The sequence below is a fragment of the Tenrec ecaudatus genome, chromosome 12 (genome assembly GCF_050624435.1).
Source record: "Tenrec ecaudatus isolate mTenEca1 chromosome 12, mTenEca1.hap1, whole genome shotgun sequence".
NCBI classification, from domain to species: Eukaryota; Metazoa; Chordata; class Mammalia; order Afrosoricida; family Tenrecidae; genus Tenrec; species Tenrec ecaudatus.
Genome location: NC_134541.1, coordinates 101,073,008 through 101,145,096, shown reverse-complemented (window position 1 = coordinate 101,145,096; position 72,089 = coordinate 101,073,008). Strand labels below are relative to the sequence as shown.

Below are 72,089 nucleotides of genomic sequence, written 5' to 3'. Positions count from 1 at the left end.
TACACATTCACACCTATGTTCACAGACATGCATTCGTTCTCACAGACTCACCAGATAGTCCACGTACATGCTCACACACACTCAGGCCCATGTATGTCCATACCACTCCCATGTCCAGGATGCCCCCCACCAACCTGCTCAGGCACAGGAGACCCCGAGACCCCCAATGCCTAGCAGCTCTGCAGCCTCCTCAGGTAAATTCCGGTGCACCTGGAAGTGATCCTAGCCCTTTCTCCCCTGGATCCCACTGTCCACTGTGCTCAGACACTAGTCGCCACCCCATCCTGGCCTGGTCCAGGGCGCCCACCCTTCCCATCTGCCCTGACGCCGGTGCAGGGCACTAAGGGAGCGGCACCCACCAGCTGCCCTTGCAGGCATGCAGCTCAGGGCCACCGCAGCCCCGCTACTAACTGGGCCCCACTATTTTGAAAGCATTGAGGGTCACGGACAGTTGTCAGGACAGGACAGTTCCCAGGCACACTTCAGCCAGCTCCTCCAGCGTCTTTTGTCCCCACGTAGACGGGGCACAGCCCCGAAGCTCGCGTTGTTGCCCGACTCGAACCAAACACCAGACTCACCTGACGCTCAGTAGGGGCTGCTGTTTGTTTCTTGTTTTTAATTCCTGCCCCTCTGACTAGGACACAAGCCCTCTGCGGTCACATCTCTGGTCTACGACAGGTGCCCAGTTTCCCCGACTGTGCATTTTTAAGGAATTGAATGTGTTTCCAACATTTAAAACTTGGGAAGTTTTATAGAAAATCCAGATCTTCATTTCTCTCCAAACAGAGAAATGCTCCCACCCGAGGAGCAATGAGCAGCCAGAGCTGAAGGCAGCAGGCACTTTCAGAGGGCAAGGCCGCCCACAGGGCCACCACTCCTCCTGCCACCCTTACACTGGCCCTGGCCACCATGCCTGCGCAGGGACTACCGCTTCCCGTGTCGTGAAGGAATGCTATGCAGCAATGAGAAAGAACCCCCCAGAAGTCCACCCAGCCACCCAGGCGGATGTCCTCAGCCAATGAAGCCAGACAGTCACAAAAGAGAAGACGTGGACAGCAAGGCGGAGGGGGGACAAACCCCAGTGTCCATCAACTGCGGAATGGGTCCTTACGGCATGGCCAGTCCGTACAAGGGAATAGTGCGCAACCGCCAAGAGGGACAGGGCTGGGAAGGAGGGTACAGTGTAGACAAACCCTGAGCAGCCTCTGGCCGGTGGGAGAGTCCCGAGGAGAAAGATCAGTCACATCTGGTGTGACACCATTGTTCAGAAATAATCAGACTAGGAACGTCCTAAAGACAGGAAGCAGACTGGAGCTTGCTGTGGACTAGGGGCAGGCGGGGGTGGGGGGGGATGGGAAGCCGCTGCCGGAGAGTTATGGGATCTCCTTTGGAGCTATGGAATGTTCTGGACTTACGGGCAATGGCCGCACAACACTGTGAACAGACTAAATGCCAATGAACTGTCTACCTTCAAATGGTTAATTGTATGGTCTGCGTATTCCACTTGGTTCAAAAAAGAAGAGACAGGGGCAGAAGTTGAATGATTCCATTTATATAAAAGGGAATCTGCTGCCTAACAAGTTGGACTGGATTGTCCTCCCGAGGGAACCGACTAGGCACCCAGAGGAGAACAATTAAACAACAGTTCCCAGGACCTCAGCCAGCAAAGTGAAGTGAGACAGGGATCGCTAAGGATGGGAACCAAGGCGGGGAGGGGGGTGGGACCCAAGCTCGCACCTGGAGGGAGCCTCCCTTCAGGCTGCAGCTTGGAAATAGAGGAGGGGACAGGGTGGCAGGTTGCCTGAGGAGGGGAGCTGAGGGTCCGGGGAGACCCAGGTGGCTCATCTCAGGCTCGAGGGAGCATTCTGGCTGTACTTCTTCCCAGTAGATGGGTTTGTTCTTTTTGCACACCGTGGTACGTGCACTGGGCTTCACCCGCGCCACAGTCCAAATGCCTCTATCTGTACGTCTGCGGTCTCCTTATTCCGTGCCCAGCTCTCACATGCTCATCACGCCATGGGAATGCCCTGGCTTGGAGCAGGTGCATTCCAAACAGAGAACACTGGGGTATTTGGCTCTGTCGATTGCTCGGTCAATTCTCATTTTCACATCCATGCATTCATGAATACTGAGCATACGGAGACCAAGAGGCTCCTCTACTGGGTTGGTAGTGTTGTTGGTCCATGTCATCTGCCATGTTTCAAACTCTGAGACTTTTGCCAAGAAAACTTTATGAGGTACTTTTTTAATTCTGTTTTTTAATCATTTTATTGGGGGCTCATACAGCTCTTATCACAGTCCATCCACGGTGTCAAGCACATTTGTTGCCATCATCATTTTCAAAACATTTTCTTTCTACTTGAGCTCTTGGTACTCTTGGTATCAGCTCCTCACCCCCCCACCCCCTCTCCCCTTCATTCTGTTTTTAAGATGCTCTCACGACAATAGTTGCAGGGGGTTACTGGGCCCCTTGCTCCACAAATCTGAAACCCCTGAGGATTTAGAATTCTGTTCCACAGCTCCCCCGCTTTAGATCAAGACTCTTCTGTAGCATCTTCTATCAGAATGTTCAGTAATGGGAGTCTGGAACCATCCCATTCCCCTGGTTTCTGGAGGAAGGAGACAGGTGGGAGTAGTTAGGCACTCCTTCCATGTCTTCTTTCTGACTCCTCCCCTCCTATTGTGCCAGGCCAGCGGTCAACATACTTCTGAGATGGAAGAGCCAATCCTGACCCTCACAACTATTAAAAAATTCTTCAAGAGCCATGAATAGATTTTTATAAACAAATGAAATCACGCTTGTCCAAATAGTATCTTTTTTTTTTTTTGCCATTTTAATGCAGTCACATGTATGCACCGAAAGAGCCAAATACGGCTCCCAAGCCGCAGTTTGCTGACCCTGCTTCAGGCAGAGGAGGCGCTTCAGAAAGCATGTGAAAAATGGGAAGAAAAGAGAATGAATTTTTCTTTTAATCACAACATTTTTCACAGTCCTAGTGGTGGAGTGGGTTATGCCTTGGCCTGCTGACTGCAAGGTCAGCAGTTCCAGCCTGCCTGCCAGTCGCTCTGTGAAAGATGAGGCTGTCTACTCTCCTAAAGGGGTGGTCTCGGAAAGTCAAAGGGGGCGGGCGTCACACTGTGAGTTGGAGCCGACTTGGCGGCAGTGTGCGCATAGAGACCCCTGCCAGGCCTGGGTCGGGCACTTGAATAGTTTCTTTCATAAACGGAGCTGGGAAAACTGGATCGAAACACGCACAGGAATGCAGTTGGCCCCATAACTTCACCACATATGGAAAGTAACTCCACGCGGATCAAGCGCCTAAGTGGGAGAACGCTAACGAGGACCTACCACGTCAGTCCGATGCGTAGCCACCCTGGAGCAGCAGGACAAAACACTGGCCCCGCGCCACCCTCCGAACTGCTGTTGTCTGGGGGCCCGTTGTCGCAGCTGCCGGGACAAGAAATGACACGGGTTCTTAGCTATTCGACCAAAGCGCAGCAGCAGAGCAAGCGAGACAGATCCGCTGGGCTGCAGCAGATTCAAAGCGCTTGCACAACAAAGGACTTTATCGACAAGTGAAGAGACAGCCGACCGACCAGGAGAAAAGTTTGAGGAGCCACCGGTGTGACCAGGGTTTCCAGCCAGACGATGTCAGTGGCCGCTACAACTTAACCACGACAACCAACCCAGCTGAGAAAATGAGCCAAGTCCTTGGATGGTCACTTGAATTAGGATGTGTGCAAATGGTCGGCAGACGCATGGCAAGCCGCTCACAGCCGCCAGTCGTTCTCACGCGGAGATTGCGCGTCTCTGCTGGAGCAGGGCGCTCCTCCTCCTTGCACACCGCACTCCGCTCACAGTCAGCCGCCCAAAGGGGAACCCACTGTGCCCCCCCTCTCGGCTTCACCCCTAATCCCTCCGAAAAACAAGCCAGCCAGACACATGGCCATCGAGTCCATGCTGACTTAGAGTCACCCTACAGGACAGGCGTGAGCCCTGTTGGCGTAGTGGTTCTGTGCTGGCTTCGAGTGCTTGGCAGTTGGGAACCAACTCGTAACCACCAAGAGCTACCGCTTCATTCCCACTCGGATGGCTGGGATGAGAACCTCAAGTGTTGATAACAGTGTGGGTGCTGGTTGCCATGAGGGTGTGCAGTTGGTCAAAATGGACCGGGTGCTGCTGAGCTGGGTGGGTGAGTGCGGTGGCAGGGAGCGGGGTGGGCCTTCCTGAGCTTCTGCCGTGGGCCTCACATTTCTCTGGACCCTGGGAGCTGTCCAGTAGTAGTGCCAGCTGGGGTTGCTCTCCCCCCTTGGTCCCCAGATGACTTCCCACCAACTGAACCTCCTGAGCACTTTCAGCCAGAGCCCCAGCTGGAGGGGTGACTTCGGGGGTCCGAAAGAAGACTCAGCCCCACAAGTGATGGGGAGCTGAGAAACCAGGGCTGAGGGCTTGGAGCAGGGCCCTCAAGACTCCAAGGACCCACACGGGACCAGGGTACGGGTACAAACACAGGAGACCAACAAGCAAATGTCACACTGCAGAGAGGATTCAACCTAGTCCTTCCAGGTCTGGTGCAAATGTTCTGCTTCTGGGAAGCCTTCACTGAATCCCCACACCCCTTCAGTCCTTCCTCCAAGTATTGAACGCACAGCCTCATGGTCACCGTCGTACATGAAGGTATGTGTGTCACCCAACAAGCTCCTGAACTTGATGTGGGAAGGAGCCCAGGTCTGCTTCACCAAGTATCCTCGGACCTGGCCCAGTTGGGTCTCAAAACCTGGGAGGTGAATGGAATGTGAATTTCCCTGTCTGCCCACACCTGGTCTCTTCTGTTCTTCTGTCCTCTGCCCTTCCTGCCTGTCCATTCATCCTTGCTGGACGTCATTCACTCCCTCCACCACCCACGCCTGTCTGCAGGCTCCTGTATGTCAAAACTGGCCCAGTGGCAAGGGTTACAATGGGCACGGTGAGTCATCCATCCAACCAGTCTCTTTTCTTTCTTGCCTTTGTGCCTTCTGTCATCCACCCATTCCTTCCCTTGTCCCAGCCTTCCATCGCTGCCCCTTCCTTCCGGACACCTTTCCTGCTTTCTGTCTACCCTTCCACCCAGACGCCTCTCAGGGCATCCGTAGAGAAATCCCCCAAGAACAGCGCTGGAAAGTTCCAGGCCCATCCACCCATGTTCAGATGAGGCTGAGACATACTTGTATGAACCCCTCATACAAGTTCCGGGGCCCCTGGGTAGGGAGATGAGAGGGGCAGTGAGCCCACTGCTCTACAATTGGCTGGGTCTGGGATCTAAGAGATGTTCCTTCTTCCACCATCGCCCTTGCGATCCATTTCCCAACCCACGGAATTCTCAAATCACAGCGTCACACTCTTCTAGCACCTGGCGCCTCCTCCCTTTGTGCCCTCCTCTGTGACTATGTCCTTCCGCCCTCCCCTTGACTCGATTTGTTCCTTGAACGTACCACACCCCTTCTATCCTCAGGATCTCTGCACTTCCAGGTCTCCGGAGGGAAGACTTCTGTGCCAGCTCTTCCCACTGTGGACATTCTCAGCTCAAAAGCCAGCTCCCCCCGCACCGTAGTTCAGGCTACTGTTCTTTTGCCGATGTGTCCAGTCATTTCTTATCCATCTCTCCAGGTTAGTGGCACCAACAGAGCAGGTACCTGGTCTCTTTTATCATTGTAGCCCCAAAGTCCGACATGTAGGTAGTGAGTGAATGTGTGTGTGATGGCTGGCGGGTGGAGGGATATGGAAGGGCAGGGTGAATGGTTGAGCATGGGCATCAGGCACCCCCAGATCCACACCAGGCAAACACAAGCCGTTTACTTTCAGCCCCTGAGCTGCTCCTCCACAGGGTCCTACACCCCATTCACTTCCATTTCGGACAAAGCCACTCTGTCGCCAGCGCCACCCTCCACCCACGTCACCTCTGCCTGGACCTGGCCTTGCGAAGAGCCGCTTCTTCCCACACTGGCCTCCCTCCCTCCCTTCCTTTCATTAATAAATCATCTACAGCTCTTACAACAATCCATACATCGCCTGTATCAAGCACATCTGTACATAGGTTGCCATCATCATTTGCAAATCATTTTCTTTCTACGTGAACCCTCAGAATCAGCTCCTCTTTTTCCCCTCCCTCCCTCATGGACCCCTGGTAAGTATAAATTATTGTTATTTTAGCAGTGCCATCTCTTTAGGAAGCAATTTAGCAGTGACGTAACATCATTTTAAAATGTGCATACCCTCTGCCCCTGCAGTTTCTCTTCCAGGAACTGATGCTCAAGTGGACCAGCACAAGGTACAGCCCTTGCATAAGAAGGTTATTTTGGCATGGGTTTCTCATGGACCATAAACCAAAACAAAGCATACACAATGTAAGTGCCCATCAGAAGGGGCCTGGTAAACCGGGTACGAGATGAGCTAGCAGCAGAACACCATGCAGCGGAGACAGTGTGCACGTGCTCTGACATGAGAGACACATCCAAGGTGAAAGTCAAGCGGCACAACAGCTTATAGGACATCACCGCTCGCTCTCCGCACCTGACAACCGCGCACAGTGAGTGCCTTCCGCTGACAGGACCTGGAGCGAGGGGGAGAGGGGGAGGCTTTAACTTCCCATTTAATCCTGACCGTGTGCTTTGAAAGTGATGGTGGTGATAGCCCTCACACTTGACCGCTAACCTAAAGGTGGGTGGTTCAGACCCGCCCAGGAGCTTTGCAGGCTACAGGCAGACATGGTCACCTGCCAAGAAAACCCCAAGAGGCAGTTCTGCAGTCACAGGGTGTGGGGGGCAGGGTTATAAGTCGGAACCAACACCCCCCCACCTCATAACAGCGCGGCAATAACACTGAAAGCGAGTCCCCACACAGCACTTAAAATGCCCAACGTAAGTGAAGCCATGGTGATCACAACACTCTGAGGGCGGCAGCACTGTTCTCAGCGTTTCCCAGCGCAGAAGCTTGTCGGAAGGCACAGTCAAGAAGTGGCTGGGCCCTGTGGGATCACAAGATGTCGATGGGACGAGATATCAGGCATCAAAGACAAAAAATCATATCAATGTGAATGAGAGAGAGTATAGAGTGGGGACCCAAAGCCCATCTATAGGCAACTGGACATCCCCTTACAGAAGGGTTGTGGGGAGGAGATGAGCCAGTCAGGGTGCAGTGTAGCAACAATGAAACATAGCTTTCCTCTAGTTCTTAAATGCTTCCTCTCCGCCCACCCCCTACTATCATGATACCAAGTCTACCTTACAAATCTGGCTAGACCAGAGGATGTACACTGGTACAGATAAGAGCTGGAAACACAGGGAATCCAGGACAGAAGAATCCGTCAGGACCAGTAGTGAGAGTGGCAATACCAGGAGGGTGGGGGCAAGGTGGAGGTAGAAAGGGGGAACTGATCACAAGGATCTACGTATAATCCCCTCCCAGGGGGCCGGACAACAGAAAAGTGGGTGAAGGGAGACATTGGACAGTGTAAGACATGCCAAAATAATAATTTATAAATTATCGAGCAGATGTGTAACAGAAAAGTGGGTGACAGGAGATGTCAGACAGTGTAAGACATGACAAAATAACAATTTATAAATTATCAGGGTTCATGAGGGAGGAGGCGGGGCGGGAGGGGAAAACAAGGAACTGATCCCAAGGGTTCAAGTAGAAAGAAAATGTTTTGAGAGTGATGATGGCAACAAATGTACAAATGTGCTTGACACAAATGATGGATGTATAGATTGTGTTAAGAGTTGTATGAGCCCCCAGTAAAATGATTGGGGAAAAAAAATAAGTGGCTGAGCTAGGATTTGAACTCAGGCTGCAGGTCTCAAGGCGCTCAATTAAGTTACGTCCTTGGTCAGGAACTATGTCCTGAAGTCTGAACCCTGCGTCGGAATCCAGAAAGGGTCTGTGATTCCCATTTGGCGACCCTCCCCTCTCTCTCAGGCGCCACGCCAAGCCTTGGCCAGAGCTAAAGGACCCCCAAGTCCAATGATTCCTACCCATTTTGCAGATGAGGAAACAGAGGACTGAAGCAGAAAAGCCAATTCTCCCAAGTTTTCCAACGGCGGAACTGGCACAGGACTTGCCAAGTGATGGAGGAGCCCAGGGGTCACTTGTCCAGACTGTGTGGCAAGAGATGGGAGGAGGAAGGTGACAGAAAGACACTTGCACGATACCCTCTACCCACTAGGAGTGCCCCACACCAGCCCCAGGCACCGCTCCCCAGCCCTGCCTCTGGTCACCCTGGCAGACTGCTTGTGGTTCTGGATGTGCCTCCCGCCAGGGCGCCTCACCAGGACAGTCAGACAGTGATGTGCATCTCAGCATCCTCCCTGAGGGGCAGGTGCCGTGAAGGAACAGGGGCCCTGGCCGTGGCAGAGGGAGGACATCACTCTGGATCCACCCACCTACCTACAAACATCCAGGAAAATAACATCTTCCGACTGTCCAGGCTCCCAGAGGTGGCCCTCTGCTGGGACCCCGCTTTCCCCCAAAGTCTGCTTTGCAAGATACCTCTAGCAGCACCCTGGGACCCCTTGCTGTGCACATAGGACAGAGACATACCTACTGTGTCCACCTGGGGTTCCCACCCCAGGTAGGCCCCCACATTTGAGACGGGGACATTGGCACGATCTGAAGGACTTTTTTGGTAGTCTGGATTGTGGGGTCAGCGTGGGGGAGCTGAAGTCAAAGATGCTGCTCTACATCCCACAGGGTGCAGGACAGCCCTTCACAATCAGGAGTGATCTGTCCCCAAGTGCCAACAGGGCCGAGGTTGAGAAACCCCGGGCTCAGTGGCCTGTCAGGCGGTGGGTGGCAGGGATTGACCGAGTCCCCTACAAAACATAGGCCGGCATCCTGTTCCCCATCCTGTGACTAGGATCCTGTTTGGAATGAGCATTTTCTGTTCTCTGTGGAGGAGCTTACACTGGTGTCAGATGGGTCCTAGACCTCATCACTTCTGTGATACGGAAAGGACGAACGAGACACAGATGTGGGCACACGCTGGGGAAGACTGATGCCAGGTGAGGGGCGCCTGGGACTGAGGAACACCTGGGCCACCGGCAAGGAAGGAGCCGGCATGGCCGAACCCCAGCTGGGGCTTTTTAACCGTGCTGCGCCCCGGGGCGTTTGTCTTCCAGCAGCACCAGGTGCCTGGGACAGGGCTGGAGAGGCTTTCTGATGTAGAGCAAGAGGAGAGGTCTCTGAGATACAGAAAATAAAACCTGCAAGACACAAAGCAGTGTTCTCTCTGCCACACCTGGTAACACAAGCACACGGGCTTATACGCCAACCTGCCACACGAGGAACAGACCGCCTGCCCTGGAGCAGCCCTGTCTACAGCAGGGCGACGGGGACCAGGGGAGCCTGACCACAGCTCCGACCCAGCCATCCATCAAGCCAGACCTCCCTCCACCGGGGAGCCCCCTGCCTCCCTTCTCAGAGGGCAGACGGAGAGGTCTCCCAGGGTGTCATACCACACGTCCCGCATGCCCGCTGGCTGGAGGATGGACAGGCCATGGAGAGCTGGGCATGGTGAGGATGGGAGGGCACCCCCCTGGCACTCCCCTACTGGGCTCTAGTCTGAGGATCATGGGGGGAAGTTAGGGGAAGAGCAAGGAGGTGAGCAGGTGAAGGGATTTGCTGATTATTGGGAGAAATAACTACAGAAAGATTCAACATGTTCCAATTTAGTGCAATCAGTTCTACTACTCACGTGGTACACCCATCGCCACACGGCCGCCAAGCTTCCTGTCACCGTAAACAGAAGCGGTGGCTCCCCATACCCACTCCGCCATGCCCTGGAACCACTAATGAAAGTGGGTGGGGACTTTGCTCTTACCTGAGACAGCTCTGGGCTCGCACGAAGGCCAGCACCGTGTGATGGTAAATGATGAGCCACTGGCTCTCCAAACCAAAACCAGGCCAGCTGTCGCCGGGTTGATTCCCACTCAGCAGCGCCATTTGTGCGCTGCCAATGGTTTACACGGAGATGGCCTCTGGAGCCAGATCACCAGGCCTTTCTTCTGAGGCGTCTTTCAGTGGGTTCAAGTCTCCAACCTTTCTGTTAACCCTATAACGCCTGAATTTTTAATTTCAGGGGAAAAATTTTGTTGTTTTTATTCTGTGCCTTCATAGTTATCAATATATATTAATATATGCATTTAATTAAAAGTTACGAAAACATCGCACTTGGCGGTATAGGGTTAATTAGAGTACTCAACCACCGCAGGGGAGGGAGAAGAGTCCACACGGCCGTGTTGGCCCATTCCCACCACATCCAGCGTGGAGCTGCCAATATGTTTTGTCACGTAGCATGGCAGTGGGAGGGGATGCCCGGGCAGGTGCACACCGCAACGCAGTGCATCCATACTGTCCACCGCACAGACACGTCAGCGCAGACAGCTGGGGCCCGGCCCACTCCGCTCCAGGGCTGCGAGGCCATTCAGAAGTGAGGGGGACTGGCACCCAGACCCTCTAACAGAGACAGGAGAGAGCATGCTGGACAGCTAGAGATGATCATTCCGGAGCCCTGAGCTTCCGAAGAAAGGACAGAGAGGCGGACTGAACGCCAGCGAGAAGAAGCGAGGAAGCAGAGGGACTGTGGCCACGCTGAGCTTTGATCAGGGCAAGACTCAAACTCACTGCCAGTGAGTCCACTTCTGACCCACAGTGGCCCTATAGGACAAGGTTTCAGAGATATGCTTCTATATGGGAGCAGAAAGCCTCGTCTCCCTCACTCAGGGTGGCCAGTGGTTTCAAAATGCCGACCTTGGGACTGGCAACACAATGTGTGATACCAGGGTTCCATTCGATCGGGGAAGTGACCTAGTCATCAGAGTCCCAGGACTGCACAGGTGCCCACATTGATGGCTGGGGGCTGCAAAGGTATGTTCTCCCTCTTGTTCCCAACATCTTCCTTATAGCCGGCTCCCACCCCCACCCCCCATCAGCTGATGGCACCCACACCTTGCACAGTCCATGTTCTGCCTAAGGTTGGAAGCACACCCTGTGGATTTGGGGGCAGGTGACACCACCCCTAAGTGTGGAGGCCCATGCGCCCCACCTCCATGGGTCCACAGTGATTCACTGACAGGCATGCTGCCCGCAGCCACCCTCTGGGCCACCAGGGACTCCTTGGAGACAGGCGCTGACCTAGACTATCCAGGACTGGGATTCCACCTGCCCTGACCTCCTTGGCTGAAATGGGGTGCCAACAAGTAGTGAGTCCCCTGTCCCTTGGCTAGCAGGAGCACCAATCAGGGTCCTGCTCCATCTGCAGAGTTTTCTCCTCTCTCTCTCTCTCTTTTTTTGGTCAACCTCTTTCCTTGTTTTTTGCCCCCCCCCCCCCGTAGTTTCTGCTTTCTTTTCTTCTATTATCTTTTTTTTTCTTACATTTTTCTGTGTTTTGGTTTGTTTATCCTCCCCATGTTTCCCTTTCTTGAGGGGAGAGGGAGTCTCAAGCAGTCCTGGTGGTGCAGTGGGTTACACATTGGGCTGCTGACCACAAGGTCAGCAGTTCGAACCCACAGGAGAAAGGGGAGACGTTCTGCTCCTGTAAAAAGTTGATAAAATGAGTGAGCACTGACTCAACAGCAGTGGGTTTAGGGGTTTTCTTCCCTTGATATTTTTTGTTCCTTTTAATTTTAACATTTATTACTTTCTTTTTTTAAACTTTTTTTTAAAACTTTTTTTACTCTTTTTTCTTGTTGTTGTCCCCCTTCCTTATTTTGTTTTCCTTACTATTTTATTTTTAGCTATTAGTATATGTTTAACTGAGCGAGAGTTTCTCCTCTCTCCTGCACCAATGTAGCAGCTATAGATGCCGGGCAACACCAACTCAACCCTCCCTTAACTACTCAACAAACAGCACTCAGAGTTTTACACACAGCCCCATCTTCTGTAACACCCACCCAGAGTGGGGAGAGGGTACGTAAAGAACACGCCTACACGCAGTCACCAGGGAAACACACGTACAACACCCAATGCCTCAGAGACAACAGGCAGCCTCAGTGCACACACAGAAACAAGGCAGGGTGGCTCAAGTAGATCACTGATCACAGAGCCAGAAAGCCTTCCTAAGGTATCTATGTACCTTCAATTTGTTGAATAAAAGATTAAAGAAACTACAGGCAAAATCAGGGAAATCACAGGGGCAGGGGGAAACTTAAGTAGGAGAATTCAGAAAAACACTACAAGTACAAATTGACCCCAAAAAATGAACATTTAGAAACCATTGGAACAAAACCAGCAAATGGAAATTCAGAGGATTAATAGAAATATTTCAGAATTGAAAGGGCAAAGAAGTAGAACTGAATCAATGGAAGACAGAGTTAGTGGTACTGGAGACAATTTTATCAATAACAATCTTCTAGAGGAACAAAAAGATCCAAAAATTGTCAAGAAAATCAGAATTATAATGAATACCATCCGGAGGGATAACTTACAGGTGGTCAGAATTCCATATAGAATGGGACACAGATGAGAGCCAATGTTTTGCGAATGATGAGGGCAACAAATGTACAAATGTGCTTTAAACAATTGATGTATGTATGGATTATGATAAGAGTTGTATGAGCCCCTAATAAAATGATTTAAACAAACAAACACACTACGTAATGAGTAAAGTAACACGGTAGATTTGGGGGACCTAACACCGGAGAGCACTACACCATTACGGGGCTACCACTTAAATGTTTTATGAGCTAGAGACACATTTCTCTTATGCGAAGCCATTGTCATTTGAAGTTATCAGTCATTTATAGTCACTCTTTATCCTAATATTTCTTGTTTAAAATCTTATTAAAATAGTATTTTGAAAGAATAAAAAAATTAAAATAAAATAAATTTTTTACAAAAAGAAAAGAAAGGGACACAGAAAAGCATAAACAAAATTGTAGGAGTTGTTGGAAGAAAACTTCCCTAAACCGTGGAAAATGGGGAGGTATGCACTGAAAAGGCCCACCGTTCCCCAAACAAGATCGAACCAAAATGAAATCACTGAGACATAACACAGAACTTTCCAACACCAAAGACAAGGAAAGCATCTTAGAAGCACCTCATGGAAATGGAAAGCTCTGCAGTTAACGAACCAATAGCTTTCCGAGAAAATATCTCCGTTTCTCCATAATTTGTAAAGTGCCTAAACCATATAGTTTGTGGCTTTGCTCAGTATCCCCGTGTTTCATGAGCTGGCTGCCTGACAGCCAAGAGTCACTGCAGGTATATGGGACCACTGTTAGTGGACAGCATTTAGATTCTAAGGATAACTCGGAGACTTAAAACATAATGCCCTGCGTGTGCCAGTGGTCATGGATGGAATTAGGTCATGCGTGTGCCAGCGGGCATGGATGGAATTAGGTCATGTGTGTGCCAGCGGGCATGGATGGAATTAGGTCATCGCTGGTAAGTGGTTAAATCATTGATGTGCTTTCACTGGAACCCCAGTGAAATCCCCACAGTTGAACTTGTAGTTTTGAATGGTGGTTTTTCTAATCTGACCCAATTATTAATCAGATCAGACCTGAGAAGACGCTCAGATGTCCTAATCTATAGAACTTCCATTCTGGTGTTTCTTTGACTTATAGCAACCACATTTGCGTCAATTGCCTTTATCAGCTACATTGCTTTTGTCAAGACTGAGCTTTATCATGTCTGAATTTCCCTAACACTGAATTTGATGTATAAAATATATGATGTGCTAGAAATGGTATTCATAAATTATAACCTAATGTAAAGTATAAAACATTTCTTGTAAATTGCCTCATTAATTTTTTCATTTATGTTCAATTTGTTATGTAAGGTTTTAAATCCTTGTGTGTGGCCTGCTCTGTACACATCCTTGTGTACTCTCTAATGGATACTTGCATGGAGTAAAAAGTTGGATGTGTTGTTTAAGCAAAACCAACTCCAGTACTCTGCCTTTGCTGTAGGTTATTTGTTTTCAATTTTGTTCATATTCCATGATGGTTCTGAAGATCAGAACCAGACTTTCTATTGCTTTCTAAATAAGTTATCTAAATGGTTTACCTTAAAAAAAGAAATGAAAAGTTATCTCAAAAGGGAACCATTGACACTATCTGATTTGGGGTGTGTGTGGGGGGTGGGGTGTAGAAACAAGACATGCCAAGAAGGCAATGTAATGGCATATATAACACTCTAAAAGAAACCAATTGCCAATTAATAATTACATATTCATGAAAATTGACCCTCAAATATGATGGGCAAATTAGAGTATTCACTTGTAAACAGAAATTAAAGGAATCTGTAAAAAAAAGACTAATCTTACAAGACATACTAACAGAGTTCTTCAAACAGAGAACCAACAAGGCCATTCAACAACCAGAAATTAACACACATGACAATATCACACAGAAATTAACCAAGATATAAAAGTACCCAAAGTCAAATAAACCTACAAGACTGAAAGTTGGGGATCAGAGATATCAATTTGTAACCAAGGATGAATAGAGAGCAAAATGGGCAAACACAGAGTATAATGACATAACTTCCAAACAAAGAGGAAGTCAAGATGATCTCAAGATAGATGATTTTGAATTTACAAGGAATTAATAAATTATAGAATGACCTCAAAGAAAATTAATGAACATTTTCATCAAAATTAAAGAAAGAACTCACAAAGCTTTAGTTAATATTAAAAAAAGAGCAATAAAGGAAATCATAAGATATTAATAAAAATCAAAACACACAGAGCATAAGCACAACAAAAAGAAATCATTCTTATCAATAATTGCACCAAATTTTAATGGATTAAACACATCAGTCAAAAGATTAAATACAAAAAAAAAGATTAAATATACTAGTCAAAAGATAAAGGCAGCAAAATGAATAACTGGACCAAAAAGAAAAGTAGATCAAGCAAATGGCAATCAAAATAAGGCAAGATTGGCCATATTAATTTCTGATAAGATACACTTTAAGGAAAAAAATTTGCAGAGGAGACAAGGAAGGTCATTATATAAGATTCAAAGGTCAATGGAACAAGAGGACAGAGGCATAATATGTATCTGTGCACTCAACAAATGAGGCTCAAAATACATAAATCAAACTCTGACAGAATTGAAGAAAGCAACACACAACCCTAAAACAATAGTGAGGCTTCAATACATCACTTTAATAAAGGATAGAACTAGAAAGTAATTGAACAAAGACACAGAAGAACTAAACACACTACCAACTTGACCTCATAGACATATACAGAGCACTCCACCCAACAATACATGGAACATTATCCAGAACAGGCCATGTGTTAGACCACACAGCGAGTCTCAATAAACTCAAAAAGATCAAAATATTATAAACCATTTTCTCAGATCACAATTCTATAAAAGTAGAAATCCTCAAAGAAAGATCCAGAAGAAAAAAATCAATCAAATATATGGAAGCTAACATTCTGCTTAAAAAATACTAGGTAATAGAACAAAATATAAAATTTTAAAAATTCCTTTAAAGAAGTAATAATAAAAACACATACCTAAGCCTTGGGAAACAACAAAAATAGTGCTTAGAGGACAATTTATAGCAATAGATGAACATATCAAAAGAGAACTAAAATCAATACCTTAACCCAACATCTCTAGCAATTTGAAAAAGAACAGAAAATAAGTCTACAGTGGTAGGAAAATAAATATTAAAGATTAAAACAGAAATAAATGAAACAGAGAAACAGTAGAAAGAATCAACAAGACAAGAAGTTGATGCTTTGAAAGGATTAATAAAATCAAACCAAAAGATTCAGCAAAGTGATGGGATACACGATCAATTTACAACAACCAGATGGATTCCTTGGTGCTAACAAGTAGAATTCTTAAAAATAACCAGGGTAAGACCATTTACAATAGCCACCCAAAGAGTGGTTTAGGAATGAATCTGACCAGAGAGGAAAAAGAGATCTATTCAAAGGAAACTGCAAAATGTCATTATAGAAAACCAAAAGAGACGGACACAAATGGAAGACTATGCCATGCTCATGAATAGGAAGAGTTAACATTGTGAAATAGCAACACTATGCATAGCAATCTATAGATACAATGCAATCCCAATCCTAGCATTGGGGAAATGAATCATCTACGTGTGTGTTAGATGATTAAGAGTCCTGGTGGCGTAGTGGTTCCCAGAGCAGCTGCAAACAAACCCCATGGTCAGCAGTCTGAGACAGCAGCTGCTCTGTGGGAAAGACTGGGTGTTTTACTTCCGTAAAGAGTTATGGTCTTGGAACCCCACAGGGGCAGTTCTACTCCGGCCCATTGGCCAACACATTTTGACTTTATCTAGAAAGGAAAGAGACTTCAGATAAACAAAGCACTATTAATAAAATAAAAAAAAAAACAAAGTAGGAGGCTCTCACTTCCTGATCTCAGAGTCAATTATACAGCCACAGTACTCAAAGCAGCCGGGTTCTGACACAACACACACACATAGAACAATGTAACAAAATGGAAAACCCCAAACCAAATCCATGTATCTCAGCACAGCTTTGACAAAGGCCCAAAATTTATTAAATGGGGATGAGATAGTCTAATGAATAGTGCTGTCAAAGCTGGATATCCATTTGCAGAATAAAATGGGGCCCATATCTAACACTCTATAGAAAAACAAGCTCCACATTGGCTAAATTAATGATGCTATCAATAGAATTACCATATGCCACACAGGGATGATTTATTATGTTCCCCAATAAAATCATGAAGATGTCTAAAGTGAGCAAGGGGCATACATAAACCATATGAATGGACTTTGAGCTCACACTTAATCATAGTCATAATCTAAGAACAATTCATTCTTATAACATGGTCCCGCTCAATACCTATTCTCATGAAGAGATCACTAAAGACATGGGTGCTATAGCAAAGTGTGGTGAAGAAACTAGATGGTGCCCAGCTATCAGAAGGAATACCGCCTGGGATCTTAAAAGATTATCTTACAACAAGCAGCCATCGAAGTGAACAGACAGCTAAGTCTGTATGGAAGGAGCACATCCGCCAGCGCAAAGATTGTAAATAATAAAATCCCAAACCCGAGGAGGGACAATATTAGAGATCAGACTCTGAGCACCCAGTTTGCAGAAGTCTGTAGCTAATGACAAATGCCCGAAATCTATTTGGGAGCCCCCATGTGGACTAATTCTCTAGTGAATCCCTCTGACTATTGACCCGGGATGTGAGCAGCCTTTCTGTCAGACCGTGTGCATTGCAAAGCGGATTAATGCAGATGTAGCTAACATTCAACGCCTTATCATTTGCTTTCCGTTTTTACTCATTTTTCATCTGTTCTGCCTTTTAATATTTTCCGCTTTCTTTTTGATTAAGGTTTTTCTCTGTTTTATTTTTTGTTGGATTTTTTTTCTGTATATGAAATCCATGGTAGGTAAATCTATAGAGACAGTAACATGATTAATAGTTTCTTCAGGTTATGACAGGGGAGATTGGGGGAAAGTAAGGAGCTAATAATAATGAGTATAAGAAAGAAATAAATGCTCTAAAATTGATTGTGGGGATGATTGCCCAACTCTTAATATAATTAAGCCATTGATTGGCATGATCTTTGACTTACATGTCAATAAAAATGTTATCAAAAAATTTAAACTCAAGATAGGCCAAAACCCAAATCGAAAACCTAGAACTATAATGATCATCAATAAAAAATAAATAAATAACTTTAAAATACCCTGATACATGGCATAAATTCACTGTCAAGCATAGCTCAAAATCCATACAGAATACAAACTAGGAGTCTGGGGCTACCTAAAGATTAGACACTTCTGTGTATAAAAAAGGTTTCACTAAAAAGATAAAAAAGGAAGCCTAAGATTGAGAGGAAAACATTAGCGATGACATATCAGGCAAAAGACGATCTCTAAAATTTATTTTAAAACTTCAACAAGAACAAGACAAATCATCCAACTTACAAATGGCCAGGAAACATGAGCGTCACTTCCGCAAAGATGACAATCAGATACATGAAGACATGCTTGTGGTCATTAGTCATCAGAGATGCGAACACAACAGTGAGATCGCATCTCATCCCAGCAGCAGGAGCAAAGTTTAGAAAACAGGAAATATCGAGTGCCGGTGAGGATGTGGAGAGACTGTAATCCTCATGCACTGCTGGTGGGACCGCAACATGGCGTGCCCTCTGTGGAAGACACGGTGCCACGTCAAAAAAAGGTGTAATACAAAAAGAAAGTTGTAATTCAAAATTTGGATCTGATTGTTAAAAAAAGAAAGAAACTGACTGTGGTAGCATTTGTACAATGCTGCTTGGCGTGATTGAACTCTGCAATGTTAGGATATCTGTAAGAGCTCCCAAAAAATGATTTTTTTAAAAGAACCAGAAACGCCCTATGAGCCAGTGACCCCTGGACTTGGAACATATCCTAGAGAAATAATAGCTGTGACATAAATAGAGTTCACCAAGACTATACACAACACACACACACACACACAAGTGAAACTGGGAACAAGCTAAATTCACATCAACGGAAGAGTGGTTCCACAGCCGTGGCACACACACACCATGGAGACGACACAGTGTTCGCGTACCAGGGATCTGTAATACCTGGGGACACGATGCTGATTGAAATAGGTCAATAACCAGAAGACAACTATTATCTGAGACGCTGTTATCAATAGTCACAAAAAGGTTTCCCCCAAAAGGAAGCATTCTCTGGCGGTGCCAGTGGGGGTCACTCACTCACTGCCAGGAGGCAAGCGGACTCGCAGTGACCCCCTGGGGTTCCGAGCCTGGCACTGTCTATGAGAGCAGGAAGCACAGGCCTTCTCCCGAGGGGCTGCTGGTGGTTTCGATCTGCAGACCATGGTGCTCATCGCCCAGCAGCTCACCCCCCACCACCAGGAGTCGGGTGATGAAAAGGGCAGTAGGGACGGGGCTTCAAAGAAGTTTGAGGGGAAATGGGATTTAAAACTAATGGAACATTTCCACCAAAATTTTGAAGTCCCTTTGTCTTAAGCGGTGAATAGGGCCTGACAGGCAGCACAGAGAGGAGGCCCTGGACAAGCTGGACGGACACAGGGCCGGCCTACAACCATGTGCTCCGTCCAACACGACCACCGCCATGAGCACGGCGCAGCACCAGGCGGTACTTTCCCTGGCCCCCACCCTGCCTGGGTCTGTGAGCATCTGCGCATGCGGCCTGGCCTCTGAGCATGTGAGCTTCGTGCCTGGGAGTGGGGGCGTTCCCATGAGTGTACACATGGTTCTGTGCACACGCATCCTGGTGGGGACCCGTGCATACATGTCCCAGGTGTGTGTACCTCATATGCATGTCTTGTGTGCACATGTATCCTACCACATATATGCCCCAACTTGTGTATGTACACGTCCCAGCGTGTTCCTGTGTGCCCGTGGACATGTGTGTGTGCCAATGTGTGTGCCCTCCTGGACATGCATGCCCCAATCGCATCCTGGCTCAGGTGTGCACATGCTCCATAGCCCTCCCTGTGGGCTCACATGTCTGCATATGTGCCCTCATGTGCTTCTTCATGTGTGACTATCCAGGACACAGGGGCCAGTGTGGGTGTGCTTCCATGTGTGCATGTCTCAGGGTTACACGCTGTTGGGTGTACATATGTACATGTGCCCTGTGGGCTGGTGTCCTGGCGTGTCTCCAATGTGCATGTATCTGCATGTACCTGTCTTGGCATGCTTGTGTGTGTACGTGTGTGTGTGTGTGGTGTGCGCCTCTCCCTCAGAGGGCATGTGTGTGCGTGGTGGGCCCTTGTCTCCGTGCATGGTTCCTTGGTGACAGGAGGGGGAGTAGGGACCTCGAGAAAGCACATTCATTGTCCGTCCATATCTGGCAGATGACAATCAACACTCCTTGTTTTCTAACACAAGGAAGGGGAAGCAGGCCTGCTGGGAGGACAAGGGTTATGAACAGAAGGACTTCCGGCCCTGCCATCCGCAGCCAGGTGCTTAACCCAGTGCACCACCAGGGCTCCTTCATCGTAGATTCCCCAAACCCAGGCCTACTCCCATCAGGTCAGTTCCAACCCTCAGTGACTGTAGGTAGAGCTTCTGAGGCTGTACATCTTCACAAAAGCAGACTGCACCCCCTGCTCCTGAGAAGTCAGTGCCTGACCCACCGGGGTCTTTATGCAACAATGAGAGGACCCCCCCAACACCTACACACACACACACACACAAGGCCAAGTGGCGACAGAGGCCGAAACTGGAGTGATAGAACTGTGAGTCAACTGCAGAGGCCACGCTGGATGGAGAGGCTAGGTGGGGCTGAGCCCGGGGCCGGCAGAGGGAGGGGGCCTGGCAGCACCTGGATCTCCGAAGCCAGCATCCAGAAGGGAGAGAGACATGATGGCCCAGCTGGTCCCATTTACCCCTCCAGAGGACTTGTGGGGGGGGGGGCGTGTGGAGTCCAGACTCAGCTCCAACCCACCGCTCAGGACAGGACAGGATCACCCCCCAGGGCTTCCAGGCTGCAATCTTCATGGGAGCAGATGGCCAGGCCTTTCTCCTGTGGGCGGCTGGGTGGGTTTGAAGGACCAACCTCCCTCCCAGTTAGCAGCTGAGGGTTTCCCTCTAAGACACAAACACATACACTCACCCCTTGTGAGTGACCCAGGGCAGTGCCAAGACACCCCAAGCCCTGCCCTGCAAGCTCCTTGTCAACACCTTATCCAGAGGGAGGGCCTACCCATCACCAGGGGTCCATTTGCCCCTCTGTGGAAAGGTCCCACAGCCGAGTTACCAGCATGGGGAACACTTTGGTGGCCTGAGAATCAGAGGGGCAGAGACAGAAACTCCATCAGGGGACCCCTCAGTGGGGTCAAGGTCATTGTGTCCAACCCCCTGCCTCCAGACACAACCACAGAGCATGCATCTTCTGCATAGGGCGTCCTGCGGCTCAATAAGAGCATGCCCAGTGTCGGGTGTCTCTCCCTGGCTCTCTGGTGCAGCAACACAGAACTCTCCTTTAATTTAACAAGTATTTATTGGGAACCTACTATGTGCAAACTAATCTGTCTTGGTAAAAGTACAGCCAGCATTCTCCTTAGATGCATGGAAGGCAAGCCTTTGTCTCACATACTTGGGGCATGCCCACCAGGAGGGTCGAGTCCTCAATTAGGACATCATGCTTGGCAGAGTAGAGGGTCAGCAAAGACTATGACCACCCTCATGAAACGATGGGCACGATGGCGGTGGCAATGGGCTTACACACAGCAGCATTGACCGTGAGGATGGCGCAGGGCCAGGCCGTGTCTCGTGTCCCACACAAGGCCCTGTGAGTCAGAGCCAGCTTGACCGCATTGAGCAAAGACCTCCGTGTGCAAGAACACTGTGGGCTCAGTAAAATGCTGGTCTCTGTGCAGAAGAAGCAGCCAGCCCACCTCACACACCTGCCTGCCAGTGGGGTGTTGCAGGACGTGGCAGTCAATAATTTCCTGTCAACTTGCGAAGGGGTGGAGTCTAGCCTGTCAATCAGGTTGCAGCTTGATGACCTCATTTGGAGGTGCCATGGAGATAAATAGCTCATTGGAGGCCAGAGACACTCTCTGCTTCCTATTCCGATGACAAGACACATGAAGCTACATTAGAGCCCTGGAGCTGGAGAAGCCACATGGAGACCCAGCTGGAGCCTGCGCTGAGATGCTTCTACCACCACTGGAACCACTTGACTTTCTACCCACTGGCCTGCTATCTTCCTGTGTTCAGCATCTTTGCATATGTTTTGTGAGTCTGAAGAGGACTTTATAGATTGGTATCGGACATATAGGCTAGTATTGGACTTATGGGCTTGATCTGGACTGGGCTGGGATGTTTTCTTATACACATATGAGAATTTCTATGGATTTGTTTCTCTAGTCCAGCAGGGCGCACACAGAGGACCAGGGCAGGCTTCATTCTGTTGCCGTGGGGTTGCCAGGCGTCGGAGCCGACCCCGTGGTCTGACTAGCACTGTGGCATGGCATAGCGCCAGACTCTGCAGGAGCAAGAACAAATCAAGTGTGGATAGAGACATGCTTACGAACTTCATGCCCTAACGCAGGCTTGAGAAGCAGCACCGTGATTGTAATCCAAGGGCTGCAGAGCCTTCCCGCAGCTCTCTGCTGAGCATGCGGGGATTTTCCCAAGGTTTACGATGAAATTATGCCTGAGACTGCTTTCCAACCGGCCCCGAGGGCTAATAATGGGGGAAGAGCCCTAGACCCCTTCTTCCCTCCCTTGTGCATCCTTAATCTCAGACCCACAGCCTCAGCCTAGACAGTACCCCACCCCCACCAAACCCCCCAAAAGGCCCAACACCTCAACTCACTGCCATCAAGTGCAGGATGCCTGAAGGGAGTGTTCTGAGATTGACTGTGGTGATGATTGCACAAATCTTAATATGATTGAATGATTAAACTGTATGATATATGAAAAAAATACTATAAGCTATCACTCATAACTGCTAATAAAGAACACAGGCAAGAACAAGTGTTGGCAAAATGTGGAGAAATCAGAATCCTTTTCCATTCATGTTGTGGACATCAGTCTGCAAAACAGTGAACAACGCTATAGAAATGTAGAAATGGCTTTTCAGTGGAGGTTTGCCTACGATTTATTTTGTCATTGGCTTTTTTTGTTGTTATGTTTTTCTTTATAGGAAAATTTAAAAAATCAACCACCAAACTCTCTGCCATCGAGTCGACACTGACTAACAGCAACCCTAAAGGACAGGGTGGAACTACACGTGGGTTTCCGAGACGGCGAATGCTTGTGGGTGAAGCAAGCCCCATCTTTCTCCCACGGGTCGTCTTGTTTTGGAGGAAAACCTGGGAGAGACATCGTTGCATGACACGGAGCAGTCTCTGCCAGGCCGCATGATTGAAAGGAATCCTATGGGTACCGCTTAAAACCTGAAGCTTCTTTTAACTCTCATTAAATTCACTTGGATCACGAGCCAGGCTTCGGTGTGAGTTCTTTCTCGTGCGGAGCCAAGGACTGAGGTATAAATCTAGCCCGGAGAGAGAGACCTTACACTGTGTTAAAGGGTCGCGGCATGAAGAAGGTTGAGGATCATTGGTCTAGACTATTGTTGACATATGTCACACATGAATTATTGTCACTAAAATGATTAAACATTTTTTCAAGTAGAAACTCCCGCTCACGGCCATCCAGTTGATTCTGACTCACAGCAGCCCGACAGCACAGAGCAGAACTTCCCTGTAGATTCTGAGGCTGTAATCTTTCTGGGAGCAGAGCGTTTCATCTTGGGAGTGGCTGGTGGGTTTGAACTGCTGACCTTGCAGCTAGCCGCGCAATGCACAAGCCACTATCACGGAGAACCATGGCAGCTTTGGAGTTAATGGGAACAGCTGGGAAGCCATCACGTTTCCCAGCGTGGGAGGTGATCAAAATACGGCGGCCCACTCAGGACCAGGACACGGAGCATCCTTGAACAAGATCGGGGCAGCTGAGCACACAGTCCAATCTCCACGAGCAAAGCCAGCCGTGAGAGACTGCAGACTCAAACAGAGATGGGCGTGTCACAGACGGATCTGCTATTGTGCGGTCGAGTCGGTTCTGACCCACAGCGAGGATGCACCGCCTGGCCCTGCGCCATCCTCATGATTGTTCTCATGGTTGAGTCCATTGCTGTAGCCACTGTGTCCACCCATCTCTGTGGTCCCTCACTGCTTATCAAGCGTGATGTCCTTTCCCAGAGGCGGCCTCTCCTGATACTGCATCCTAAGTACACGAGACAAAGTCTTACCATCCTTGCTTCTAAGGAGCCTCCTGGCCGGACTTCATCCAAGCAGATCTGTTGGTCCGTTTGGTGCTCCACAGTACATTAGGCAGTCTTCACCAGCACCACACTCAAATGCATGGCTGCCTCTTCTGCCATCTTCCTCGTTCATTGTCCGACTTTCACAGGCACCTGAGGCCACTGAAAATACCATGCCTGGGGCCAGGTGCACCTTAGTCCTCAAAGGCACAACTTTGCTCTTCAGCACTTTAAAGAGGTCTTGTTTGCAGCAGGTTTATCCAATCTAATGCATCGTTTGATCTCTGGACTGCTACTTCCATGAGCATTGATTGTGGATTCAAGCAGGGTGGTGGATGGGGGCCCTCTATACCTGTCAATAGGGAGCCCTGGTGTCATAGTGGGCTATGTTGGGCTAGCCACAAGGTAAGCAGTTCAAAACCAGCGAGCCACTCTGCAGGAGAAAGAGGTAGCTTTCTGTGTCTATAAAGATTGAAAGCCCTTCCCCTTTCTACTGTGACCCCAATTCCACCTTACAAATCTGGCTAGATCAGAGCATGCACACAAGTACAGATAAGAGCTGGAAACACAGGGAATCCAGGATGGATAAACCCCTCAGGACCAGTAATGAGAATAGTGATACCAGAAGGGGAAGGGGAAGATGGGGGAGAAATGGAGAACCAATCACAATGATCTACATATAACCCCCTCCCAGGGGGACAGACAACAGAAAAGTGGGTGAAGGGGGACATCAGTCAGTATAAGACATGAAAAAATAATAATGTCTAAATTATCAAGGGTTCACGAGGGAGGGAGGGTGGGGAAAGGAGGGGGAAAATGAGGAGCTGATACCAAGGGCTCAAGTAGAAAGAAAATGTTTTGAAAATGATGATGGCAACAAATGTACAAATGTGCTTGACACAATGTATGGATGTATGGATTGCGAAAAGAATTGTACGAGCCCCCAATAAAATGATTTTTTAAAAATATTGACAGCCTCAGAAACCCACAGGGACAATTCTACTCTGTCCTATGTGGGGGGCCACGACATTGACAGTGGGTTATGTGCATGGGGTTTTCTTTGGTATGCAAATGAGACCATATCAGTACACAAACACACTGCCATCTAGTCATTGCCGACAGACAGGGAGCCTGGAGGGCAAGGTAGAACTGCCCTGTGAGTTTATGAAACTGTGAGACTTCTCTAGTGGGTCCTACTTGGTACTTGGCTTTGCACGAGCAAGAATTCACACTGAAGCCTGTTTGTAATCCCGGTGAGTTTTTATGAAGGACGGGATTACTTTCAGGTTTTACAGTCTCAAAAGAGTACATGCTCCCCCTCCTACTGCGCATGCGCACAGCGTGGGCCAAGATGGCGGCTCCCGTGGATCTGGAGTTGAAGAAGGCCTTTACAGAGCTTCAAGCCAAAGTTACTGACACCCAACAGAAGGTGAAGCTTGCAGACATACAGATTGAGCAGCTAAGCAGAACGAAAAAGCATGCGCATCTTACAGACACGGAGATGATGACCTTGGTCGATGAGACTCACATGTGTGAAGGTGTAGGAAGAATGTTTATTCTTCAATCCAAGGAGGTTATTCACAACCAGCTGCTAGAAAAACAGAAAATTGCAGAAGAAAAAATTAAAGAACTGGAACCCCGCACAGAGTGCAGGTCTCCATGGAGGAGGAGTGAAGTCACTTGTCCTGATGCTGTGGGATGCCCGCTCTTGAGGCTCATCTCTAACGATGAAGGTTTCAGCAGAAAAAAATCTTACTTTGAGCGGAGTGTCAAGGAAACTGAGGACAACATCCGGGAGATGCTGATGGCAAGAAGGACCCAGTAGGAGGCCCAAGGGGACTCCCCCTCTCCTGCTTTCCCAACTTTCTTGGCAAGGGTGGGCATGGGGCAAGGAAAGCCTCTGCTTGCCCCATCAACACTACTGGGTAACCTCACCACCCCACCTCTTCTCCACTACCCAAGTCCCTTACAGATTCCAACCCTGCAGCTGTTAACTGCCTCTGCCTGCCGCTCCTGCCCAGGACACGCCTCCTCTCCCAGGGGTCGGGGCTGCCTTCCCTCCGGGGAAGACAGGAGCCAGGGGAGCTCTGGCCGAGTCTACCATTGGTACTATGTTGGCAGAGCAATAAAGGCTTCTGCCTCCCGCTACCATGTCTGTTTTCCTTGAGCTGAGGCGAGGGCAGAGCCCAAGAGGCAGGAGCCACCTGTGTCCTTCAGCTCCAGCCAATCCCTGTCCCTTTCCCTGTTCTTATTCTGGTCTTCTGAGCAGTCCTCTCAGGTTCTGGCCGTCCTTGTCGCATACAGATGGGAAAGAAGGAAGACGGGGCTGTAACAGAACTGAAACGAACAGAATGGCAGCTTCTCTAGGGCATTCTTTCTGAAGATGCCTTCCCCTGCTTCCTCCCAAAGATTCCAAATGACATTCAGTAATACCAGGCGACCTTCCTGCCTCTGCTCCTGAGGAAGTGGGCACCAAGATCCCAAGGTCTCCTAAGGCTTGGGGCCACTGGTATGCTGGAGCTGACTTATTACCTACCCTGGCTTAAATTTTGTTGCAAGCCAGCTGTTAAGCACAACCATTATCAATTATGTGAATTTACAGTGAAATTATATTAAAAACAAGGGTGATGTTTAAAAAAAAAAAAAAGAGTACATGCTATTTCAGGGAAGGGTGCCAAGCCGCTCGGAAGATGAGCTGGGGCTCACAACTGGACTCGAGCAACCTCGTGGAATGGCACACCCACATGAGCCGAACTGAGGCCAGAGGCGGCACAGCACCAGGAGCAGGCGCAGGAGCAGGGTGAAAAGAGGGACAGGCCTTCCTGCCGCCAGGGCATTTCCATCCTCTGGCTGGGGAGGCGTGGTTGAAGGTATTGGTTGACCCCATTGGCTGAGTTAAGCCCTCCTGGGCCTAGTTTGGGCCACCCAGGTGTACCACCCACCTGGCTTGGAGCCTGAAACGGAGCATGCCCAGTTCGGTGGGGGGGGGGGGTTCCTGGGTGTCTAATGGTTGCCTGATTCCTTCCCAACCTCCTCTATGGGGCCCTTCACAGGCATGGGAGGGCCACCCCCTGCCCGTATCTTGACTGCCTAACAATACTGTTTACAGGGGTGGGAGGCCTTGTCTGTCTCTCTCCCTGAGGAGAGGGTGGCTTCCTTGCCTCTAGCATTCTACCCATGTTTCTTCCAAGATGGATTTGTTTGCTCGTTTGTGTCCACGGTACTTTCAAGAGTCCTCCCCAGCCCCAACAGCACCCCACTCCTAGCCACTCTAGTCTTTCTCCCTCGAACCAGCTGGTGGTCTCAAGATGCTGCCCGGGGGGGTGGGGGAGGCAGCAGCCTAATGTGTTACCCACTGTGTCATCAGAGCGCTACACTGGGTAAAAGGGCTTATCAAAAACTCAAGTCCTAAAGGCTGAGCTTCCAGGAACATGTGCACCAGAGGCACCCAGCACTCCGCCCCACCCCACCCCCAAAGCAGACACACAACTGTAGAGGACAGACTGGGGTCCATCTGGGCAGACTGGCTCTTGTCTCAGAGAAGGAACTGGGAACTTGAGGCTGCATTGTAAGACAAGGAAAAGAGGCGGCTTGGTGGGGGGGCAATAGGAGGGGTGGGGGGCACGCCAAGGCCACCAGCCCAGGGTCACAGTCAATCAGTGGAGGAGTTGAGGCCAGAATTCAAGAAGTTCTTTGCACCCACCCCTCACCTGGTGCAGTGGTCTGGGGAGGGGGGGTAGGAAGAGAGTATGAGATTCCCCACATTTATGATTGGGGTAAAAGAGAGGGCACCCCAAGATGCAAGAGAACCACCAAGACTCCTGCACCCCACCTTGCAACAAGACAGAATTTGGGAACGGGAACATCCTTATGTCTGCCTCCCTCCAAGGTCAGGGGTCCTTCTCCAACCCTCACTGGGGTCTTGGGACCCTCCCCAGGCAGCCCAGGCCCCCCTTCTGGGTTTCAAGCTGCAGGCTCTAGAGAAATGCTAATGGAGCCCACCCCTCCCAGAATAGCAGCCATCCGTGTGGGGTTCCAAAGAGCAAAGAAGGCCAGGCTGCAGACTCTGGCATCTGTGATGAGGGCCGGGACAATAGCTCTGGCGGCCCCAGGAGAAGACCCTGCCCCAGCTTTTCAGCTGGGATTCCTCTGCCTGAGGACTCCCAGACAAACGAATTGGCAGTATAAAAGGATGAGACCTATGGAAATGGGGTGTCTTCAGGCTGCCAGGTGGAGGCCATCTTCTCCCCGCCTGGGAAGGAAGCCAGGGCACAAAGGCAGACTTTGCTGGGGGGAGGGGAAGCCAAGGATCTCCAGCTCCAGCTGTGGAGGAGGGGCAGGCCCATCACCCAACTCTCAGGGCGCGTCCTCCGTCCTCCGAGCAGATGCTGGGGCCAGGGCTAGGCAGAGAGGTGGGACAAGCATGCTGGGGTAATAGCACGGGACCTGGGAGGTGAGTTTCTTCTCCCAGGATTCCGAAGGCCACCCGCTCAGGGCAATTTGGAGGCCCTCGGAGCTCCAATAGAAGATTCACTCCAGGCTCCTCCAGCCCAAACAAAGCCAGCAGAGAAAGAAGCCACTCTCACAGAACTTTGCGGGAAACAGCCTCTCTCTGCTGAGTGTGGGCTTCCCGCATCCTGCCCCCGCATGCTTCCCGCATCCTTCCCGCATCCTGAGTGTGGGCTTCCCACAAACTCCACGCCTCCCAAACCTCCATCTGGGGCTCGAGCTGTCTCCTGAAGTTTTAAAGCTGGGCTGATGATCTCTCCTGAGACAGCCCAGGACTCCGAGATCAGCACCCACCTCGGCCAGGCCATTCTGGGACTAGACAAAGAGACTCCTCCCATCCAGCAGAAAGTTCTCCTTCCTGGATGACACAAGCCCAGCGCCTCGGTGGGAAGATCATCTAGACCACCAGGCGCTGACTGCTCCCCACTGAGTCTGCCGGCTCTCCCTGGCTTCTCAGGTTGCCTGACAAATGATCACAAGGCTCAGTGTTCTGCATTGTTCCTTGGCCATCTGCATGCACTTAGCCAAGTATCTGTTCATGTCCATTGCATATTTTAAAAATTGTATTTCTTTTCTATTTTGTTGAGGTGCTAAAGATTTTAATAATTCTTCGAGAATATTACTTTATGAAATATGAAATTCCCCTAATGTTTTTCTTCTGTGAGATTCTCTATTAACCATTCCAATGCATATAGCTTTTTTTTTTAAATTTTAACAATTTATTAGGGGCTCATACAATTCTTATCACAGTTCATACATATACATACATCAATTGTATAAAGCACATCTGTACGGTCTTTGCCCTAATCATTTTTTTCTCCTCTTTTCTTTTTTTACATTTTATTAGGGACCCATACAACTCTTATCACCATCCATACATATACATACATCAATTGTATAAAGCACATCCATACATTCCCTGCCCCAATCATTCTCAAAGCATTTGCTCTCCACTTAAGCCCCTTGCATCAGGTCCTCTTTTTTTTCCCCCTCCCTCCCCTTTCCCCCCTCCCTCATGTGCCCTTGGTAATTTATACCTCGTTATTTTGTCATATCTTGCCCTATCCGGAGTCTCCCTTGCCCCCTTCTCTGCTGTCCCTCTCCCAGGGAAGAGGTCACATGTGGATCCTTGTAATCAGTTCCCCCTTTCCAGCCCACTCACCCTCCACTCTCCCAGCATCGTCCCTCACACCCTTGGTCCTGAAGGTATCATCCACCCTGGATTCCCTGTACCTCCAGTCCTCATATGTACCAGTGTACAGCCTCTGTCCTATCCAGGCCTGCAAGGTAGAATTCAGATCATGGTAGTTGGGGGGAGGAAGCATCCAGGATCTGGGGGAAAGCTGTGTTCTTCATCGATACTACCTCACACCCTAATTAACCCATCTCCTCTCCTGAACGCCTCTATGAGGGGATCTCCATTGGCCGACACTTGGGCCTTGGGTCTCCACTCTGCACTTCCCCCTTCATTTAATATGGTATATATATTCATATACATATACACATATATATACACACATATATTATATCGTTGTTGTTTTTTTTTTGCATGATGCCTTATACCTGGTCCCTTGGCACCTCGTGATCGCACTGGCCGGTGTGCTTCTTCCATGTGGGCTTTTTTGCTTCTGAGCTAGATGGTCGCTTGTTCACCTTCAAGCCTTTAAGACCCCAGACACTATCTCTTTTGATAACCGGGCACCATCAGCTTTCTTCACCACATTTGCTTATGCACCCATTTGTCTTTAGTGATCCTATCATGGAGGTGTGCAGTCAATGATATGATTTTTTGTTCTTTGATGCCTGGTAACTGATCCCTTTGGGACCACTCGATCACACAGGCTGGTGTGTTCTTCCATGTGGACTTTGTTGCTGCATATAGCTTTTAAGGAGATTCGTATCACTTAGTAAACCTCTGACTGTGGATTTTAAATCATGTCTAATGGTATTTGTACCATAAATTGGATATCTTTTTCACACATAGCGAATGATGGTTTGACCCTGATTGTTTGTCTTTCGTTTCTCATCCATTTCAGTTCCTGATTCATTTCAGTGGTTTTTTTTCACTGATTGTTTGCATTGTGCTTTTCTTTTCATTTTTACATTTTATTAGGGGCTCATACAACTCTTATCACAATCCATACATATACATACATCAATTGTATAAAGCACATCCGTACATTCTTTGCCCTAATCATTTGCTCTCCACTTAAGCCCTTTGCATCAGGTCCTCTTTTTTTCCCCCTCCCTCATGAGCCCTTGATAATTTATAGATTGCTATTTTGTCATATCTTGCCCTATCCGGAGTCTCCCTTCCCCCCTTATCTGCCGTCCATCTCCCAGGGAGGAGGTCACATGTGGATCCTTGTAATCGGTTCCCCCTTTCCAACCCACTCACCCTCTATTCTCCCAGTATCGCCCCTCACACCCCTGGTCCTGAAGGTATCATCCACCCTGGATTCCCTGTGCCTCCAGCTCCCATATGCACCAGTGTACAACCTCTGCCCTATCCAGTCCTGCAAGGTAGAATTCGGATCATGGTAGTTGAGGGGAGGAAGCATCCAGGATCTGGAGGAAAGCTGTGTTCTTCATCAGTACTACCTCTCACCCTGACTGACCCATCTCCTCTCCTAAACCCCTCTATGAGGGAATCTCCAGTGGCCGACAAAAGGGCTTTGGGTCTCCACTCTGTACTTCCCCCTTCATTCACTATGGTATATATATATATATATATATATATATATATATATATATATATATATACACACACACACACACACATATATATATGTATATATATAAAATGATGCCTTATACCTGATCCCTTTGGCACCTCATGATTGCACAGGCTGGTGTGCTTCTTCCATGTGGGCTTTATTGCTTCTGAGCTAGATGGCCGCTTGTTCACCTTCAAGCCTTTAAGACCCCAGACACTATCTCTTTTGATAGCTGGGCACCATCAGCTTTCTTCACCACATTTACTTGTTCACCCACTATGGCTTCAGCAGTTGTGTCGGGAGGGTGAGCATCTTAGAGTGCCAATTTAATAAAAGAAAGTATTCATGCATTGAGGGAGTGCTTGAGTAGAGGCCCAAGGTCCTTCCGTCACCTTAATACTAAACCTATAAATATAGACACATAGATCTATCTCCCCATCCTCATATATATATTTGCATGTACATGTCTTTGTCTAGACCTCTATAAATGCCCTTTGACTCCTAGCTCTTTCCTCCATCTCTCTTGACTTTCCTCCTGCCCTACTACCATGCTCTGTCCCCACCTGGGTTACAGCTATACCTTTTCTTTACATAACCTTACCCTTGATCATTCCCTACCAGGCCTGCCACTCTCCCCTCACTACCATTTTGGGTCCCATGTTGTTCTCCTGTCCCTGTGTTTGTTAACACCACTTCCTTACCCCGCCACCTCCCCCTATCCCAAGCCCCCCCGGAACTGTCGGTCCTGTTGTTTTTCCTCCAGATAGTTCATCCAGCCTGTCTTATTTAGACTGACCTGTGGAGACACTAACATGCACTAAAACAAGACAGAGGAAAACAAAGCAACAGTATACAACCAGACAACAAAACAACAACAAACTACTGACAAAGAACAAAACAAAACACATCAAGAAAGAAAAGCTTGTAGTTAGTTCAAGAATCGTTTGTTGGCCCTTAGGAGTGTTTTCCAGACCAGTCTGTTGGGGCACCACGCCCTGGCCCCCAAAGTCCACTTTCAGCATTCCCTGGGGACCTTGCCACTCCATTCCCTTGCTGTACCGCTGCACTCCCCCAGTGCTTTGCCTCGGTGTGGTGGGATCAGGTCAGGTGCAATTCCCACACTGTGTCTCTGGTGCTGTCCCCTGTATCCCCCTTGGTCACTGAGGGGCATCGTGTCTCATAGTGGGCCAGCCAGGTTGTCCTCTTGTGGACTGGCCATTTCAGTTTTTATATGGTGTCAGATACAAACTTTGTTTAAATCTTCTGGACAAAGACTAGTTTTGCCAGCATCATTTGTTACAGAGAATATCTATTTAATAAATATAAATCTTTTGTCAAGGAAATAAATTTATTTATGCCAAACTAGTCCCAAGGAGTTGGCAATGAAAAAGTCCTAGAAGTCCCACTCTTACAAGGCAATTATCTGCTGCGTTCCCCCCACTCCTCCTGAGTCCATCCCCCACTCCTCCTTGAGTCCATCCCCCCACTCCTCCTTGAGTCCATCCCCCCACTCCTCCTTGAGTCCATCCCCCACTCCTCCTTGAGTCCATCCCCCACTCCTCCTTGAGTCCATCCCCCCACTCCTCCTTGAGTCCATCCCCCCACTCCTCCTTGAGTCCATCCCCCCACTTCTCCTTGAGTCCATCCCCCACTCCTCCTTGAGTCCATCCCCCACTCCTCCTTGAGTCCATCCCCCACTCCTCCTTGAGTCCATCTTCCCACTCCTCCTTGAGTCTATCCCTCACTCCTCCTTGAGTCCATCCCCCCACTCCTCCTTGAGTCCATCCCCCCCTCCTCCTTGAGTCTATCCCTCACTCCTCCTTGAGTCCATCCCCCCACTCCTCCTTGAGTCCATCCCCCCACTCCTCCTTGAGTCCATCCCCCCACTCCTCCTTGAGTCCATCCCCCCCTCCTCCTTGAGTCTATCCCTCACTCCTCCTTGAGTCCATCCCCCCACTCCTCCTTGAGTCCATCTTCCCACTCCTCCTGAGTCCATCCCCCACTCCTCCTTGAGTCCATCCCCCACTCCTTGAGTCCAACCCCCCACTCCTCCTTGAGTCCATCCCCCACTCCTCCTTGAGTCTATCCCTCGTGTCTCTGGGTTCTGAGCATTGCTGCCCTGTCCCTCAGAACTCATGAAGGTTCGAAGAAATAATGTCTCACGTGGAGGTGGTGCTGGGTGCAGTTCAGTTCAAAGTCTAAGGGCCAGGCCGTGGGCCAGAGGATGCCCAGAGGACACACTCCATTGATGAGACCCCCCTCGCTGCTTCCCAGTGGACTCATTGCATGCTCAACAGGACAGCGTTGAAGGAAATCCTGTCCACCGGAATGTAGCCATCTATACCCCAGCCAGTCCTCTGTCTCACTTTGCATCTCTGGCAGGGTATTTCCAGCAGATACTGGCCTCCTGCTAATCTTAACCCGCCAGGCTTTTTCCTGGGTCGCTTCAGAAACCGCGCTCTTCTCCTCTCAGCTGTAGCACGTGATTCCTTACATCCACTATAAATACAGTAACCGAGACAAGCGCCCATCAGAGAGTGTGGTCTGATTCTCACCTTCTACCAAGGTCAGAACACAAACTCTCGCCCCATTCCTGCGTGTGAGCAGATCACCCCCTCCAAACCGGGACCACAGCGACAGATGTGTGAAATCCAGACTTATTATAGACTGCAGAGAGATTACGAGTGTCAGGGCCCTGATAAGTGAGTACAACCCAGTTACAACCATGGGCCCAGCCAATGGAACAAGTGTGAGAATCTGCAGGACGGGCAGTGGCCATGCCCTTGTGCACACGGTCACTCGTGGCATCTAACAACGACACCAGCAAACAGTGAGATAAGGCTGGTCAAAGGAGCGGCGATGAACAGCATGAGCTTGCTGAGATGGCAACTGTTTTGTTATCTGTATGCGGATATTTACCACAGCTAAAAAAAAAATCATTCCTACTACGTGCCCAACACAAATGATGTCATTTGTCCAATGTGACTGGATCCCCACTCATGCTGTTCAAACCAGCATCCCTCTTAAAGCCGAGGGCTGCCAACTCTCCAATCACCCCACTATGGCCAGCTCAATGCCAGGCCGGCTTCCAGCAGCAAGTGGCCTTGAACCTCCCCCACCCGTGCGGAGCTGACCAGAGCTGGCTATGTAACCTGTCAGCAGCTTTGTAAGTTTTTTTCCTCCTTTTACTCACGGCCCGTTTGGCTCAGTGCCCACTTTGCTCTCAACCCTCCACTCTGTACCCAGGATGGTCCATTTGGCTCAGTGCCTGCTTTGTTCTTGCCCACCGCTCTGCACCGGCATGAATACACCCGGGACCAGGAAAACACCTTACATTCCAGAAACCCGGACATACCTGTCCATATATAAACATCACCCCTCTAGCCTGGGGCGCGACTCCTCTGGCCCAGACGCTGCGGACTGTGGGGCTTTGCCCAGGCTGGGTCTTTCTCCCTAATCGAGCCTGTTTGCTCTAATCCGACTGATTTGGTCTCTAGCGCCTCTCGACTTCCTTACAACCCCATCTTGGGAGTGTCCTACGCCCACTTCCGCTTGGTCCCGTACTGTTCTCCTGGACAGTGAGCCTCGGTGTCTCTGTTCCACTTATTGGCTGGACCTGAAAGCCATCCCTATATGATGCCACTGGTTCCCAGCCAGGGCTCATTCCCCACCGGGGACCTATCTGGATGATCTGCGGCTCAGTGCGGAGTCGTGGCTGTCTGGAAACGGCACTCCAAGGGGCTTTCTGCTGGATGCTGTCCATGGAACCCCTGCGATGTGATTGTTCCGAAATGGCAACACACCAGAGAACGGTGAGCTAAAGCCTGGCCGGGCATTTCACAGAGGAGCGATTCTAATGACCAATAAACATATGAAAAGGGCCTCATGCTCATTAGTCAGCAGGGAAATGCAAATGGAAGTGACAAGGGGATACTGTCCCCCACCCGGGAATGGCCCAAGTGAAAAGGACGGTGCCAAGGACTGCCGATGTGGGTCAGGGCTCCCGCCTCCCCCAGTGGCCCAAATGAAAGGGCTGCGGATGTGGGTCAGGTCTGTGAGAAAGGCTCTCGCAAACTGCGGGAGGGCAGGTACACTGGCCCAACCACTGTGGAAAGACGTTTGGCAGGATCTGTGACTATGAAAGCTGTACCCCTTCTGTAGTGGTGTGAATGTCGCTTTGGTACCGGAAGCTATGGCGCTGGGGTTTCAAATGCCAGCAGAGTGACCCATGATGAAAGGTTTCCAGGGGAGCTTAGACTGGACGGAGACAAGGGACTAGGCAGTCCACTTCTCAGAGGGTAGCCACTGACTTCACCTCATGAGTGGCCGTGGGACGTGGTCTGGCAGAGTCCCAGAAGATCCGCCCCTCAACACACGACTGGGGACAAGCTGCCTCCTCCAGTACAGTGACCTCAATGGCGTGGATGGAGCACAGCTTTCACGAGCTTCATTTGCTGATAGGGCACCAATCGAAATGAGAAGTTGCTGTTGTTAGGTAGAATCCACTCAGTCCAACCCACAGCCACCCTGCGCCCAACAGAGCCAAACACTGCCTGGCCCTGCCCCATCGTCACAATGATTCCTATGCGAGAGCCCATCGCTGCAGCAGCTGCTGTGTCAACCCATCTATCTCATCCAGGGTCTGCCTCTATTTTACCAAGCATGATGTCCTGATCCAGGCAGGGGTCTCTACTGACGACACATCCGAAGTATGTAAGACAGATTCCCCCCATCCTTCGCTCTACTGAGCACGCTGGCCATACTTCTTCCAAGATAGGTCTGTTTGTCCTTTAGGCAATCCATGGTGCTGTCGATCTTCTTTGCCAGCACACAACTCAAATTCTTCTTCAAGCATTATATTCGACGTTCAATTTTCATACGCAGCGATTGAAAATACCCTGGGTTTGAGTCAGATACATCTCAGTTCTCAAAGTAACAGTCTTGCTTTTCAATATACTAGAGAGGTCATATGCAGCAGATTTACCTAAGGTGACATGTCTTTTGACCTCCTGGCTGCTGCTTCCATGAACACTGATGTGGATCCAAGCAAGACAAAAATCCTTGAAAACCTCAACCTTTTCTCCAATCACCATCATGTTACCTCTGGGTCCAGTGGTGAGGATTTTGATCTTCTTTACATTGTGTTGTAGTCCACACGGAAGGCTGCCATCCTTGATCTTCTTCAGCAAGTGCTTCAAGTCCTCCTCACTTTCAGCAACCACGGCTGTGTCATCTGCATGTCACAGGCTAGTAAGCCTTCCTCTAGTCCCGATGCCACATTCTTCTTTATGTAATCCAGATTCGTTAAAGATGTGCTCAGTCTACAGGGTGAAAAAGTACGGTGAGAGGATACAACTCTGACACACACACCTTTCCTGATTAGAAATCATGCAGTATGCCCTTGTTCTGTTCACACAACTGCTTCTGGGTCCGTGTGTAAGTTGCATGGGAGCACAATGAGATGTTCTGGAACTCCCATTCTTCTCAAGGCTATCCACAGTTTGTTATGATCACACAGTTGAATGTCTTGGAATGTCAAGAAAACACAAGGAAACGTCTTTCTGGTATACTCCGCCTTCAGCCAAGATCCATCTGACACCAGTAATGCTAGCTAACCCGTGTCCCCGGTCCCTTTCTGAATCCTGCCTAAACAATTCAAGGTGGGGGCTTTATCCATCGTACAAAAGTTTTTCATCGACAGGGGGCACTGAGTAATATTTTCCTCTGAAAAGAGGGCGATGGGCCAAGTAATATGCTCTAGAATGTTCATGACACTATTTGAAATGGTCCCTGAGGCATCTGGAAAGCCAAATGCCTGTTGTTGTTGTTAGGTGCCACCAGCAGATCCTAACTCTCAGCAGCCCCATGTGCACTGTCTGGTTGTGCACCATCCTCACAATTGTGCTTATGTTTGAACCCACTGCGGCAACCACTGTGTCCGTCCACCTTACAGAAGGCCTTCTTTACCACTGCCCTGCTACGCCACCCACCAGGATGGCCTTCTCCAGGGCTACTCTCTCCTGTTAACTTGTACAAAGTGCGCGAGACAAAGTCTTGTCACTCTTGCTTCTAAGGAGCACTCTGGCTGCTGCACTTCTTCCCAGGCAGATTGGCTTGTTCTTGTGGCCGTCCACGGACTCTCAGTATTCTTCGCCAGACCCATAATTTAAAAGCACATAATCTTCTTAGTCTTCTTTATTCAATGTCCATTTTTCACATGCATCTGAGGTGATTGAAAATATTATGGGTTGGGTCAGACACACCTTAGGCCTCAAAGTAAGACCCTTGTTTTACAGCACTTTATTTTCTTAACAATCCTTTTTTTTTTTTTTACATTTTATTAAGGGCTTATACAACTCTTATCACAATCCATACATCCATCCACTATGTCGAGCACATTTGTAACTTTGCTGCCATCATCATTCTCAAAACATTTGCTTTCCACTTGAGCCCTGGTATCAGCTCCTCATTTGTCTCCTCCCTCCATACCCCTCTCCCTTACGAACCCTTGATAATTTATAAATTATTATTATTTTTTCATATGTTACACTGTCCAACATCTCCTTTCACCCACTTTTCTGTTGTCCGTCACCCAGGGAGGGGGTTATATGTAGGTCCTTGTGATCTGTTCTGCCTTTCTCCCCCCACTTTCCCCTTCCCCTCCTGCTATCACTACTCTCTAGTTCTCTAATGCTTCATTCTCCCTACCCCCCTACTATCATGAGCCCATCTCTACCTTACAAATCCAGCTAGACCAAAGGATATTCACTGGTACAGATAGGAACTGGAAACACAGGGAATCCAGGGCAGTTTTTCAGCACTTAAAAAAAAAATTTAAGACTATCTTTAATTGTGAATTAGGTGAAGGTTTACAGAGCATATCACACTTTACATTCAGTAATTCATACACATTCTGATTCAACTCATCCATTTCAATCCCTCAATGTCACTTCTTGCCTATTTCCATGACTCCTTCTTCCCTAACTTTCTGAACATTGTCTTTGCGTAAATGCTGCCCTTTCAATCCTAAATGGCTGGCTATTCTAGCATGAGAGTGAGTTTGGTTCTTGATCTGAAGGTTGAGGACCATAGTCTTGGAAGTGCTACCAGTCTCTATCTGACCAGTAAACCTAGTATCTTTTATGATTTTGAGTTCTTTTTTTTAAAAAAAATCATTTTATTGGGGGCTCATACAACTCTTATCACAATCCATACATATATCAACTGTGTAAAGCACATCTGTACATTCATTGCCCTCATCATTCTCAAAACATTTGCTCTCCACTTACACCCTTGGCATCAGGTCCTCATTTTTCCCCTCCCTCTCTGCTCCTCCCCAGCCTCATGAGCCCTTGATAATTTATAAATTATTATTTTGTCATACATCTCCCTTCACCCCCTTTTGTGTTGTCCATCCCCCAGGGAGGAGGTCACATGTAGATCCTTGTAATCGGTTCCCTCTTTCCAACCCACTCTCCCTCCACTCTCCCAGTATCAGCACTCACACCACTGGTCCTGAAGGGATCATCTGCCCTGGATTCCCTGTGTTTCCAGTTCCTATCTGTGCCAGTGTACATCCTCTGGTCTAGCCAGACTTGCAAGGTAGAATTCAGATCATGATAGTGGAGGGGGGGGGGGGAAGCATTTAGGAACTACAGGAAAGCTGTATTGTTCATCGTTGCTACATCAAACCCTGACTGACTCATCTCCTCCCCTAGACCCCTCTGCAAGGGGATCTCCAGTGGCCGACAAATGGGCTTTGGGTCTCCACTCTGCACTACCCACCTCATTCACTATGGTAAGATTTTTTTGTTCTGATGATGCCTTATACCTGATCCCTTCAACACCCCGTGATCACACAGGCTGGTGTGCTTCTTCCATGTGGACTTTGTTGCTTCTGAACTAGGTGGCAGCTTGTTTACCTTCAAGCCTTTAAGACCCCAGATGCTATACCTTTTGATAGCTGGGCACCATCAACTTTCTTTGTCACATTTGCTTATGCACCCATTTGTCCTCAGCGATTGTATCTTTTCAGCACTTTAAAGAGGTCTGTGCATCAGATTTAGCCAAATGCCTAGAGCAGGGGTGCTCAAACTTTTTAAATAGGGGGCCAGTTCACTGTCACTCAGACCCGTTGGAGGGTCAGACTATAGTTGAAAAAAAAACTATGATCAAATTCCTATGCACATTGCACACGTCTAATTTTAAAGTAAAAAAACAAATGGAACAAAAATGCCTGGCAGGCAAGATAAATGAGGACGCCTGGCCTAGAGCAATGGTTCTCAACCTTACTAATGCCGCCGCCCTTTCATACAGGACCTCATGTTGTGGTGATCCCCAACCATAAAATTATTTTCATGGCTACTTCATCACTGTAATTTTGCCTCTGTTATGAATCATCATGTAAATATCTGATATTCAGGGTGTATTTTCATTGTTACAAATTGAACATAATTAAAGCATAGTGATTTATCACAAAATAATACATAATTATATATTATAAAATATTTATTTCTAATGACAAATAAATGAAATTTTGTCTTGAAGCATGTGGTAGCATGGGTCACAGTCTTCAGACTGGGTACTCATAGGTGGGCCCATCTGCATGTGGGCAGACCCGCCTGCAGATAGATAGAGGAGCAGTGTCTCGGTTCCTAAGACCATCAGAAGATGTGTTTTCCAATGGTCTTAGGTGACCTCTGTGAAGGGGTCGTGACTCACAGGTTGAGAACCGCTGGCCTAGAGTAAAATGAAGAAACCATGGTGTGTACATAACAGAATGCAGGGCTACAGAGAGAACGGGCCACCTGCGGCCACGCATGACACAGCTGAGTCTCACAAGTGTGGGGGTAATGCCAGTCTCCCACAACTAACCGCGGGTTCAATAGGCGCAATTGTATGATTAATGTAGATAAAGATTATAGTAAAATCCTAGAGAGCATGAGAGATAGAAGAAAGATTGAAATAAAGGAGTCAGACACATTTCATGGTAGGACGCTCACCTCAGCCCTGCTTGGTGGTCCACGTGGAGATGGGAGAATGGAGGGAGGACAAGGAGAAAGGGAACAGGGGAGCTAGGACAGGAGAGGAGAGGGAGAGAGGCCAAGAGGGGAGGCCAAGAGAGTTCTTTGTTGGGAACCCAGGCCTATATACCTTTGGGGAGCATGCAAGCCCACTAATTACAGGTCAAGACATACGTCACCGGAAAGTGTTGCACTATGGGTTATACAGCAATGAGAGGGGGAAAATCTAGGGATATACACACAATAGGAAGAGGAGGGATGGGGGGCACACATGTGACAAAAAGGGCGGATCCTAGATTCAGATGGCAGCCTAAATTTGGATGTCACTGAGTCAGTTTGACCTGTTCTCTGGATCTCCAGAGAAACTATTATCAGTAGGGTGTAAACCCCACTTACAGGGACCAAGCTAGCCTTTAGGGAGAAGTAGCCCATTTCCTTAACAGCAGGGAGTGGGGCCTACCTATAGTCTGGCAACTGACTGCCTTCAGGGAGGATGTCTCTAAGCATCTGACCTCCCCCCACATGCTAGCAAATAGCCTCTAATGGTTGGCATGTCTTCTGGGAGACAAAGCTGGGGAAAGTCTCTTCATAATCCCACTCACAAGCACAATGCTAAGCAAAAGGAACTCAAAACAAGAACATCTCACTGAATGGAAAGGAACTGGAAACATTCCCCCTGATTCACACAGGAAGCTGGCCCGCTTGTTGCCTTTCACCACCACTCTCAGTTAATGTCGTCCTAGAAATCTTGTCAGGGCTCTGAGACTATCAAACATGTATTACAGGCTTCCACATTGAAACAGAAGAAACAAAACTCGATTGGTAACTGATATAATCGTTTATAAGGAAAACCCCAAAAGGTCAATTTAAAAAATACTGAACTCTTTGAAAATGTTGGCACTGTAGTAGGCTATGACACCGACATACAGAAATCAGGTGGATTCTTATAGACTGGGCATGTCAAACTGGTGGCCCGTGGGCCGCGTGCAGCCCCTGAGGTAATTTTTTGTGGCCCGCGATGCTCTGAAATAAATAAAAATAGAAAAAATTGTTATGAAGAAAATAGCGCTTAGGGGAGATTGTGGCAATACCATGCGCACGATTCCCTCGTTAACCCTTTTACTACTGAAGACAAGTATACATGTGGCCCCATGCCTTTGCTGGGGCCTGTGGACGTGTATCAACGCGCTGACTCAGTTCCAGTGACGTTTGGAAGTGATGCGTCTGCTGTTCTCAGTGTCAGGTCATGTGAACAGATCCCAATAGCGAGAAGGTCAAAAAGAGCCCTGTGGGCTGTGCTGTTATGAGTCACACCCAGTGGCAGTGCTCGGTAACATTTTTAGAGGGAACCCATTCTGATTGTGCATCACGTTTGTCCCCGGTCCAACATTTTGTGTTTTTTATTAGTTACTTTGTTATATTTTCTGATCACAAAATAAGAGGTAAGTGTAAACTAGCAGGAGGAAAGTGCTGGCAAATTTCAGGCAAAAAAGAATAATTTTAGTTTTATAAATACATTAAATAAAAGCAATTAGTGTTTGTTTTTTAAATCATTTTATTGGGGGCTCGTACAATTCTTATCACAATCCATACATACATCCACGGTGTCAAACACATGTGAACATTTGCTGTCATCATCATTCTCAAAACATTTGCCTTCTACTTGAGCCCTTAATATCAGCTCCTCATTTTCCACCTCCCTCCCCAGTCCCCCCTTCCTCATGAACCCTTCATAACTCATAAATTAGTATTAGCAATTCGTGTTTTAATTATCCTATCCATATTCCTGAATCCTCACTTCAAAATATACATTAAACAAAATTTGTAAATGTGATGTGGCCCATATGAATCTTGTCTGTTGTACCAAATGGCCCATGTTTTAATTAATTTTGACACCCCTGTTGTATAATAAAGAAGATGGCACCAAAATAGATATTAAAATATCAATACCATTTACAATAACTACCCTAAAGATAAAATATTTAGGAGTAAATCTTGCCAGAGAAACAAAAGACTTATGCAAAGAAAACTACCAAACATTCTTACAAGAAACCAAAAGCGACTTACACAAATGGAACAATATAACATGCTCTTAGATAGGTAGACTAAATATAGTGGAAACGCCAATATTATCAAATCCACCTTACAATTCAATGCAGTTCAGATCCAAATCACAGCACAATTCTTCAAAGAAATGGAAAAATCAACCATCCACTTTATATTAAAAGGAAATAAACCCAGGATAAATAAAGCACTAATCATATGGGAAACTGAGAACTTGGAAGAGAGTGTATGTGGACAAATTCTCTACATTCATAATTAAGAGTCTGGGAGGCAGACTCTGGTGGAGGAAGGCCTTCACTCCCCTAAGTTGGAGATGAATCCCAGTCAGAGTCTCCTCACTAAAAGTTATTCCCAACACTGTGCCCCTCTCCCCACCCCATAATAATGCCAATCTTAAAATGCTTCCTGCATGCTCATGGTTGTTGCCAAACACTTGAAGTCTATCTGCCTGGAGGCTGCCATCCAGAGCAATCAGGCTCTCTTGTCTGCCCCATCCTATCAGATAAGGATCATAGATTGTTCCCCTGGAGAAAAGCTCAGTGAGGGTCAAATTAACCCACCATCTTAACTCTAGAACCTGCCCACCTGGTTGCATATGTGCTCTCCTCTCACCTGTATGCCTCTAGTACCTCCCCTTCCCATTACATCTATGTACCTAGTTCATCCCCTTCTTGTTCCAGATGTGCTTACCAGGGCTTGCTAGTCCAAGACTAGATAAGTCTGTTGGAGAATACATTACCTCTCTCTCTGGTTCCAGTCTCCATGGAAGAGGTGAGCCCTTGATGTTTCTTTAATTTTCCCTTTTTAAAAAAAACATTTTATTAGGGGTTCATACAACTCTTATCACAATCCATACATATACATACATCAATTGTATAAAGCACATCTGTACATTCTTTGCCCTAATCATTTTCAAAGCATTTGCTCTCCACTTAAGCCCTTTGCATCAGGTCCTCTTTTCCCCCCTCCCTCCCTGCTCCCCCCTCTCTCATGAACCCTTGATAATTTATAGATTAGTTTAATAATTTTACTGGGAGCTCATACAATTCGTGTCACAATCCATGCATCCATCTATTGTGCCAAGCGCATTTGCACATCTGTTGCCATCATCATCTTCAAAACATCTTCTTTCTACTTGAGGCCTTGGTATCAGCTCCTTATTTTCTCCCCTCCCTCACTCATAAACCCTTAATAATGATAAATTATTATTTTTTTCATGTCTTGCACTTTCCAATGTCTCCCTTTACCCCTTTGTCTATTCTCCATCCCCCTGTGAGGGGGTTATAGGAAGGTCATTGTGATCGCTACCCCTTTTCTCCCCCCACCTTCCCCTTCCCCTCCTGGTATGGCAACTCACAATATTGATCCTTAGGAGTTTGTCCTGTATTCCCTGTGTTTCCAGCTCTTATCTGTACCCATATATATGCTCTGGTCTAGCCAGATTTGTAAGGTTGAATTAGGGTCATGAAAGTGGGGGCAGAGGAAGCAGAGGGAAGCTGTATGTTTCATTGGTGCTATACTATACCCTGACGGGCCTGTCTGTTCCCCACAATCCTTCTGTAAGGGGATGTCCAGTTGCCTACAGATTGGCTTTGGACTTCTACTCCACACTCCCTATCATTCACATTATGATTTTTTTGTTCTGGGTCTTTGATGCCTGATACCTGATCCCATCGACACCTTGTGGTCACACAGGCTGGTGTGCTTCTTCCATGTGGGCTTTGTTGCTTCTGAGCTGGATGGCCATGTTTACCTTCAAACCTTTAAGACCCCAGATGCTATATCTTTTGATAGCCGGGCACCATCAGCTTTCTTCACCATGTTTGCTTATGCACCCGCTTTGTCTTCAGCAACCTTGTCAGGAAAGTGAACATCATGAAATAGCAAAAAAAAAATTTTAATGAAAATAATGAATGTGGAGAGATTGGAATGCTAATACATTTCTGGTGGGACTGTAGAATTAGATAACCGCTTTGGAAATCAGTATGGCACTTCCTTAAACAAATGCAAATACAATTACCTTATGAACTGCAATCCCTCTACTGGGTGTATCCTCCTAAAGAAATAAAGACAAATAGACATGTGCATACCTATGTTTATTACAGAAATTTCCATATTAAAAAATGATGGAAAGTGTGGGAAACAGAAAGTCGCTTCCCCCAAATATGTTAGACTTAGGACACTGCTTGCAGCTAATGGTGAATGATTGTCAAGTCACCTCCCTGAAGTCAGTCAGTTGCCAAACAACTGTCTGGACTGGTAGGGCCTGCTCTCTGGGGTTAATGACAATGGGCTACTTCTCTCTAAAGGCTTGTGACCATTAGCTTGGTCCCTGTAGGTGGGGTTTACACCCTACTGATAATGGTTTCTATGGAGATCCAGAGAACAGGTCAAACTGGCTCAGTGACATCCAAAGTTAGGCTGCCATCCTGAATCTAGGATCCGCCCATCTTGTCACATGTGTGCCCCCAATCCCTCCTCTTCCTATTGCGTGTATATCCCTAGATTGTCCCCCTCTCATTGCTGTATAACCTATAGTGCAACCCCTTCCTGTGACGTATGTCTTGACCTATAATTAGGGGGCTTGCATGCCCCCTAAAGGTATATAGGCCTGGGTTCCCAATAAAGAACTCTCTCTCAGCTCCTCCATTGACCTTTTATCAGCTTCCCCTCTCCTCTCCCATCCTCGCTCCCCTGTTCCCTTTCCCCTTGTCCTCCTTCCCCTCCCCCTCTCCATGTGGACCACCAAGCAGGGCTGAAATAAGCATGCTACCATGAAATATGTCTGACTCCATTATTTCAATCTTTTTTAATCTCTCATGCTCTCTAGCACTTTAATATGATATTTATATATCTCAACCGTACAATTGTGCCTATCGAACCCATGATTAGTGGTGGGGGGTTGGCACCCCTCCCTCCAACCACAGAAAGAACCCAAAACTCTCATTATAGAGGAATGGATAAACAAACTCTGGTACATCCATACAATGGAATATTCTGTATCAATAAAAACACAAGGACAATTCTGTTAAACAGTGCAAGACATGGACAAAACTAGGGAACATTATGCTTTGAAAAGTCAATCTTATAAAGATAAATATTTAATGACATCATTTGAAGTGGTTGGCTTGCCAATTTCCTAGATGGGAGAACATGTTTGTAGCATTATTGGATTAAGGTGTAGGTGTTACTTAATTGCCATTGCGAGGCTAAAGAATTATGTAAAGGTGCCAAGTTGGCAAGGGGTGGATTGAGATAGTTTATTATTAAAGTTTATTGTGCCAACCTGGCCAATCAACATATGTGGGGTTAATTGAAGGGTAGAGAGATAAATGGCTCTGTGAGCCTTGCCTTTCTAGTTTTCGGGTCTCTTGTGTTGTGATGCTCGGACCAGGGTGCAGCTGCCTTAGCCAGTTCCCTGATTCAGCTGGCAAGGTTCACTTCCTGCAAGACATTCCTGAGGAGAAGCCACATGAACCTACCGTGATGCAGCCCTGGGTGCTGCAGCAGCCATGTGGAGACCTCTGCCAGCGCTGAGATGCGTACACATTCACTGATTCGGCTTTCCTCCTGCAGTCGGCGGCACAGTGTGTGTTTCATAAGATAGAGGAGGACTTTGTGGATTGGTGTTGGACATATGGGTTAATGTTGGACTTGTGGGCTTGGGCAGCACTGGGTTGGGATGTTTTCTTGATGTGCACTTACCCTTTACATAAAACTCTCTCTTATACATGAATTTCTGTAGATTTGTTTCTCTAATGTCCCCAGACTAACACATCATTATTTTAAGGAAAAAGAAACGTGTTTTTCACACCAACAGGTAAGACTTTGAAGACTACAGGAGGCCGTGGATGGGGGCAGAGTGGAGGGAGGCTCAGAAAACTATGGATGAAGACAAGTGGGAAGGATGAAAAGGGGGGTGAAAAGAACATGTATGGGGGGTGGGGTGGGGGTAACTAGGACCGATCTGATTGGATGAGAATATATTTTTCTTTAAAACCAACATTAATAAAGTTCATTGTTTTTTAACCGTGGGAGAGTGAGAGTCCAGAGCCTGAAAAGCCCTCTGGAGTCCTCTGCGTGCCTCTGAAAGGAAGAAAAGTAAACCAAGCGGACGGGGTCCTTTAAATGACACAAAAATGCATTTCACACGAACAAACAAAACCCACCCCCCGCCACGGAGTCAAGTCTGATCACAGCGACAGCACTAATCCAGAGTTCAGCGGCTGGCAGAACTGACGCGTGGGGATCGCTGTCAGGGCAGCTGCCCTTGGGTGAGCGACCGGGATGGTGGCCGATCCTGGGGCGGGATGTGTCTTCTCTCTGCAGCTGGCATTGCCTGTACGGATGTGTTCAGTAGGGTGGTTTGGCTTTTTGGTGGGGAAGGGATTTTTTATTTTCCACATTTTATGCTAAAACATATTAAGCTGATCTCCCTCCAAAGGGGTTTGAAAGTTTCCATTCAAACCTTTGCAGTAAATCCTTTTTCCTCACACCCTTGCCAGCATTTGACGTGATCATTTTTTCTCACCGTGCTGAAAGCAAACACACAAACCCAGCAGCACTCTACTTGCTGTGTGAGAACGTGCCCTGCCCAGACAGCCACCCATCTGCCGGGGTTGTTTGGGAGAACTGGTGGGGGTTGCATGGGGAGCTGCTAACTGCGAGGCCAGCAGTTCAAACCCACTGGCTACTCTACGTCAGAGAGCCACAGGGCGGTTCTGTCTGTCCCGGAGGGTCACGTGAGTCAGAACCGGCTTGATGGCAGTGAGTGGTCTGTGTCTGAGTGACAGTGTTTAATCATCTGTGCTGCTGCTGTTGAGAATCGACCCAGCAACACACACTTCAATCCCAACGCTTCTGTGCGTTCCATTCGGTGACGTGTATCCCATGCTTTCGGTTGTGTGACCCTTCTCGATCCCCCTTTCCCAGTTGTTCCTCCCCATTAACACCCATGCACAGCCTCCTCCGGTTCCTTTCAGAACCCTGCTGGTGTGGTGGTTATTGGAAACTACCCGCTGCTCTGCGGGAGAAAACTGAGGCTTTCTACTCCCTTAACGAGCTTCCTGTCTTGGAAACTCACAGGGGCAGTTCTGCTCTGTCGTGTAGGGTTGCGATCAGTCAACTGTGTCTGGGTTAAGGTTTTGATCTTTCTTTGGTGCTGTTGTCCAGATGATTTCATGTAGACGGTTCTTAAAAGAGCATTGTGCTCAAGTCAAGACGGACATTCCAGGGAAAGGCTGTTTGGAGAAAATAGGAGGCTTTGGCCAGAAGAGTCACATTCACGGGCCCTGCTGTGCATGGATGGAGTGGGAAGGTTAGTCCAGAAACATAGACTAGTCACACAAAACGGGCAGGCGTGGCGTGTTCCTGGACTAGAGCATGGGAGCAGGGCTTGCTTTAGAAGATCTTACAGAAAAGAAACCCACAGCCACAAGGTGGGCTGGCTCACCATTCAGCCTTGACTGAACCCAGAACCAAACCATCCCTCTCCCTCTTCCCATTCCTCTCACCGAGCCTGGCGTTCCAGCCACTGTGAGGCCCAGCTCAGCTCAAAAGGGCCACGTAAGGCCTGGAGGCCCATCCAGGCCCTGTTCCCACCTCCCACTCTTCTCCCTGTCCACAGGGCCTTGGCTGGGATCGACCACTCCCCTCTGCAACCTACCAGCCCTCCCTAGGACACAGATGGTCCCATCCCAGGCCACCCTCACTCCCGTGTCCTGCTGGGCCCTCTGGGGCACCTGCGTACAATGCAAATGGCAGCCTGGGCTCACACCTCTCTAGAGCCTTCACCTGCGGCCCTTGAGAGTCTCCAGACAGGTCCTTTCTATGGATTAGATCAATTGTAAACTGTGGGGGGCTGCAGGTTTGCCCGTGCCTTCTCCCGCACCCACAAGACCGCCATCTCGCACAAGTCACTCGCCATAGGCCATCTGACAGGGAACAAGCGCAGCCAGACTCTCCAGCCCTCGGGGTCCAAGGCGGTGTGCTTCGCTAGTGCCCCCTGTAGGCCCGTCCTGGCACTGGTGGTCAGTGTATGTGTTGCTCGCGGGGAAGAAGGGTCCCCCTGCCATGAGAGCCTGGACAGAGAGCCAGAGTCATCGTGACAAACCACCACCCATTTTCTGAGACCTCAGCTTTTTCGGGGTGAAAGGCTGTCTTGCTCTCCCCTCCCTACTCAGCCAGGCTGTGACCTGCCTCCTCTCAGCTTGGAGAAAGGCTGGGCACTACAGGCCCCCTGCAGGTGAAAAAGAAAGCAGAGCCGAAAATACCAATATTCCTTAATGTTGGTCCGTGTTTCATGCCCGGGCCCCCTTCCAGAGCTGGAAATGCATCAGGTTCTCGACTTCTGGCACTAGCGGCATGCCGGGCCAGGTGTTTGTGCCCTGTGCACTGCCAGGCATTTAGTGGCACCCTGCCCACCAGTTGCCCCTTATCCCAGTGCCCCCAGTGGTGACCACCACAGATGCCTCCAGACACCACCAGACAGCCCCACTGATAGACACAAATCCATTTATCCTCGTCATAAACTCCTAAGTGGGTATACTTATGATTCCCATTTTACAGTGAAACTGAGGATCAGAGAGGTTAGTTACTTCCCCAAAGCCACACAGCAGTGATCTACACCTTAGCAGCCTGTCTTTACGTGTGTGTGTGTGTGTGTGTGTGTGTGTGTGTGTGTGTGTTGGGAGGTGGGGGGAGAGTCATGGAGACAGGGAAGACGGGGAGAAAAGGAGGGAGAGAAGAAATCTTGCACTTTGTAGAGGGCAAAATTGGAAAACTAGTCAACCTCCAGGTAGAAGAAGCCAGCAGGGTAATTACTCTGGGGAAGAGCTGACTTAGGAAGCAGAGAGGCTATTGCTCTATTTCGCCAAGGGCTTGATGTTGAATGAACATATCCATGTCAATTTCATCACACCCAATGACAACCACACCTCATGTTCCCCAAATGCCTGCCTGCCTCTCTCCTCCCTCCCCCTGCCACCCCCTGCCAAGAATGTGCCCCAAGGTCCTTTCATCTGCTCCACCGGGAGAAATGAGTGTGAATGTGTAGCCTTTGTAGAACTGGTCTTGTTCTCTGGGTGGAGGCCAAGCCCTCAGGGATTGTCCCTGGTCACCTCCTGCAGCAGGTCAGCTTTGCTCCCTGGCCCAAACACCCTCCCCCCACACCGAAAACCAAACGCCCTGCCACTGAGCCAATGCTGACTCACCTCCACCCTGTAGGACAGGGTAGAACTGCCCCTGTGTGTTCACAAGACTGTAACTCTTTTTTTTTCTTTTGCTCTTTTAATCCTCTCTTTGTCCCAACTCTAGAAAAAATTTTTTACTCAGATATTAACTCTAAAAGAGTTCAAAGGGCTAAGGCAAGCCAGCCCAAAATGACCGGGCTCCCTCCTACGGGGGCGACTCGCTGGATGCTCCGGTCTGCACTCAGAGCCTGGTCATGAAAGCTGGTGCCGAAGAGGGGATTCCAGTGGGGACACAGCTAGTAGGGCCAGGCTGTGTAAGAAGTGGTGTTTGCTGGCCTTTTCAAAGAGCTCCTTTCCGCAGGTCCTGTAGGAGGCCATGCCTAAGGCCCTGGCTCCGGACACAGCGCCCGGACACCTAAAAGCAGCCCCCAATCCAGCCGTGGCTGTAGATGGTCATGCTCCAGGAGAACGGGGTCAAGACTGCAACTCTTTATGGAAGTAGAGAGCCTCATCTTTCTCCTTCAGAGCTGCTGGTGGTTTCAAACTGCTGACCTTGCAGTTAGCAGCCCAACATGTAAGCACTACACCACCAGGGCTCCAACAAGAACGATCAAACCTACTGTCTCTGACCCAGAGCCCTGTGGGGACAACACTCAGTGTCGGGACAGAGACTAAGTGGCAGGACTGGCCCAGACTGACCCTGCGACACCGAGGCAAAACACTAAAGGCCTGTGGCAGAGCAGGGAGTTCCCGAGGGAGTACAAAGGATAGACTCGGGGCCAGAGTGTGGCGCCCCATCAGACTCTACTGGAGGATACACCTAGAGGTCAAAATTCAGACCTTGATCTATTTACAGATTTTTCTTTCTTTTTAAAATGTTTTCTTTTTCTTTTTTCCCCCTTAATTAATTTATTCTTTCTTGGGTCATTGGTTTTCTTTTTTGTTGTCATGCTGTGTTCACATTCATCGCCTTGTCTTGCTATGCCTTGTTTTGGGTGCATATTATTATCTCTGCAGGTCTATCTAGATAAGATAGGCTGGATGAAGAGTCAGGAGGAGAAAACAACTGGACTGATGGTTCCGGGGGAACATGGGAGAGGGGTAGGAGGGGTTGCTGACCAACCCAGGGACAGGGGAGCAACAAGTGATCCAAAATTAGTGGCAAGGAGGGTGTGAGAGGCCTGGTAGGGATTCAGCAAAGGCAATATAACTGAGAGAAATTACTGAAACCCAAATGAAGGTTGAGCATGATAGTGGGACTAGAGGAAAGTAAAAGGAAACAGACAAAATAACTAGGAGACAAAGGGTATTTATAGAGGTCTAAATACAGGCATGTATATATGGAAATAAATTTATATAGGATGGTGGGGAAATAGATCTACATGCATATATTTATAGGTTTAGTATTAAGGCAGCAGATGGACATTGGATCTCCACTCAAGTACTTACTCAATGCAAGAACACGTTTTTCTATTAAATTGGCATTCCATGATGCACACCTTCCTGACACGATCACTGAAGACGTGTACTTAAGCAAATGTGGTGAAGAAAGCTGATGGTGCCCGGCTATCAAAAGATATAGGCTTAAAGATAAATAAGTGGCCATCTAGCTCAGAAGAAACAAAGCCTGTTAGGTAGTCTAGCGCAGGTGCTGGGGCATCCATTATGCATTCCCAGAGGTCTGAGCTACAGAAACAAAGGAGTGGCACACTGCACATGCTCAGAGGTTCGGGTTTCCCGCTGGGTATGCATGGGTGGGTGCTGCACCTGGATTGGCCCACTTAGGCCAGGTGAATTCAATTCAGTCAATGGGGTCTACCAGGGATCATCCACCATACCTCCCCACGGATTCCTTGAAAAGGCAGGAGCCCCGAGTCGACAGAGAGACTTTGCGGAACTTTGCGTGACTGTGCGAGCAGTTTCCAGGCAGGCTGCAAATTCGTGAGGAGCCCTGTGGGTGCCGTGTAAAACCTGGAACTTCTAATGCTCATAAAACTCACTCGGATCACAAACCAGACTTTGGCGTGAATTCCTTCTCACTTGGAGCCAAGGACCAAGGTATATCTATCCCCAGAGAGATCTAACAAGCCCACATGGAAGAAGCACACCAGCCTGTGTGACCATGAGGTGTCAAAGAGATCAGGTATCAGGCATCAAAGAACAAAAAAAGCATATCATTGTAAATGAGGGTAAGTGCAGAGTGGAGACCCAAAACCCATCTGTAGGCAACTGGACACCCCCTTACAGAAGGGTCACGGGGAGGAGATGAGCCAGTCAGGGTGCAGTGTAGCAACGATGAAACATATAACTTTCCTCTAGTTCTTAAATGCTTACTCCCCCACCTATCATGATCCCAATTCTACCTTATAAATATGGCTAGACCAGAGGATGTACATTGGTACAGATAGGAACTAGAAACATGGGGAATTCAGGGCAGATGACCCCTTCAGGACAAGTGGTGAGAGTGGCAATACCTGGAGATTGGAGGGAAGGTGGGGTAGAAAGCGGGAACTGATTACAAGAATCTATATATAACCTCCTTCCGGGGGAATGGACAACAGAAAAGTGGGTGAAGGGAGATGTCGGACAGTGTAAGATATGACAAAATAATAATAATTTATGAATTATGAAGGGTTCATGAGGGAGGGGAGAATGGGGAGGAAGGGGGGAAAATGAGCTGACATTAAGGGTTCAAGTAGCAAATTTTCTGAGAATGATGATGGCAACAAATATGCGTGACACAATGGATGGATATATGGATTATGATAAGAACTGTACGAGTCCCCAATAAAATGATTTTTTAAAAATTCCTGCTGTCACAGAGACTCACTTGGTCATGCAGAAGGCCATCCTTTACACTGGAGAATCAGAGTTCCAAAATCACACATCAGATGGAAGCAGGGCAAGCTTGGAAGGAGGCATGGCTTAGTTCCATCCCACGGGCCACCGACCTGCTCATGAAAGAGCCCAGGGGCCAAGGGAGAAAGGCCCAGCCCTCTCACCCTCAGAGTGCGGGGTGCGATTCTCCCGACTCTTCCAACGTGCTCTTCCTCATCTTGGGTCCTGGCACAAGTGACTTCTCAAGCTGGTAACCAGGAGGTCATTTTTGCTTCCTCTCTTCCCTTATTACTACCCCCACACCCAATGTCAACAAGTTCTGTCAACTCCTTCAACAAACGTGGGCCTCCATCTATCCCTCCCACCCTCCATTTGTCTGTCCATTTACCCCTCCACTCGCCCATCCATCTATCTTCCACATCAATACATCCATCCTCCTACCCATCTATCCTCTACCTCACCCCATCCATCTATCCTCTTCAACCCATCCATCCCCTGACCCATCCATCCATCCTCCACATCAACCCATCCATCCTCCCACCCATCCATCTATCCACCACACCAATCCATCTATGGGATACAGAAAGATTTTTCCAAAGTTGTTTCCCCAAATACATGCCAAACCTAGCTCCTTGCTACACATGGTGAATACACTTGGAGGTTAACAAAAGTAGGTTCCAGGTTATGCTCCATGAGGGTTATTAGCCATTTAGAGCAATTAGACTGTATAGGCTGCCCCACCCGAAGCAGGGCCCACTCCCTTCTGATAAGGATAGATTGGTTTTTTTAAGGAGAGTCCAGGGAGGTCAAGCCCACTCAACGGTGACCGAGGTTAGGCTGCCACATGGAGTTTAGGGTTTGCCCTTTTCGTCAATGTATCCCCTTAGTCCCTCCCCTTCCTACTACATGTACGCCCCTAGCTTATTCCCTTTTTGTTACATGTGTGCCTACTTACATTTCTTTCCTGTGATGTCTGTGCCTATTGTACAACCCCTTCCTGCGACATATGTTTTTACCTGTAATTAGGGGGCTTGCACACCCCCAAAAGATATATAAGCCTTGGTTAGCAATAAATCGCTCTTTCTCTTTTCCGCTTTCTTCTGCCCTCTCTGTCTGTGCTGTGTGCGGACCTGGCTGTTGAGATCATGGCCGTCCAGGAGGTGAGCTTACTACCATGGAATGTGTCTGACTTCTTTTTTTTTTTTAATTTTAACAATTTATTAGGGGCTCATACAATTCTTATCACAGTTCATACATATACATACATCAATTGTATAAAGCACATCTGTACAGTCTTTGCCCTAATCATTTTTTCCTCCTCTTTTCTTTTTTTACATTTTATTAGGGACTCATACAACTCTTATCACCTTCCATACATATACATACATCAATTGTATAAAGCACATCCATACATTCCCTGCCCCAATCATTCTCAAGGCATTTGCTCTCCACTTAAGCCCCTTGCATCAGGTCCTCTTTTTTTTTTCCCCTCCCTCCACTTTCCCCCCTCCCTCATGTGCCCTTGGTAATTTATACCTCGTTATTTTGTCATATCTTGCCCTATCCGGAGTCTCCCTTCCCCCCTTCTCTGCTGTCCCTCTCCCAGGGAAGAGGTCACATGTGGATCCTTGTAATCAGTTCCCCCTTTCCAACCCACTCACCCTCCACTCTCCCAGCATCGTCCCTCACACCCTTGGTCCTGAAGGTATCATCCACCCTGGATTCCCTGTACCTCCAGTCCTCATATGTACCAGTGTACAGCCTCTGCCCTATCCAGCCCTGCAAGGTAGAATTCGGATCATGGTAGTTGGGGGGAGGAAGCATCCAGGATCTGGGGGAAAGCTGTGTTCTTCATCGGTACTACCTCGCCTGACTTCTTTATGTTACTCTCTCTCCTATCTCTCCAATTTCTCTAGGACTTTACTATAATCTTTATATATCTTAAGTGTACAATTGAGCCTACCGAACCTGTGATTAGTTTTGGGAGGCTGACTACCCCCATACCCATCCATCCCCCACCCATATCTATATCATCTATCCTCCACATTAATCATCCATCCTCCCACTCATCCATCTATCCTCCACATCAACCCATCCATCCTCCACATCAATCCATCCATCCTCCCACCCATCCATCCATCCTCCCACCCATCCATCCATCCTCTACATCAATCCATCCATCTTCCACCCTCCTACCTCTTTCCCTTCTATCCATCTAGCTTTCTATCCATCTGTCCCTCACTCTGTTCCTCACTCTCCCATCCATCTGTCCCTCACTGTCCCCCACTCTGTCCCTCCATCCCTCCATCTGTCTCTCACTCTCTCATCATCCACTGGTCTGTTTGCACAGCTAACACCCTGGGCACAGTTACATCTTGGTTTGCTTGGATGACTGCAGGTGCCTACCTTCCCCAGATCCACAGATTCATTCTCTACCCAGTCATCTTTCAAAAGCATAAATCAGATCCCTCTGCTTAACAGCTCCTAAGTCCTCCTTAATAAGATCCTCACCACAGCCTGTGAGGTCCCCCAAAGCTGGGCTCTGTTGACTCCTCTGGCCAGTCCCTCAAAATCTCACCTTCCAGCCACCCCCATTTTTCTTCTCAGCTCAGAGCCTTTGCACACACTCTTCCCGCTGCCCGAACCCTCTCCTCCCACTGTTCACAGCCCGGGCTCTTTAAAGCCCAGTGTCAATGTCCCTCCCTTCCTGACCACCCTGTTAGTTCCTGTCTCAGCAACTTATTTCCTCTGTAACTCTCCTACAATTTGCAAATGATTTTGGCTGTCTTTCTTAACAGGGTATCCCCATGTCCTGCAAAGTGTCTGGTCCCCAGAAGGGACTAGAATGAGTGGGCAAAGGGATATTTAGATTCTCGTGGATACATGTGAGCAGAGTGTGGTCTGCGGGGATTGCCATCGACGTGTTACTATTGTTCGGTGCCATCGAGTCCATTCCGGTTCGCAGACTCCGGGGACAACAGAATAGACTGCCATCCTCACCGTGGCTCGTATGCTTGAAGCCACTGTCGCAGCCGCCGCATCAACCCATCTTGTTGAACGTCTTTTTCCTGCCCCTCCACTTTACCCAGCATGCTGGCCCTCTCCAGGGACCGGTCTCTCCTAATAACATGCCGAAAGGAAACCAGCTCTCACAATGAACAGGGTCCAAGAGGGGCCCAGTGTCCCGTGTGAAAGACATACGAAGAGATAAAGACAAGAGGCAACGTTGAGGCGAGGGGACGGTGGAGTCGAGACACTGCCTGGTCTGCAGCTTTATTTGAGGCAGGTTTATGTGCCCGCCTTGTCACAGAGCCTGCCACAGGGGACAAGTTCACAATTATCTCAGGGTACACAAAGAAACAATAACACATCAGTCAATTCATCCAGGGGCCGGAGGGGAAGAGAAGTCAGGAACAGGAAGTAACTTGACACATGGTAGAAAGCTGCGTCTCAGCAGCTTTCCCAGGGAGCAGGAGGGAAAGTGTCCACTTTATTTCAGGCGAGAGTCAGGCCATGCAGTGCGTCGTACACGCCCATGGTTGAGCTGGCAGCATTTTCTCACAGGGCCGGGCCTGGGCCATGGAAGGCGGTGGTCCTGTCACATTTGCCCAAGGAGCAACAGCTTTGCCCCCACAGACGCTGAAGTCTCACCATTCTTGCCTCCAAGCGCATTCCGGCTGTGCTTCTCCAAGACGGATTTGCTTGGTTCCTTTGGCCGTCCATGGCACTTTCAGTATTCTTCTTGGCACTGATTCTTCTCCGCTCTTCCTTATTCAATGCCCACTTTCATGTGCATATGAGACGGCTGAAAACACCATGGCTTGGGTCAGGCGCACTTTATTATTTTTTATTTTTTTACATTTTATTAGGGACTCATACAACTCTTATCACAATCCATACATATACATACATCAATTGTAAAAAGCACATCCATACATTCCCTGCCCCAATCATTCTCAAAGCATTTGCTCTCCACTTAAGCCCTTTGCATCAGGTCCTCTTTTTTTCTTTTCCCCCTCCCTCCCCTCTCCCCGCTCCCCCCTCCCTCATGTGCCCTTGGTAATTTATACCTCGTTATTTTGTCATATCTTGCCCTATCCGGAGTCTCCCTTCCCCCCTTCTCTGCTGTCCCTCTCCCAGGGAAGAGGTCACATGTGAATCCTTGTAATCAGTTCCCCCTTTCCAACCCACTCACCCTCCACTCTCCCAGCATCGCCCCTCACACCCTTGGTCCTGAAGGTATCATCCACCCTGGACTCCCTGTACCTCCAGCCCTCATATGTACCAGTGTACAGCCTCTGTCCTATCCAGGCCTGCAAGGTAGAATTCGGATCATGGTAGTTGGGGGGAGGAAGCATCCAGGATCTGGGGGAAAGCTGTGTTCTTCATCGGTACTACCTCGCACCCTAATTAACCCATCTCTTCTCCTAAACGCCTCTATGAGGGGATATCCATTGGCCGACACTTGGGCCTTGGGTCCCCACTCTGCACTTCCCCCTTCATTTAATATGGTATATATACATAAATACATATACACATATACACACACACACACACACATATATATATATATATATATATTTTGCATGATGGGTCAGGCGCACTGTAGTCCTCAAAGTAACATCCTTGCTTACAGCGCTTTAAAGAGACCGTGTGCAGCAGACTGACCCGTGCGATGTGTCCTGTGATCTCCAGGCTGCTGCTTCCAAGAGCATTGGTTGCGGATCCAAGGAAGACAGCGTCCTTGGCGTGTGTGAGTTGTTTGTAGTCTTTATTTTTATCTAATTTCATATATTCAAGTGGTTTCACTACAATCAGCTCATTCAGTCTTCCAACAATCCCGTGAGATTGGTGCCATTATCAGATCCCTCTATAGATGAAGTCACAGAGGCACAAAAGCTTTAAGGGACTTGCCCAAGAGCAGAGAGCTGCTGAGTATGGAGGCGCTGGCTCCACAGCCCCCACCTCCACCGCAGTCCCCACCTCCACCGCAGCCCCCACCTCCACCGCAGCCCCCACCTCCACCGCAGTCCCCACCACTGTGCTGGCATCCATGGGCAAAAGATGGACGCATGTGTGTGTGGACGCGTGGGCGGATGGATGGACAAACTGGCAAAAGCTGGGCCAAGCAGCGGCAACAGTGAATAGTGGTAGCTGGTGCCCTGAGTGCCAGCTGATTCTTGGTAGATCTCACGACATTTTGTCTCATTTATCCTGCTGTCTAAGCTACAGTGGACAGTCAAGTACAAACAGACTCGAGCCAGGTATCCCCATGGTCCCGTACCTCAGACTGCTGAATCTTCAGTCCATGGTGATCCCCAGAACCTCTTCCCTGGGTGGGTCAGGAGGTTTCCCTCTCCTTCATCCCAGCCCCATGCTCAGGGTCTGGGAGATTCAACTGCGGCTTTCCCCCCCTTCACCCAATTTCAGTTCTAGCTGCCCTTCATTTGGCCCACTGTCTGGACCATCCACCAGGGAGGACACCTCCCACGCCCTCCCAGCGCTCAGCCATAGGGTGGCCTGCAGCCATCTGCACACTCAGACTCTCCCACAGCACTCCCTGCTCAGGACCTCCCCCAGGACCGCAGCCCGGCAGCCTGCTGAATCCCAGGAAAACAGCACGCTTTTTGTTTGGAAGAGGAGCAGCTCACAGAGGTTTGTCCAGACCCTTAGAAACAATGGGACACGGTCTGCATGCGCCCACCCCTCCCAGTCCACCTCAGCCCCACCTAGAGGGGAACTCCTCCAACAAAATCTTCTTAGGATCAAAGCAGAATATCAACGGATAAAACCACATTGCCCAAATCTATTTCTCTTCCCATTTTTTAATAATTTGGACTCGAGCATCCAATTTAACACAATTATAAGTGCAGGCTCTCGGGCCATCTTGCCGTGCACAACCCCAGAATCCTGCTCGTCTGCTCCTGCTTGAAGAGCCCCCCACCCCGCCCCCGTCAGCCCAGCCCCAGGCTCCAGAAGTCAGGCCCCCGGGAATATTCTGCCCAGCCACATCTCCCCCTTCCAGAGTTCAAGTACTTAATAACCACAGGAAAAAAATGATATATTTTTAAAAGTACCAGCACACTTACAAACCACATTATCTCAAATATGTCTAAATTATATATCTATATGTAGATCTATAATTTTAAGGACTTTTTTCTATGTACCAGCACACACCATGGAATACCCCTCGACCACAGGGAGGAATGAAGTCCAGGCGCTGCCACGCCGTGGATGAACCTGGAACACCTCGTGAGGCATGGAGTAAGTCGTCACCAAAGGGCCAATGCTGTGGGATTTCACATGTCTAAGTGAACAATATGCAGAAACTAAAGGTGAGGAGTGGTTACCACAGGTGGAAGGGGGCGGGGCGGGGGCATTGCTTCAGGTCTATTGATGTAACGTGAACGGGGGTGGGCATCGTCTGCAAAAGGCTAGTGATCATGGGGGCACAGCTTGAACGTAGTCAAGGTTGCTGGATTACACGTGTAGAAACTGTTTTTACTACAGTAACCATCTTCAAAAGGAGGAGGGAAGACATTGAGCTTCACGTGATGATGAATCAGCCCCCACACCACTCTGGGGAGGGGTCTGGAATGCCCCCCTTAGTTTTGATGGCGTTGTCTGGTGGCATATCACCTGTGTCATCTCTATAGCCAGGGAATCAAAGGGAATGGATGCTCCTTATCCCAGTCACGAGGGACTGAGCTGCAGCTCCCCAAATATGTGCACATCCTAACCCCAGAACCAACATGTAAGAGCCAGCTCACAAATGGATCGGGAACAAGAGGGGCTCAGCTGCAACTGAGAAAATAGAGTACAGATGAAAGGCAAGAGACAGCATTGGGGTGTAGGGGGCTCAAGGAGAAGGGATTCCCAGGCCCAGGTCTTTATTCAGGCAGGCTTTTATTCAGAATGTGTCGTGTACCCTGCCGCCTGTGACCAGCTCTCACACAAAGGGTTGGTTCATCATTATCTGAAGGCAAACAAAGAAGCATTAATATTTTAGTCATTTTGTGTATGGTCCGGAGGGGAAGATAAATCCAGGAACAGAGAGTAGAACGGATATTTTGCAGAATGCTGTGTTTCAGCAGCCTACCAGGGAACCGGAGGGAGAGTGTCCACTTTACCTTAGATGAAGGTCAAACCATCTGGTGCCTCGGCTTCCCGGGGTGAGCAGTCAGCTCCTTGCCACAGGCCCTGCCTAAACCAGAAAGGTGGCAGCCCTGCACTACTTCAAGAAAGAACGCGGTCCAGACTGAATGCACTCTGTTACTCAGAAGCACGGGTTCTCTGCGTTCAGAGACTTTAGCACCAATATCTCCACATTCAGAAACTGGCACATATTCCGTTCTCAGAATCCATCGTAAGGCAATCTGCTCCCACACCTACACACGTGACCTTGGTGGGAAAGAAGGTTTTCTGTGGTTCTGTTAAGGAGCCGTACTGTGGTAGGGTGGATCCCAACCAACACCAAAAGCCGTTGCCATTGAATGGATGTCAGCTCACAGAGGTGATGCAGGATTTCCAAGGCTGTAAATCTTTATGAGAGGAGTTAGCCTCCTCATATACCTTCAGAGTAGATGGTGGGTTTGAACCACCGACCTTATAGCTGGCAATCCAATGCTTACCCAATAGCACCTCCAAAACGCCAAACCAAGCTCATTGTCACCAAGTCAATTCTGATTCATAGCAACCTTACAGGGCAGGGTAGAACTGCCCCTGTGGGATTCCGAGACGGTAACTCTTTCAGGGAGTAGAAAGTTTCTTCTTTCTCCATCTCAACACATAGCCCACAGCACCACCAGGATGGATCCGAAACCTAATCACTTCTGACTTGTGAAAAGACTTAGTCACACACAGGGGGGAAGAGGAAGAACAGGGAAAGAAGGAGAAAGATCAGCTTAACCCTAGGAGTGCCGGTGGCTATTAGAAGCTGAAAGAGACGAGGGTTTGCCCCCTAGAGCTACACCCCCTAGAGCTACACCCGGAGTTCAAAACTGCAGCTTCTTGACCTTCTGCTCCCTGAAGCCACAGCGTGTATTTGTTACTGCAGCACTGGCCAAAGAAGACACCAGTCAACACCACAGCTTTGCTACCTCCCTCCCTACAGCCATCTCCCCCACCTGTTCCCATCCATCCACAGGGCAGCTTTTTATTTCACTGCGATTAACTCAAAGGTAAAAGCAAACCCAACTCGGGGAAATGGTTACGGACATTCAAATAAGCAAGTGTGTTGCAAGCCAATTTAAGTAGGTTGATGGACTTTTTCAACTGTAAATTTAGGAAGCCCAAACCCAGATCAAGTATTTCTGATAACAATTGAAATATGCTCGGAGCGTAAAATACCCACCGACTTTCAAACGAGGGTAAAGGGAAAGTGAGCCGGGAGTGTGGGTTTTAATGAACAGGTTTTATTAGTGTTAGCGATCTTCCCGGGTGTTTGGAATGGAATGGAATGAGCGTCAAGGGACAGGGTGAGGGGCATGAAGAGAGGGAGGGCTAGAGAGAGGGAGAGACAGAGGATGACGGCTTGCGGCCACAGGAGAAGGTGAAGAACGTCAGAGGGGAGAGAACAAAGGAATCCCGCGTTAATAAACTTTGGGGACAGAAATAAATTATTATTAATGTCTAAAAGGAGCCTGTGCTCCCCCCCCAATCCCGCCTTGATTAGGTGTGGCCCCGGCAGAATGACTATGAGAGGGCAGAAGGTGAGGCGTCACATGATGCTGGGGGGGCAGATGGAGAAGGGGTTAGAGATGCTGGCGATGGCTGAGAACCTTCGCGTTACTGCTGGGCCCTTTACAAAGAAGATCAAGTAAAACTCATCCATTCCTTTTCGCTAATTATATTTCCTAGTGATGTTCTGCCTACATTGGGTGAAAACATAGGATCACAAATTAATTTCATCTGGCCATGTTTGCTTTACTGGGTCATGTCGAGTCTGAATTGGCTGGACGGCAGTATGTTTGGCTTTGGTTTAACTAGAAATTAAAAAACTAAATACTGGCATTCTATTTATACCAGATACCGTGGCCCTAGATCATCCTGAAGTTCGTTAGCAAGGCCAATGAAACACAAAACCAAAAAATAAATAAATAAGCAGCCCACGGCCCTCCAGTCGAGATTGACTCCTAGCAGCCCACCAGGTAGGAAGAACTGTCTGGGTTAATTTCTGAGACTGTAACTCTTTACGGAGTAGAAAGCCCTGTCTTTGTCCTGCGGAGTGGCTGGTGATTTCAAACTGCTGACTTTGAAGTCATCAATCCAAGACGTAACCACTACGCCACCAAGGCTCCAGTAACTAAACACAAAGGGCTTTCAGAAATTCAGTGGAGGCATCAAAGGAATAGACAATGAAAATTTCCCACGCACCTTTTGAAGCCTCCTGGTAAAAGTGTCACAGAGTGGCCACCTGGCCAGAGGGCTGTTAACTATCTTCAGTTATGCCCCCAAAACATAAAACCCTTTGCGCATAATCCAGTCGCCTGCCACTCAGGACTCCGGCCGGCTCTCTGTGTGTTCGCCAGCTGTACCTGCCTGGGCGCCCTGTCAAGGATAAGGCTGCCAGGGTGCAGGGGAGGGGCAGGTAAACAGACACACAGCTACAAAATCTGTGTGGGTGCCACCCCTGTCCCTCGCCAGAACTGGGTTGCAGCTTTGGGTCCTCATCCCCAAAGTCGGGGTCACCAACAGGACGAGACCTGGAACCTGTGGCTGGTGTCATTGCCTCCCTCTGTGGGGGCCTCTGAGCAGTCCTGAAGGCAGACTTCTTGCCCTGGGAGGAGGGCTGAGGTTGGTCAGGGCAGGGGGAGAGGGGCTTCCAGGACCAAGACTCAGCCCATCAGACCTACACCTGCAGGCAGGTCAACCGCACCCCAGCTAGGAGGGAGGGAGCTATGGACTGGTTTGGGGGGTGGGTGGTAGTGTCTCTTCATCCTGGAGGGGACGAAGGGGAGGCCTAGGGCCTTGTGTGCCCTGCTGCTCTGCGAGGCTGGTCAGGAGGGCAGCAGACGTGGCTGTGGGCACAACTACAGAACTTGGAGGCTTCCAGCACTTCCGGCCCGAGGCTTGGTCCAGCCCTCTTTCTCCCGAGGAGGTTCTGTTTTCGCTTTTCATTTTATTGAAGACTCTTACCACTGTTGTCACAATCCATACATCGCTTGCATCAGGCGAATTTGTACATATGTTGCCTTCGTTCTTTTCTAGACATTTACTTTCTATTGGACCCTTAGTATCAGCAACTCTTTTTCCCCCTCCGTCCCCCCATCCTCGTAACCCCCTGATAGATTGTATATTATTATTATTATTTCCATCTCACACCCTCCCCCCATGTTTTCTGTTGTTCTTCCCCCGGAGAGAGGTGCATGCTTATGTATCGATCATTGTCATCAGTTCCCCCTTTCTCCCTTCCTCGGCCCCCTTCCCCCTACCCTTCTGGTATCGCTATTCTCACTCCTGCTCCTGGATTCTGTGTGTCGTGAGCTCCCACCTCTCATCTGTACCTGTGCACAGGTTCTGGTCTAGTCTGAAGTGAGAAGCAGCACTGGGGTCATGGTAGTGGGGGTGGGGGGTGAGGAAGCCTCAAGGAACCAGAGGAATAGAGTGTGTTTCATCGATGCCTTACTGCACCCTGGCGACTCATCCGGTTCTGTTTGCTTTTTCCCGACACTGTTTCTTAGGGTTTGGGGTTTTTCCTCCCAAGACAGAGGTGAGGAAATGCTCTGAGCTAACGTGAGATGGCTGCCCCATCCTGGGTGTAACCCAAACCCTTGACCAGTACGCGTGAAACGGGTGCATCTATTTTGCAGTTGCCAGCTTAGCTTGAGAAACTCCATGTTGCTTTAAACTGCCTTCAACCCCGGCCCCCACCTCTCCCTGCCAGCAGCCAGCTGTCCTTCCTCCCCTCCCTCCCCTCCACTCTCCCGACAGACAGACCTTGAATCTCTCCAGATGTCTGCAGACTCCTGGTATCCTGCCTGCCCCATAAGTAAAAGCCCAACTGCCTGCATTTTCTCCCTCCCCGTTAAGCCTGAACTATACAGACCCCATGCTCCTTTGTCCGGAGTCAGGGGTGTTTTTCGGGGTGATGACCTCCTCTTGAACCAGCTGTTCAATAAAGGCGTCAATTATTCATGAAGTGATGTGGTTGATCCCCTGGTACAACAAAAAGAAGATATTATTTCTACAGACACAAATACCCAAAACACCCTGATATATCTTTTTTTGGTGACCTGTATGCGTTACTGTATTGCCTGTAACTTAATGCAGAAAATTAAAAGGAGAGAGAAAGACAAATAAAGAGTGAGGTTCTGATTCCTGTCTGTACCAGTGTATGTACATCCTCTGGTCTAGCCGGATTTGTAAGGGAGAATAGGGATCCGAGACTGTCATTCTTCATGGGAGTAGAAAGCCCCATCTTCTCCAGCGGAGCAGCTGGTGGTTTTAAAGAGCTGACCTCTTGGTTAGCAACCCGACACATGACCACTATGATACCAAGGTAGGAACTAAAATAATAATAATTAGTGAATGATAAATGAACGCAGTATCTATTTAGAGCAATCTCATAAACTACTTAGGGGTGGGGTGGAATAGAGAAACACAAACTTAGTTACCCCAATAAAGGTGCATCTTGCACCTTGAGATCAGACCCAGAGGGAGCCAGGCACCACAAAACTGAACATTGTGACCCAATAGACTCCTGACTGATGGAGAGGAAAACAAGGGACGGAACTTTAAACCCTCGGATAGTGCAGACTGAATGTGCTGTAGTCCTCAAGACCATGCCCCAGAGCTGCCCTCCAAAGCGTGAACTGAAACTATTCCCCGAGTCGCTTCGAAACTAAGCAACCAGGGCCGGCCCCCATCCCAACTACACGGACCCCCTCCCCCAAGAAGAATGCACTTCAGAGGGCAGCACTGAAGCCACAGCTCAGGGAGAGGGACACGTCTGATCAGAGCACACAGGAGCAAAGTAAGGGGAAGGAAAGAGTGGAGCGCATCCTGGCTCACCAAGCCCTGAGGACGATATTCCTGCTCAGAGCAGTCAATGCACAGAGAGGACCATAAGGCCAGCCCCACCACGAGACACGACATCCTTCACTGACCTGTAGTGCTTCCAGGGACAGCACTGAAGGCACAGTGCGGGCATTGTGCCCGATCTGACCCCCAGCACACCAGGGCGAAACGCTAAGGGTGTGCAACCAAGCAGCAAGGGGAGCAAAGCTATGAAGTCCCCAGGGAACACCAAAAATAGACTTTGGGGTTGGGCATGGCACCCCATCAGACTCAACCGGAAAACACCCCTAAAGGTCAACAAACAGACCGTGAGCTATTTATAGGCTTTTCTTTTTCTTTGTCCTTGGTTTTTGTTTTGTTTTGCTCTATCTTGTTTTTGTGCTTATTATTGTCTCAGCATGTCTATCTAGATAAGCTAGGCAGGATAAATAATCCAGAGGAGAAAATAACAGGACCTACGGTTCGGGGGATGGGGGGTGCATAGGAGAGGGGGAGGGAAAAAAAGGAAGTGGGTGTTAACAAACCAGGGATAAGAGAACAAGGGAACTAAAATAGACGCTGAAGAGGGCATAGGATGCCTGGTGGGGCTTTATCAAAGACAATGTAACTGAGAGAAATAACTGAAACCTGAATGAAGGCCAAACATGATAGTGGGATAAGAAGAAAATAAAAGGAAATAGAGGAAAGAACTAGCAGGCGAGAGCATTTATAGAGGCTTAAATATAGGCATGTACATATGTAAATATATTTATATATAACGATAGGGAAATAGATCTATGTAGATATACTTATATGTTAAGTATTAAGGTAGCAGATGGACATTGGGCCTCTACTAAAGTACTCCCTCAATGCAAGAACACTTTGTTCTAATAACCTAGCATTCTGTGATGCTCACCTTCCCAACATGATCGCTGAAGACAAAGAGGGTGCATAAGCAAATGTGGTGAGAAAGCTGATGGTGCCTGGCTATCAGAAGATAGTCTGGGGTCTTAAAGGCTTGAAGATGAACAAGTGGCAATCTAACTGAAAAGTAACAAAGCCCACATGGAAGACGCACACCAGCCTGTGTGATCACAAGGTCTTGATAGGATCAGGTATCAGGCTTCAAAGACCCAAAACAAGCCAGTCAGGTGCAGTATAGCACCATTGAAACATACAGTTTTCCTCTAGTTCTTTAATGCTTTCTCCCTTCCACCCAACCCCAACTATCATGACCCCAATTCTACCCTACAAATCCGGCTAGACCAGAGCATGTACACTGGTACAGATCAGAGCTGGGAACACAGAGAATCCAGGACAGATAATCCCTCAGGATCAATATTGAGAGTAGCGATACTAGGAGGGTAAGGGAAAGGTGGGGATGGAAAGTGGGAACTTATCACAGATAAACTATCTATAACCCCCTCCCAGGGGCTTGGACAACAGAAAAGTGGGTAAAGGGAAACAGCAGTCAGTGTAAGACATGAAAAAATAATAATAATGTATAAATTATCAAAGGTTCATGAGGAGGGAGGATGGAGAAGGGAGGGGGAAAATGAGGAGCTGATACCAAAGGCTCCAGTAGAAAGAAAATATTTATGAAAATGATGATGGCAACAAATTTACATATGTGTTTGACACAATGTATGTATGTATGGATTGTGATAAGAGTTGTAAGATGCCCTAATAAAATTATTTTAAAAAGAAAGAAACTGAACAACATTGAGTATTGTGTTTAAAGAAATAAACCAAAAAGTCTACATAAAACCGAAGGGCCAACAGCCATCTGCAGGCATAGATGAGCAGTTGGGCAGTAGGTGGGTCCCCTCAATGGAAGTGAGCCACTAGACAGGAGGGCATGAACCCCGGGTGAACAGAGCAGCCGAGGCCACTGACCATAATGCCTGAAGACCATGGAGTGGAGAGTGGGCTTCACTGTATTTTCATCAAATGTTAAAATGATGTGCTTAGTAAATCTATGTTGAGAGAGCAACAAAGATTCTACAGAAAATCCTGATCAAAAGGGGGTGGGGAATACAAAACAGAATCTCACATTCCTGTGGAGTGTAGACTGAATGAGCCCCTGAAAACATTGGCCGGTGACCATGTTAAATCAAGAACATACTGCTAAAGGCTTTAAACCAAGCGATGGGTTAGCTTTACTCATAAGGAATGTCTGCCTTGAGCACTGTGCCCTGCGAGAACCACCTCCAGGGGATTGGAGTGACAACAGCAACTGGAAGTGTGGACGGGACCCCGAGGCGCAGCGGCCACGGTGATGGCGGATGACTTGGAAGGAGGAGGTCACGGGGCTCAAGTCACTGCACTGCACGGCAGACACGGCGGGATCGCTGTGCGTTTGCTGTGTACTTGCCTCCAACAACCAAATTAAAAATTTTAAAGGGCCAGCTGGTCATCCTTGCATTTATTTTTTTTATTTTTTAAACATTTTATTAGGGGCTCATACAACTCTTATCACAATCCACACATATACGTACATCAATTGTATAAAGCACATCCGCACATTCTTTGCCCTGATCACTCTCAAAGCATTTGCTCTCCACTTAAGCCCTCTGCATCAGGTCCCCCTTTTTTTCCCCCTCCCTCTCCACTCCCCCCTCCCTCATGTGCCCTTGGAAATTTATACATTGTTATTTTGTCATATCTTGCCCTATCCGGAGTCTCCCCTCCCCCCCTTCTCTGCTGTCCATCTCCCAGGGAGGAGGTCACATGTGGATCCTTTTAATCAGTTCCCCTTTTCCAACCCACTCTCCCAGCCTCGCCCCTCACACCCCTGGTCCTGAAGGTATCGTCCACCCTGGATTGCCTGTGCCTCCAGCTCCCATATGCACCAGTGTACAATCTCTGCCCTATCGAGCCCTGCAAGGAAGAATTCGGATCATGGTAGTTGTGGGGAGGAAGCATTCAGGATCTGGGGGAAAGCTGTGTTCTTCATTGGTACTACATCGCACCCTGACTGACCCGTCTCCTCACCTAAACCCCTCTGTGAGGAGATCTCCAGTGGTCGACACTTGGGCCTCGGGTCTCCACTCTGCACTTCCCCCTTCATTCACTATGGTATATATAGCTTGCATTTATTTTAGGCAAAATATTCTAGGGGACAAAGTTAAGCTTCTCATGGCCCTGTGGTCCCTGGGAAGTCTCTAGAGAGCCGCACTGCCCTGGGGCCCCTCCTGTTCCTCCATGCAAGAGCAAACCCAGGAGATGCTAGGAGTCCTTTGAAGACACTGATCCACGTCTCTTGGGTCCAGGGTCCAACCATCTGGGCCACTTACCTTAAAGCATCTGCAGAGGTGGGATGGCAGGGCCTGGAGGTTGCAGAGGTTTCCAACCCCCACTCCAATCCCACCCCATCTGACTTCCCCCACCTCCAGCTTACAGAGTCACAACTCACAGAGTGGGAAGGGTTCCCCGGTACCAGACAGTGGCAGTAAGGCGGCAGGACAGGATGCCCGCACTAGGCTCTACCCACAGCCCAGCCAGGCTCGGTCCCGGTGGCTGATTCCCAACCCATTACAACAATCCCCTCATCTATTCCCCGACAGAGGGCTTCAAGTCTTGGCTCAGCCCGCCTGCCCTCTGTCAGCGCGCCCTACTGTGGTGGTGTGGGTGTTGTGGTGCCGGGAGCTATGCTGCTGGTATTTTTAAGGACCGGCAGCATCACCCACAGAGGACAGATTCAGTAGCGCTTCCAAACTAAGGCAGACTAGGAAGAAAGGACTGGTGATCTGCTTCTGAAAGTCAGCCCACTACACCTGATAGATTACAGCAGACTAGGGTCTGGTAGAGCCCTGGAAGAGGAGCCCTTGGTTAGAAGACACTCAACGCAGGAGTCTACCCAACACTGGGCCCAAGCAGACCGACGGCGGTGAAGATGGCCTAGGACTGGCCTTGGTCCCATCTGCTGGACATGTTGGACATGGGGTCATGGTACATTGGCCCAGCTCAATGCCAACAACAGCAGCTCACCCACAGGCTGCCCCGGACAGTCCAAGGGAGCCCGCCCCACATGTAGTCTGGCACGATCAATAGTGTTCTGTGGGCTCCCTCCAGATGCGCCCATTTTCCTAGCGCTGAACGAGAGTGCTGGAAGGACCAGTCGGCCTCCTCTGGGAGGAGAGGAATTTGGAGCCGGGATGGCAGTGTCTTGCCCCAGCCACTTGTCACGCACAGTTCTGGGTACAGTAACCGCTTTCAGTTCTGCGTTTCCCTCCCAAATTCCACCAGCACGCACCGAACACCACCAGTTGCAAAGACGGTGAATTGCAAGTGTTCCCCTCAAGCTCCACGCCTTGCCCTTCAACTGTTCATTGGGTGGACCCCTGCTAGTTTAAATCTGTCCATTGCAGAGTCTTACTTCATTCAAAAATCCACGTGAACAGCCCGTTTGTCAGACACAACGTTGTAGACGATGGCAGATGTAGTCAGGTTAAAATATAGTATCTTGTCATCTGAGCTCCCCTTTGATGCCATTTTAGAGTTGTCTCAGTTAAAAGAAAAAAAAAGCGAAGGTGGAATACGTGGATCAAGACTCCAGTGAGTCCCCTCTGACCATAGACCAGCGATTGACTCGCCTCGCTTTCACGCAGGGCACTTTCATGGAAAGTGGATTCTTGCATATGAGGTTAAATGTCAGCACCTATTTCATCGCCATTTTGACCCATTTTACAGCTGTGCTAGTGTTCAATGGTTTCTGCATTCCTTTGGACTGAAGTTCTTCCCGGTTTTACTTTGAGATTGTTCTTGTTTGTATGTTTTTCTGTATCTAGAATCCAGGATCGGTGACAGTAACTAGATTAACGGTTTCTTGTGGGTACAGCAGGGGAAGTTGGGGGAAATGGGGAGCTAATGACAGTAAGCACATGAAGAAAATGTTCTTAACGGAACAGTGGTCATGATTGTACAACTCTTCTTAGTGTGACTGAACTATTGAGTTGCCTGATAGGTGAATGATACGCCAAAAAAACCGTTTTTTAAGCCATTCGAGTTACATCGCAGTCATAAGCCCTCAGCCCCCACTTCACCAACCACCCCACATGTGGACATTGAAGATAACTAAATAAGCCTTGGCCCCGGAGAGAGGGTGAGGAACGGAAGAAGGATAGAAAGAGGAAGCTCAGGCAGGAGGGGGTCGGTGACAGCCCACTGAGAGGACTGCCGTGGATGGGCTGAAACAGATTCTGTATAAACTCTTAGTAAGCCTTTAACTAATTCACAAGAAAAAGGTTATTGGTTTTGTTTTGCTTTACTTTTTTTCTCTTTTTTCCTCCCCAACAGTTTTATTGGCACATACCGTAATTTACATAACATACAATTGAATTGCTCAATCGTATCCAGGGGGAATTGTACAATCACCACAACATCCATCCTAGATCATTCCTCATCACCCCCAAAATGAACTGTGCAGTCACGATCAGCTCCAATGCTCCCCCCCTAACCCCAAAAAAGTTTTTATTAATGGACCCAAAAACAACAAAAGTAAAAAACAAGGTATGTTAGTCTGGGAACATTAGAGAAACAAATCCATAGAAACTCATATGTATAAGAATTTTATATAAAGGGTAAGTGCACATCAAGAAAACATCCCGAACCAGTGCTGCACAAGTCTAACATTATGTCCAACACTAATCCACAAAGTCCTCCTCCATCTCACAAAGCACACACAATGATGCCAACTGCAGGAGGAAAGCTGAATCAGTGAACGTGTAAGCATCTCAGCACTGGCAGGGGTTTGTTTCCACACGGCGGCTCCAGCACCCAGGGCTGCATCGGAGTAGGTCCATGTGGCTTCTCCTCAGGGATGTCTTGCAGGAAGTGAGCCTTGCCAGCTGAAGCAGGGAACTGGCTAAGGTAGCTGCACCCTGCTCTGACCATCAGAGAGCAAGAGACCCGAGAACTAGAAAGGTGAGGCTCACCGAGCCATTTACCTCTCTGCCCTTCAATTAACCCCACCTGTGTTTATTGGCCAGGCTGGCACAATAAACTTTAACTATTTCTCAAGGTGTCTGTAATAGTTGGGTCCTGATAAAATGGGAGAGAAGCAAAGACCCAAACTCCAATTTCTAAACAAAACAAGAACCGACCCAGTGCCACCGAGCTGGTTTCCACTCCAGAGAAGCGAGATGCCACAGGGGAGCCGCCCAAGGTTCCAGAGCTGCCAGCCCACCCTTCTCTCTCTATATATAAACGGAGGGTCGGAGGGTCGAGGGGCTGGCTGCAGGGGCTGACCCACTGATAAGAACTCCACCAGGACCACCATGCCACTCGGCACAACAACAATGGATCTGCTGGCCTGGGGGCGCCCTGAGTGCCCAAGTCTCTCTGCAAACCTCCAACTCCACTAGCCCTTGAGGCTGCCTGGCTGCTAGACAACACGTTGGCTCAAAACATAATGAACTTCACCTGTGAGCACTGCACTCCTTTAACACGAAAACCCAACAGAGACCAAACAGGTCAGCAATGGCTTGGAATCCAAGACGAGAAGGGCAGGGGGCAGGAAAACCAACGAATGGAAACAGACCCACCAGAATGGAAATGGTGAGAACGCTCCCGCCTCGTGGAGAAGGCGGTGAAGCCACGGAAGCTCAGGTGCAGACACTGGTGTGGGAACTCACTGCTGTGTGCACCTTCGCCAAAAACGCAATGGAATATATATATTTTTAAAGCCTCAGAGAAATCCCCCGAACATAAAGAGAACCATGAGCGCTTCAGCAGCACTGGTACACTTGCAATGCATCTGTCCCTAAGCCCTCCACGCTTCCTTCACCCCAGATGAAACCCCGATTCTTCCCCTCCCCGCCCCGGCAATCGCTGCCTCTGTGCTCTGTCTCGATGGTGGGCATGGCCCTCTGAGCTCTGTCTGCTCCCACTCGGCGGCGGTGCCCAAGGTTCAGGCACACCACAGGTACTTCATGGAAATGGGCCTCTTTTCAGCTACGTGTGTGTTTGCATCAGTGAGGGGCACTCACCTTCCCAGACCCTGAAGCGTTGGCTCCGACCCATGTCCTTGGCTAAGGCGCTCTCAGAAGGAATGAATCGCCTGCCCTTCCGTGACATTTGGCAGGTGTCTGAAGGCACGTCTGGCTGGTCACACCTGGGGGTGTACTACTGGCTCCAGAGGTGGAGACCAGCGTTGCTGCTCCTGCAGGCAGACCCCAAAGAAAGAGCCACCCCGCCTGAAGGCCAAAATGCCCAGGTCCCTGAGGAGCTGGGCCTCCGCTCTCTTCTTGACCTGGCCACGGGGAGTGTGTGGCCGCATTTCTGAAGCTCATCTGCCCAGAGGAACCACGGGGGCCCGTACCATGCAGACTCCTGGCCCTCCTCCAGGGCAGTTGATCCTGAATCTCCAGGTGAGAGGCGCGGGAATCTGCAACTGAGCAAGCCCAGAGTGCATTGTTAGAACCAGGAGGAGGGAACTCTGCAAGGAATTGCTAAGTAAACAAACAAACAAACAAACCCCAAACCCACCACTGCTATGGAGTCCATGACAATTCATGAGACTCTATAGGGCAGGTAGAACTGCCCCTATGGGTTTCCAAGACTAACTTTTTATAGAAGTAGAAAGCCTCATCTTTCTCCCAAGGAGTGGCTGGTGGTTTCAAACTGCTGACCTTGCATTTAGAAGCCCAACTGGTAACCCAAGCCACCAGGGCACTCTCTCTGCTCCGTTATTTCTTCTGTGAAATGGGGTTGATGGTTTTCTTTCTCTCTGGAGGAGTTCTTGGAAGTGTGGGTCAACTGACATGTGAGGAAGCATTTACCCACAAGATAGTCTTATCATAACATGGCAAGTGACCCAAAAATGAAGAAGTGCTTTAAATTTAGAGTCCCCCAAAGCAAGGAGCTCACTCTAGTTTGCTGCTGTGTCCTTGGCTCCTGTTACGCCCCCGTTAAGAATGGGTGTACTAAAATCAGCCGCCAGATTGTGACATTGCCACACCCCTGCCACCTCAC

At 48.6% G+C, this 72,089-nt stretch overlaps 1 protein-coding gene and 1 pseudogene across 1 annotated transcript; one reads left to right on the top strand and one right to left on the bottom strand.

Annotated features, from left to right (window-relative positions):
• Positions 1-25,118: 25,118 nt before the first annotated feature.
• LOC142423042 (prefoldin subunit 1-like) lies at positions 25,119-25,966 on the top strand. Its single transcript, XM_075528212.1, has 2 exons — positions 25,119-25,424; positions 25,521-25,966. Exons 1-2 carry the CDS (start codon positions 25,129-25,131, stop codon positions 25,600-25,602), a joined length of 378 nt encoding a protein of 125 aa, XP_075384327.1. The 5' UTR covers positions 25,119-25,128; the 3' UTR covers positions 25,603-25,966.
• A 23,475-nt stretch (positions 25,967-49,441) lies between these two features.
• LOC142422772 (transmembrane protein 256 pseudogene) lies at positions 49,442-71,138 on the bottom strand (annotated as a pseudogene).
• Positions 71,139-72,089: the final 951 nt, after the last annotated feature.

What these genes read in the sequence shown, in the direction of transcription:
- LOC142423042 (XM_075528212.1), top strand. Translation starts at nt 25,129, where the DNA reads ATGGCGGCTCCCGTGGATCTGGAGTTGAAGAAGGCCTTTACAGAGCTT. An exon ending in GAACTGGAACCCCGCACAGA is followed by an intron (nt 25,425 to 25,520) that starts GTGCAGGTCTCC and finishes AGGTTTCAGCAG; the next exon opens with AAAAAAATCTTACTTTGAGC.